General features: G+C 40.6%; 4 protein-coding genes and 1 long non-coding RNA gene across 10 annotated transcripts in view; 2 read left to right on the top strand and 3 right to left on the bottom strand.

Moving 5' to 3' along the window:
- Nucleotides 1-1053: 1053 nt before the first annotated feature.
- Nucleotides 1054-11402, bottom strand: LNP1 (leukemia NUP98 fusion partner 1). Of its 2 annotated transcripts, XM_064703225.1 has the most exons (3): nt 11247-11402; nt 4781-5026; nt 1054-2749 (listed from the first exon to the last, which is right to left on the bottom strand). In XM_064703225.1, the coding sequence occupies exons 1-3, from the start codon at nt 11391-11393 to the stop codon at nt 2549-2551; spliced, it is 594 nt and encodes a 197-aa protein (XP_064559295.1). In that variant the 5' UTR covers nt 11394-11402; the 3' UTR covers nt 1054-2548. The 2 variants fall into 2 exon arrangements, 1 of the variants encoding a protein (XP_064559295.1); XR_010438741.1 differs by lacking the exons at nt 1054-2749; nt 11247-11402 and adding an exon at nt 5187-5413 and having other exon boundaries at nt 4888-5026.
- LOC135442965 (uncharacterized) lies at nt 5880-15312 on the top strand. Of its 2 annotated transcripts, XR_010438743.1 has the most exons (5): nt 5880-5973; nt 10692-10766; nt 13877-14032; nt 14973-15148; nt 15237-15312. It is a non-coding gene; the product is annotated as an uncharacterized LOC135442965 (long non-coding RNA). The 2 variants fall into 2 exon arrangements; XR_010438742.1 differs by having other exon boundaries at nt 14973-15282.
- An 845-nt stretch (nt 15313-16157) lies between these two features.
- Nucleotides 16158-39766, top strand: TOMM70 (translocase of outer mitochondrial membrane 70). The gene is made up of 12 exons (XM_064725626.1): nt 16158-16445; nt 24432-24605; nt 25717-25843; nt 28308-28417; nt 29724-29872; nt 30997-31204; nt 32450-32584; nt 33715-33822; nt 35005-35121; nt 35940-36037; nt 36589-36711; nt 37662-39766. Exons 1-12 carry the CDS (start codon nt 16197-16199, stop codon nt 37813-37815), a joined length of 1752 nt encoding a protein of 583 aa, XP_064581696.1. The 5' UTR covers nt 16158-16196; the 3' UTR covers nt 37816-39766.
- A 1468-nt stretch (nt 39767-41234) lies between these two features.
- On the bottom strand, nt 41235-52690 carry NIT2 (nitrilase family member 2). Its single transcript, XM_064725640.1, has 10 exons — nt 52625-52690; nt 50695-50813; nt 48255-48375; nt 48046-48134; nt 46607-46700; nt 45578-45652; nt 45082-45160; nt 44346-44444; nt 43257-43312; nt 41235-42836 (listed from the first exon to the last, which is right to left on the bottom strand). The coding sequence occupies exons 1-10, from the start codon at nt 52650-52652 to the stop codon at nt 42748-42750; spliced, it is 849 nt and encodes a 282-aa protein (XP_064581710.1). The 5' UTR covers nt 52653-52690; the 3' UTR covers nt 41235-42747.
- Nucleotides 52691-55582: 2892 nt separating this feature from the next.
- TBC1D23 (TBC1 domain family member 23) overlaps nt 55583-70309 on the bottom strand; it is a 31585-nt gene continuing 16858 nt past the window's right edge. For 2 of the 4 annotated variants that reach the window (XM_064725604.1, XM_064725595.1), the window contains exons 11-18: nt 68540-68710; nt 68283-68325; nt 67411-67517; nt 66599-66741; nt 62025-62113; nt 59148-59283; nt 58453-58647; nt 57088-57315 (exon numbers count right to left, since the gene is read on the bottom strand). In XM_064725604.1, the coding sequence (XP_064581674.1) occupies nt 57234-57315; nt 58453-58647; nt 59148-59283; nt 62025-62113; nt 66599-66741; nt 67411-67517; nt 68283-68325; nt 68540-68710 (966 nt within the window). In that variant the 3' untranslated portion in view covers nt 57088-57233. Of the gene's footprint in view, nt 57316-58452; nt 58648-59147; nt 59284-62024; nt 62114-65150; nt 65196-66598; nt 66742-67410; nt 67518-68282; nt 68326-68539; nt 68711-70309 lie in introns of all 4 variants that reach the window. The other 2 variants (XM_064725612.1, XM_064725586.1) reach the window with 2 other exon arrangements.

A 70309-nucleotide genomic window follows, 5' to 3' on the forward strand; every position in this document is an offset into this window, starting at 1 on the left:
TCTGGGAATTCAGGGTGGAATCAAGGCAGTGACTATTTCTTATGTCATTTGCCACAGAACTAGTGACCTGCTGTGAGAATGGAAACCCTCTGGAGTCTTTCTGACAGAAATATCAGATGTGCCATTGCAATCAGATTCCTCTTTGGATGGTTACCAGCCTTCCCAAATGCCCAATTTCTTATGGAATACTTGTTAATTTCTGTGGAGAACGATTTCATTCTATCAAGCAAGATTCAGTCTACCCAAGTAATATTATTGCTCAGACTGGAAGGGACAGAGCTGGAAAGGGCTGCTGGTCTGATCAGCCGGGCTACAGAGCAAGGGAGGAGAACACTTCTGAGTCAATAGAGGGCATTGTGTGAAAGCTTGTGTGAAAAATTATTAGATTTATTAGTTTCCAGAGTCACACCATGGAGCTGATGGGCCAGTTCAAGAGCACATAAACACTTCCAGACTCTCCCATCAGAGAGATGGGATTTGGTGGAATACAGGGGAGCTGTTTGCGGGCAGAGCTGCCCTGGTGGCAGTGAGGTTTCTCTGTGCTTTCAGGGAGATGGTAACCAGCAAGCCAGAGGCAGCCACACAAGGCTCTCCCATTTTAGCTCTGTTTGGTGTTTTCTTTCCATCAGGTGTAGTGTACAACCAGCACATTGGTTTGATGAACACAAGCAAATTCTGCTGGGGCCTGTTGAGTTAACCTGTTGTAAAACAGGAGAAGGCAGCTGATGGCCTGAAATGCAGGCAAAGCTGATGCAGCCATGGCATTCAGCTCTCCCAAGATGGGAGGACAAGCTGCTACCTGAAAAGATGTACCTGAGAGGTTTTGTCTGAGGAGCTCAGACACTGCTGGCATGGTCATTTCTATCCAGACCTTCTGTAATGCAGTCTTCAGATTAGGGTTGTAAAGGAAAAGTATTTAAGTTTTGGCTGACAGAAGAACTTTGCAAAAATTCAATCTGGATTGGGAAAGACAGGAACAATGCATAGGAACAACATTTTTCCATTATTAGATTTATTAGTTTATAATACATGTTACCAGGCAAGAAGCAATTTACAAGCATCAGTAAGGATTCAATTGTTTTCTCATATATCCCCCAAAGCTCTAAACAAAAACACCCCAAACAACTCAATCCCTTAATGTCTATAAGTGTTACAAAGTTTTAAGGATGCCCTAAGCTTTTAAAGGGCTGAATATTCAAAAGTAAGGCTCTAAGGTAAATTAGTAAGATTTTTGTTAATTACAGAAAAATCACAGGAAGAATATCCATCAGACCTTGACTTTTGCTCATGACTTCATTACTCTTCACTCTTTTCTCCCTGTATTGTCCAAATCAGGCTTTCTCCATACTAGGCCTGGGAAGATTATTCCCAAAGAGGGAAGGGTTGTATCTGCAGAGAACACTGGCACTTTGAAGAGAGGGGAGCACAGGGGGATTGTGGGAGAGTGTATGTGTTTGTGAGCATGTGGAGATGAGATTTACACCCATGTTCAGGAGATCCTCAACCAGAGGATCAGCCTTTTCCCAGGTCCTGCTCACCATAGACAGCCAGTTTGGCCCAAATTCTGGAAAAGGAAAAAGTGTTGCAATGCCCCATCAGCTCCTTGAAGATATTCTATGGAAATATGGAGAACCAGAACATCTCTGGTTTTACTAGAAAATTCAGATGTTAATGAAGCAAAAGTAGAGTTGTAGCAGAAGAGGTTGGCAGCTACAAGGCAGTAAATTAGTAAAGGGAGAGAGGAAAGGTCACAAAAGAAGCAAGGTAATGAGGTGATGTTTAAAAAAGACTGCATATGGCATTCAGTGCCATGGTTTAGTTGAGGTGTTAGGGCATGGGTTGGACTTGATCTTTAAGATCTCTTCCAACCTAGTCATTCTGTGAATTCTGTGGGTAAAGCTGAGAGAAAGAACTAATTGTGTGAGTGGGGAAATGGGACTGAGGACATGGGAGAGGGCTGGGAGATGCCAGTGAAATGAGTCACACTGCAGAGTGACAGGAAAAGCAATGAGAAGTGAAACATCAGGGAGGTGTAGAAGAGAACATGGGCTTCTCTTAATTACATACATTTGGAGCTGAAAGACTGTCAGAGCAAAAAGATACCTGTTTTCAAGACAATTCTAAGTGAATGTCAGGAAGCAGTTGGCTGTTTATATGTACTTTTTTCTTCCCAAACCTACCAAAAAGCTTGTTTTCAATTAAAAAAGGAACATAAGGCTTTGCATGGCTCTGTAACACATAGGTGGTGGCCTCCTCTTAAAGGAATGCATCCACCACTGTCCTGCTGCAATGCTAAATATGCCTGAAATCCTCTTATGGTGGTTAATCTCTAACTTGGATCTTGCTACTGATACAGTCCTATGACAAAGGTCATATTTCTAGTGACAAAAGGACGGTAGTAACATGGTGCCAGCAATGCAGTTGATTTTACTTTTATTTTACAGCTTAGGGGTTATTCTACCTAACAGGCTGCTTCTAGTCAAAACAGAACACAAATGCTCCCTCTGCTCTTCAGGGGGAGTGTTAAGATGGATTTTCTCAATGCATTCTAGCTGCCTGTGGATACATAACCTTTCTGAATGCTTGCTTGTGATGGAAACTGTTCACTGTGTTTTGCAGGTACTTCTGAACTTTCAGCTTCGTCCCGCTCTCTCCTTGCCTCTGATTTCTCTCCCATTTTCTTATGAGACTTGCTTTTTCTCAAATGCAATTTTTCTCTTTCTCGTCTCTCTTTTGCACCTTCAGGTTGCTAAAAGACAGGGAAAAAATAGCAGGGAATTAAAAGAGATTCCTACAAGAACAACAACAACAAAAAAGCTCATTATTTCATTTCACTGAGTAACAAAATGTTCCAGTAACTTCCTCACCAAGATCAGCTTTACCGTGATGGGCTCAAATTCAAGGCCCAAGCCAGTCACCCTAAAGCTCAGCAAGAAGCAACACACATGCTTTGATTTTACTCTGTATATGATAGAAGGGCCACAGGCTCAGTGCACTTGAAGAGGAGAGCAGACAGGAGGGAGAAAGAGAGGGGCTCTGAGATTTCAGCCCAGACTCCATGTTTCTGCTCTTTCATGTGATCCATCTTCACATCCCTGATGACTTCTCAGTGCTGGCTGCAAAGACCTCACTGAAAACAAGGTCTGAAGGGTTCTCAAAGACACATTTATATGAGAAAAGCAATATGCAGGGAAGGAGATGAATTACCTTTCCCAAAGTGTTCACCTGTCTGATCATGGTGGTTTGAATTGCACCCACACAGCTCTGAATGCAAAAAAAAATGCTCCATTTGAAGACACAGGTTTAAGCCCAAATTTCCTTTTAGATCTCTGACCTATTGCTCAGTTCTTTGAGATTCACAAGTCCTTCACATCTCCAAACTACAATTGTGACTGAGGGAATGGCAACAACTTGGTCTTCTTGGAAAACATTAAAATACAGCTCAACACATCCCACTGCTGATTACAGAGGGGCACTGGAATCCCTGCTTTTAGCTGGAACTGCAGCCATAATTAATGCATTGTGCTCACTATACCTAATCATACATCAACTACACTACTACTCACTACTACACTACTACTCATAGACTTTCTAGCCACAGGCATTTTTGAGAAATTATAAATGATATACCAGACAACCACTGGCGAATGCTGGCACATGAGGCAATGTAAATTTCCAAATGAAAGCAATTGAGTAGTTCCTGAAGAGGAAAAAGAAGATTAGGGAATGCCCTTGAAATTTTGACCATGGTGTAACAGTGCTGTCATCATCATAATTCTGCATATTCTTAGACAATTGGTCATGCAAGGACTATAATTATGGGACTGATCATGTAATTATGCTGCCTATTGAAAAGAAATTTTTCCCCTTCTTTTGCTGTGCAAAGAGAGTTGAAAACTACTATTCCATACAAATTGTCAGTGTCAAGAACCTGGAACAAAAAAAGGATATTTCCTTCTGTGGCTATTTGATGCTAATGTCAGAGTTATTCAAGCACAGCTCTTTGAATGGAGTGACAATTTGATGGGGTTTTCCTGATACTTAAAAGTGAGTTGGGATTTATTACCCTTTCTTCCATTGCAGGAAACAGCAGATACTATGCATCATAATAAAAATATATTAAAGTCTAGATAAAAATTGGCAATTGGCTATTTCATCAACACACACCAGACAAAATGCTCACGGCTCTGGACAGAATGATGGGGAGAAGGATGAAATGGGCAGAGAAGCCCCTGCATGCCCTTGCAGTTAAAATATGTTCTACTTACAGCAATAGCTGCTGCTGCAGCTGTGTGGTGACAATGCAGAAAGCAGATGGATGGGGTCCTGAGGGTAAATGAGAAGCCTCTCAAACACTGCAGTGTCTGGCAGTGTTATAGACAACTCCACATAGGTTAAGTCAGGTCAGCAGCTGTGAAAAAGTGAGCTGGGTCTTGCAGCAGAAGTGAAGCAAACCTGGGTTTGTATTGTCATGTTTTGTGGCCACAGCCATAGAAACCTCTGAAAACAATCCCTCATGAGCCAGTGTGGTGTTTCATTTTGAGGATAAACATTCCTGAATAAGCCTGGACAGTAACACCACATCAAGAATCCTCACACTAATAATACAACTTTAACCTGGTTTGTGCTACTTGTAGTCATTTGAGACCATATAATATGAGAAATTCCAATTGGAGTTTATTTCTGCACTTCCCCCAGCAAAGTCACAGCAATTACACAAAGGATGAAGCTGACTTGGTTGGTTGGGCTTTTTTTCTTCTGCAGTGATCTTATTACTTACCAAAGAAACGGAGCGTTTGCTTTTGAGATGCAATTGCTTTTCAAAGGACTCTGCAAATTCCTGAATGGAGTTTGATCTCGTCTCTGGACATGAGCTGTCTGCTGAAGGTGTTCTGCTTGCCTTCCTGTGGCAGTGACATTTGACATCTTGGTCTTCTTGAAATTCCTTGGAGCCCCTGAGGTGGCCTGAAGATGAGCCCTTGGCAGAAGCATGAAGTCGTGTTGTATGGAGGGAGGAAAGCTTGGCCTGAAAAACAAAAGGTCTTTGTTGATTATTGAATAGCAAAGCAGAACACACAAGGCAGATTTTTTTCTGCCACAGACACTCTCCCAAACAGTGGTGCAAAGTGAAGGATCCTCCCCAGAATTCTGTATCCTTATTTTTAAGTGTAGGAGAATCACATTACCAAGAGCTTGCTTTCTGGAGGCAGCAAGGGTAGAATTTCCTATTATTCCTGGGTTTGAGGATATAAGTTTTGGCACACAATGAACATTTCAAATATAAAGTGTGCTGGATCCTCTTAGTGTTCACTGATACAAAAAGGAACTCAGACTCCTCATAGCCTCAAAAACTCAGGCCTTGCACCTGGTTGCAGTTTCTAGGCAGGACTCTCAAAAAGCAATACCCAGCCTTTTGTGGCCAGATGAGTCAGGTAAGAGGTCTGACCCACGAGTGCTCCAGGTCTTATCAGCTGTTTGAGTTTAGAGTGTGGCAGCAAGCATTTCTCACCTGGTTCTGTCAAGTTTTCAGCATGGTCTACATGCAGACAAGCTGCTTTACTGCCCAACTTTGAGTTTTCTACTGGTTTTTTGGGTACATTTGTCTTGAACTAATGAAGAGGCACTTTCAGGGTACTAAGGGACACATCCCAAAAAAAGAAGTAGTAGGAAACAGACTTCTACACTTATATTTGCAGGACTGAAGTCAGAATGAGTAGATAGTTGTTAGGTTTCTGTGTGATTCAATTTTCCAAGGCCTGGCATGCAGATAAAAGCTATTGATCTGCATCAGCTGTGTTTAATTGGATGCCTGCAAAGGAGATAAAACTGATACAGAACTACTGTGGCCTGTGCAGTCATAAATTGGTGATTGTAGAAAGGGACAGACCTGTAGAAGAGAGATGTGAGAGGACACCCCATAGCTGGGGATATCCTAAACCCTGTTGATGATTTTCAAGATGAAGATGAACACAGGTAAGATGCAGATGGTGAAAATTGTGAGAGATGGGAGGTACTGAAAATTACACCCCTGCAGGTGTCAGATTAAAGCACCCCAGGCACCCAGCTGCTGGCATACATTTTTGAATGCATATATGTTTTGGACATTATGAGGAATTTCTCCACAGAAAGGATGATGAGATATTTGAATGGACTGCCCAGGGAGATGGTGGAGTCCCTGGGGGTGTTTAAGGAAGGACAGGACATAGCACTCAGTGCCATGGTCTAGCTGAATGGTGGTGAATTGGTCAAAGTTTACAGTCAATGATCTCAGGGGTCTTTTCCAACCTATTTGATTCTGGGACTCTGTTTTGTATAAGACTGGTGCAAAGCCTTCAGCTACAAAGTAACCCTGAGAAGTTCTGCTGGCTTTATGGGAGCTGTGATTGTTTATAACAAAGGAAGGTTTATCCCACCAGTTCTGCAATGCTTTCTAAGAAAATCCTTACACTCAGTGCAGGGTTTGTGGTGTGTGTATTGGTTGTTTTGTTGTTTTAACAAACAGGGGAAAACTAAAGCAACTGGGTGTAGTGCTCACATGAATCTACAAACTTTGGACTGCAAAGGACCTGAAATATGTCCTGCAGACAACTTCATTCACTCTGAAGTTGTGTGCAGGACATATCCCTGCTCCTATAAATGTACTGGCACAACAAGGACCAATGCAGCCTTTCTCTGGATAGAGAGGCTGTGCATTCATATGGCTGTGGCTGCATCACGTTACACAGGCTTGATGAGAGATGCTAAAAATAATAAATCTTGCACCTGACAGAAGTACCTAATATTTGAAAATACATGGTACTGGTTCCATTTTGTTTTCCAGGCATAAGCTTACTATGTCCAGTATTATGGACTGCCTCTGAGAGTAGTGTTAATGATTTCTGCTGTAGTATTTTTACTTTGGTTTCAAACCAGTCAATACAGCTGCAAATTCTGTAAGGTCATATCGTATTGTTACTTTAGAAAGCATCAAACAATCACATTGTGCTCGAGGGACAGGAGCACACATGCCATGCCAGGCTCAACAAGCTAAATGTCTTCTCTGACATTTTAATGGCATCAACATATATTCTTTCCTGGAAATAAAAGTTGTCTCATGGTAAAAATCACTGGTATCTGTTCCTAGAGGGTTTGGGAAAAAAAAGCCCAAACCAAACACAGGAGGACAGCTGAAATGGGGGATTGTGTTCTATCAATCTTGTTTTGCAAAGACTGTAAATGTTTTCTTTTAGTAAGACATTACTTTTTAGTTTCCTTTCACAGATAGAATTACAGTTAAGCCCTTAGCAAAAAGACTGCAGTTTACCTACTGGTATGGCAGCAATGGTCCAGAAAAGGGACAAGCTTTCCTCTGAAATGCCCATCTGCCTCAGTGGGCCAAGGGTAGAGATACACCAACAGGTCTATGCAATCATATTGCTGTGACTGTGCTTTCTCTCACAGTGCCTGTTCATGATACATTAAATTCTTCACTATCAAAATGAGGATTTTTTGCCAGTAATGGGAAAGCCAGAAGCACCAAGGGATCTCAGGGATTGTTTGTTATTCCCACTAGTACTCCTTTTTTCTATGTTGGGCAAAGGCAACCCATGTTCAGTGTATCTATCTACAAAAGAGCTAATCTTCTGCTAATTGCCAATCTCAAACACACAAAAGGTACACAAACAAAAATACTTCACACAACAAAAACTGTTGTCAGTATAACTTGTCTTATCTCTTTCTCAGTTTCTGTTGTAGACAAGTTAATTGTTTACATCTTTTGGGCTTGATCTGAGAGCTTGCACAGCTGTCAGTAAGAACATTATTCTTCAGTGTGTCAGCACAAGTGTTCATTGTTTGCTGGAGTTCACACAATGACCCGAGTATTTTAGGGATATTTTGGAACATCTGACATTCAGATGCTCTCCCATGGCTTCATTCCCTTCCGAGAAGCTTACAGACAAGCATATATTTCTTTACAATATTTTGGTCTGGCCTTCAATTGGTCTATAATAACAACATTGTGGTAGATGTTCAGTTTAACGTTTAGTTTAAATTAAATGTCAGTAACTTCAACAGCAGTCATTTGTTCTGCTGCCACTCCTAGCAATTTTCTCCAGTGAGCAACAATGTCTGTCTGAAGGTGGATCCATGTATAAGGCTGTAAACTTCTTATCAGTTCTCCTTTGTCTCTAATCTTTTCCTTACAACATAATGTCTGGGAGGTAAGATATGTTCTAAACCTAAATGATGTAGGGTAACTGGAATGTGACAAGGAAAGTCATAGCTGGAGGCTTCAAAAAAGGTATCACAGTTCATTTGTCTAAAGTTTGCCAGAGGAACAAGTTAAATAAAGGAGATGGAAACAGCTGACTTAATTATCCCCAGGCAGCTTTTGCATTTAGTGTTGGCCCACAGCAACACACAGAGCTCTGAGCTTTCCAGGACAGTGGAATTACATGTTGTTTTAGCCTGACAGATTGCAGTTACGTGTTTTAGCTTGACTTGCAAGTGACCCCATGTAGGATGAATATAATTTTGTGTTCCCCTCTGCAAAGTGTGAATGACAATAGCAAAAGCATTTTGCAAAGCTCATTTCAGTGGTGTTTGTGAGGTATACAAATATACTGGGAGAGGGAAAAAAATGAAAACTGTTGTTAGTTTGGGAGTTATTCTTCAAAGCTTTATCCATACTCAGGATGGGGGCTGTACCATGATAGGATACCACAGGAGTTTTTGTCTTTAAGGTGGAAGCAGTGGCTTGGATGTCTCACTATAACACAGGAAAAACTACAAAGACCAATACAGCACTTTGGAGCTGAAAGTGGTTTTCCAGCAGAACCACCTTTTGTGCTCCCTGAGAGCACTTTACAATGCAGCATCAAAGGCTGGGGGTGCTGAAGCAGTTCCCATGGGCAGGACTGCTCTGCTGCTGGTGCCCTGAATAAAGCCTTGGATATGAGACCAAGTGGGCTGGCAGGGCTCTTTTGGCAGTACCCTTGCACCTGCACAAGGAGCTTTTCCCAAAGCTGTGCCAGAACTTGCTGACTTGATTTTAGACAGTGGGGTTATCTCAATTTTCAATGTTGAGACAGAAGAAAGACTACACTGTGACCCTCTGTGGAGGTTTTAGCTTTCAGAAGAGATGCACTCTAAGCTCAGTTATTATTCCTCCTGATAATTAGCACTGTTCTGATAAAATGAATACAATATTTAAATAATAGTGCCAGTGTTTTGAATCTTACAACAGTTATAATTTGCAATAATGAATCTTACAGTAGTTATAATTTGGAGTAACTGTGCAAAACCCACACATCCAGATGCAATAGCTCTCAAGTTACTGTTCTCAACAAGGAGATGCTCTTTCTGGAGGTATTTACAAGGCATCAGTAGTGCCCATTTGTTTAACTTCTGGCTTTGGTTAGACAAAATGTACTACCGCTCTTTACTACCAACTACTCAGCTTCCAAATCAAGAGTTCATTTCAAAATGTATCTGCAAATTATAAAATCCCCAGACAAATACTCCTGTCTCATTCCTCCAGTCAACATCTGGCACTGAGAAATAAAGCAGTTAAAAGTTACAGCCTCTATATGAAACCAGTGGAGCAAGACAAATTTGTGTGAAGCATTAATGTAAAGGTCAGATGTAATTAAGTATACACAATATCTTTAGCTTGTTAAACAGTAACATCAAAAAGTCATAGTCTTTCTGTCAGCTAACTTAATCTAAATTCAAGGTATGGATTCAGGAATGCAAGTATAGCAAAGTGTGTGAATAGCTATTAGCTAACTCTTTAAATAGCTTTTGAACAAACAGAATACAAGGACATGCTAATACAGACACAAATATACAAGATGTGTTCAGCACCTTGCTGAATGGAAAGAGATTTAAAGTGCATTCTTACACTCCAGTTTCTCTTGAGGCTAGAGAAATCACATATGTATGGATCTCTGAGTGAAAAAAGTAAAATACAGTAAAATTAATTAATCTCCTTCCCCTCCCATTAATAAATGTTAAGTAATCAGCATTTTGATGGAATACAGCAGCAAAGCTCTAGCTCAGTCTGTCTTGCAATCTGTGGCTGAGGTGAGATATAAGAGTAAATAACAAATGTGGCTGCTCAGACCAGAAGTTATGAATGAAGGTTATCTCTCCAGCCTGCCCATGAATTCAAAGAGGGAGGAAGTGGTTTTGGACTCGTTGGTTTTCTTAGCCAATTTTTTTTTTGGAAATGAAAAATCCCACAGCTTAGAACTTGACAGCTGCAGAGAAGAACTTGCAAGGTGGAAACATAGAATGGCACAAAAAAAAAAAGTTTGGGAAAGATTATCTGCTCCTCCCAAATATATTAGCATTTGCTTCATTGTAGCCATAATGATCTAAGGATATAGGTAAAAAATGGTTTGTAAGGAAACATGGTATCTTTGTTAAGACAACTGATGTAGTTGGAAAAAAAAGGAGACAGGTTAGTCTGGGCCACCTAAATGTTCTTTTAAAAGCTGAAATGAAGGAAACAATCTTTGAATAAAGAGAAGACTATGAACAGTTTTCAGTTTAACCCAATTTTGATAATCACTTAGACAGTTGTGTGTGGCCTTCTGCACATGAACCTGCTCCTTTCCCAACTGTTTGGGTTTCAGATTGTACTTCTACCCTAAAATCTTACTTCACAGTTTAGTAAGCTTTGTAATGTGTTGTATAATTGTTTTCAGAGTCAGATGTTTTAAAACAGGAGGGACTGCGTCCTCTAGCTTAAAACAGAAGTTACATTTACCTGAAAACATAAGGTAAGTCTCAGGTAAGTCTAAAGGGTGAAACTTCCTGGAGACAATATAGTTGCATAATTACGTCAAAACCCTTTTAATACATATGGATTTACACAGTTTTTTGCATGAGAACAGCCTTGTTAGAGGCAGTCTTTATGTATGCAGGTGCAAAATGTTTTGATGTCTACCAGGTTGTGCTGAGCAGCCAGAACAACACTGTAGCACATAGTTAGGCAGCTATTACACATTTCTCCTTACATTTCTGGCCCTATCATCACTTTTCTTGGAGTTTGCCAGTTTTCTGTATGCCAAGATCCCAGAGCTTGACCCTGTCAGACAGCTACACTTAAAAAGCAACTAGCAGCTACCAGCAGGAGCTGAATTTACTTGGCAAGGTGTCCCATACTCCTCATACATCCCTGGAGCTGTGCCTCAGGGGATGGAACTCACATTTATACATACACCAGTGCACACACAGAGAAAGCTGCACACAGCTCTTACCGGCAGGGATGCTCTCCTCTCACTCCAGAGTTGTGGCTGACGTTTCTTGTGGCCTCTGCCTTCCTTCTCCTCATCGATCAAGTTGTGGCCCCAGAAGCTGCTCATCCATTTTGCAAAGAAAATATCATCATCTTCATCATATTCCATGCACAGATGCTCCAAATTTGGAGGAGGGGGGGTCTCCCAGCCAGACAAGGCAAAGCCAGACAGAGGTGAAATTCCGCCACCAAGCCAGTAGCTCCACACTGTTCTGCCAACAAAGGAAGCAGACACACAGTTTCAATCACTGTTTCTGCACTCCCTCCCCAAAACCCGTCCCACTGCAGCCCCAGGCACTGTCTAAACATAAAGTCAGCCCTTTCTCATCTCTTTTCAACTAGGTTTCCTTTAACCTTTCCATTGCAGAGATGTCCAATATGACACTGCCCCAGGGGGTGGGTGGCAGGGCTGGGGCTGCTCCCTGTGCTGCTCTGAGTGCCCCAGCTGTCAATACCAATGCAGAATTGCCCACAGTTACATGCCTGCAGGGGGCAGGCCCAAAGTGGGCTTGTGACTTTTGAGAAGCAGCATTGACATATTGATGTTGGTCAGAAACTGGCTGGCTCTGTGGGAGGGAGCACAAATGGCCCACTCTCTCTGCTGGTCTCTCTCGTCTGACTTCTGTTACCTCAGCTCTTCCTTCAGTATTTCAGAAACATCATCTGCCTGGGTACAAACACTTCCTAATGCAACTGCTCATTCATTTTTGGGTTATGACAGACAGTGAAATTTTGCAGCTGCTGCTTTTCACCTGGTGATTTCATCTGCCATATCGGGGGTATGGGAGGCCCTGCCTCACTTGAATGCACTCAGGGTAAAAATGTGCTGGTTCCTCCTTACCAGCCCTGCGTGTAAACCATACAGGCCTTGCCTCCTCCACACAACAGAGCAGGGCCAGGGAATGAGTTCTGGCCCTCAGACCAAGTGTCTAAACTGAGCACATGTACCCTACGCGGTGTCTGTGCTGAGGGTCTCCTCCAGGCTCCGTACTGCAATTACTGCACTGTGGCCGTAATACTTTGTTGTCATTTTTACGCCTCCTTTATTTAAAAATCTCTGATATAACACAAAAACTGTTGTGGTTCATGAAACTGTTGTCTGCATGGTATGAAACTGGAAGATGTGTTATGTGCTTTGGGCCTGCCAGGAGGACAATGAGGGCTCTGAGGCTGTAGAGCCTGTTGGGATGGTGCTGGAAGGCTGCATGGCAGGAAGAACCCAAATTGAACTTCTTACTTGTTGCCACATTTCTCTTCACAGAGAAAAGCAAGGTACAATTCTTCCCAAGAATAATTCTGGGTTTCACATTCTCTGAACCTCAGAGAAAGAAAAAACAATCTCATTTACTGCTCCTGTGTTGTTCACAAATGGAATGCTTTGTGGAAGATTGTTTACCTGAAGGGAATTGGTAATGGGATTCTGGTGTGAGCGTTTTGATTCGTTGAACAATTGAATCCAGGTGTGTGGGTTGGGATTGTTGGCAGACAGTCATGAGGTGCTGTGCAGTTGAGTTTAGATCTGCTTGGCAGATTCAGTTTAGATGTAAAGTAATAAAATGTAAATATAATGTAGAATAATATAGTACATTAAAGTAATTAATTAGCCTTCTGATAAGATGGAGTCCTCCTCATCATTTCTCCCTTCCACAGAGGTGGTCTTGTTACTGTACTTACTGGAAGCAAACCCTGGTGTGTGCTGGTGCTCTTCTGGTGCCCAGATGTTGCTGTGGAGATGCTGGTTGCTCTTGGCCACAAATATGCCAAAAAGCTTGCTGGTAATTTGGCATTACAGAGAATCAGTGGTCCAGCATTAAACATTTTCCTCAACCTCTTTAGAACGACAGATGTAGCTACAAAACTCCAGTTTCATTCATGAGGGTGTAGGTGTGAGGTGTGAGTACAGTGTAGGACTGTTCATTCCCAACAACACAGGTGAAGGGAATGGTTGCTCAGGGATGTCTGTGTGCCCAATTTTACCTTGTCCAGGGCAGGAAAGAATGTAATTAGCAGAGTGACCTGAGTGCATGGGTGTGCAGATGGTATTGTCTCAGGTGTTCTGTATAAGAGCTTGGGGACCCAACCATGCCTGCAGCAGCCTGGACAGGAGCAAGAGGGATACCTGCAAAATAACACAGTAAGGAGACACCTGGAGCAATGAAATGGATGTGTAGGATGATTTCTAGGTGGGGAAGGACCCTCCTGGCCATATTCAAGCAGCCTGAATTTGACTTATATCCTGGTGGCCACCCATCTGTGCAGGCAAGGCACACCTGAAGGCCTGCAGGAAGCATGATGTGGGTGGAATTGAGGCTGTCCCAGCAGGAATCTATTGACCTGTTGGATACGTATTTTCTATTGTGAGGTGACAGGGAGAACAGGGAGAAGGGTTGTCCCACAGCTTTGTCCAAATATGCTTACATACATAGTAATAATCCATCAATTAAAGGACATTTCTCAAGTTGTTTGCTACCAGGCATGCAGGCACACTGACTAAGAGTGCAGCAGGGCAAATTTTAGTTGGGATCCTGAGGTGTTTGCTTTGCAATCTTACTGTTGTTTTTATTTGCAGCCCTTTTTTCTTCTGTGCAATAGGTCTTCTCACATTTCCCTCCTACCTACAATGAAAGTTTTGCATGAGATGACTGGGGCTGATTGTAAAAACATACCAAAAACAACTCCTCTTCATCTTCAGCTGAATGCTCCACGGAAATAAGTGGAGACAGGAACATAAGCTTCCTCTGCCTACAGGTAAGGATTTTAACTAGGCATAGACACACACATGAACAAAATTCCAGTATTACATATTAAATTATTTTTATGATAGATTCAATTAATAACTGGGAAGAAAACATGAAGATTTAATTTATAACAAGGATTGCTCCAAAACTCTTAAGTACAAAGTCCTAGAAAGTTTGAATCAGCCACATTAGCTGAAACTTCACAGAATTAGAGAATCAACCAGGCAAGGTTGGAAGAGGCCATAGTGGATCATCTGGTCCAACCTCCCTGCTCAAGCAGGGTCATCCCAGAACACAGGGTTGTATCCAGACACGTCTGGAATGTCTCTAGTGTGAACATCCGTGTTTTATGATTGGCTTTTCGCAAATATTAAAATTAGTATGTGTTAGAAAGTTTTGCTGTATTTTCTTAAGTAGTGTGTTAAACACAGTTTTAAGTTATAACATAATGTTAAAATAGAAACATGCTATGTAAGATACTTTTTTTAAAGAAGGAACTTGCACTGAGATAGCAGCCACAGGACACCTAAATCTTTCAGAGAAAAATAACTTATTGCCTCATTATTAGAAGAAACAAACTTCTTCCTGTCTTGCTCAGCCCTGAAGAGGCCGTCAGGATTCAGAGGAAGAAGTTGACACTGACCAGACAGAATCATTTGTTTGAATGGAATTTATGCACCATGTATAAAGTGTATGAATATGCAACAGGCATATTTAAGGATTTTTAAAGGTTAATCCTCTGTTAACGTGTGTCCTTTTTCAGTCTCATTTTGCCCAGAAAGTGGTAGCCTGACTGTCGGTAACTCTTTGTTCCTATTGTCTCGTGCTGTCCTCAATCTCAGTTGTTCAAATTTTTATTACTCTAATTGTATTACTATTTTTATAACCATTTTATTACTATAAAACTTTTAAAAATTTAAAATCAAGTGATTGGCATTTTTCACATCTAGCGAGGGAAACTCCACAACCTCTCTGGACAACCTGTTCCAATGCTTCTGCACAGTAAAAATTTCCTCCTCATGTTCATGGAACTTCTGTGCATCAGCTTCTGCCCATTGCCTCTTGTCCCATTGCTTGGCACCACCGAGAAGAGCCTGGATCCATCTTCTTGGCAGCCCCTCTTCAGGTACTTGTGATATTGATGAGGGCCCCTCTCCGCCGTCTCTCCTCAAGGCCGAATAGGCCCAACTCCCTCAGCCTTTCCTCCTCTTTAGAGTCCCTCAATCACCTTCGCTGCCCGCTCCCGGACCCGCTCCAGGAGCTGCATGGCTCTCTGGTACTGAGGAGCCCAGGACGGGACACTTCTCGTGGGAGCGGCTCAGACCGCCTTCGGCACTTGTGAAAAATGCATGTATTTTATGATGGGCTTTTCACAAATATTAAAATGAATATTATATGTGTTGTGCTGGAAAGTAATGCTGTATTAATTATCTTAAGTACTGTGTTAAATATAGTTTTAGGCTATAAAATTTGTTAAAATAGAAACTATGCTGTGTAAGATGCTTTGTTTAACAAGAAGGGCTTGCAGCGAGATAGCAGCCACAAGACACCTAAATCTTTCAGAGAAAGGGAATTTATTGCCTTTTTATCAGAAGAAACGAACTTCTTCCCGCCTTAGAGGCGCTGTTAGGATTAGAAGGAAGAAGCTGACGCTGACCAGACAGAAAATATGTTTGAATGGAATTTATGCATCATGTATGAGCTGTATGAATATGTAACAGGCTATAGGTCTTAAGGGTTAATCCTTTGTTAACGGGTGTCCTTTTTCGGGCTCGTGATGCCCAGAAAAAGGTACCCGGATATCTGTAACTCTTTGTTTTTATTGTCTCATATTGTCTTAATTCAATTTGTGCAAATTGTTATTACTCTAATTGTATTACTATTTTTATAACCATTTTATTACTATTAAACTTTTAAAATTTTAAAAACAAGTGATTGGCGTTTTTCACAGCACTGATCTCTCCGGCCCCGCGGCCATTCCAGCGCTGTTTCCCGAGGAACTCCCCCGAACCCGCCCCGGCTCCGCCCGGGCTCCCTCACATGGCTGCGGGAGCCCCTCCGCTCCGACAGGGGGCGCTGCAGGCGGGCGGAAGCAGCGGCGCTCCCGCGCCCTCCCGGCGCGCCCCGCGTGTCCGCTGACCCTCCCTCCTCCTCTCCTCCTCCTCCCGGGCGTCATGGCCGCCTCGAAGCCCGTGGAGGTGCCGGGCGGCGGCGGCAGCGCCGGGCTGTCGCGATGGCAGCTGGCGCTGGTCCTGGGCACCCCCATCCTGCTGGGAGCCGGCGCGGTCTATTTGTGGGGGCGGCGGGCGGCGCGGCGTGGGAAGGGCGCTAGCGAGCGGAAGACCCCCGAGGGGCGGGCGAGCCCCGGGCCCGGCAGTGAAAGCGGCTCCGGGCAGCCCGACGGGCCCGGACACGAGGAGATGGTGAGCGGGGAGCGGCGCCGCCCGGAGCGGCGGCAGGGCCGGGCTCGCCGCGCGGGGAGCCGGGGTCCCGGGGCAGCGCGGGGATGGCCGGGCTGGAACTGCCGCCGGTAGGGCCCCACGGGCCGCTGGGCCCGACCGCAGAGCGGCTGTCGGGGCGCCGGTCCCCAGCGAGGAGCGGCGTGTGATGGGATGGAGCTCGGGTGACATCCTGGTCGTGCTCTGCGTGACACGCCCGGCAGGTCACGGAATCACAGGCTGGGTCGGAAGGGCCCTCGGTGGGTCATTGATCCAAGCTCCGGGGTCGAGCAGGGTCATCCCAGAGCACATTGCACAGAAGTGTGTCCGGAGGGTCTGGAGTATCTCCAGTGAGGGAGACTCCTCTCTGAGCAACCTGTTCCAGTGCTTGGTCACTGCACGGTAAAGAAATTCTTCCTCATGTCCTTGTGGAAATTCTGTGCATCAGTTTCTGCCCATTGCTTCTTGTCCCATTGCTTGGCACCACCGAGCAGAGCCCAGACCCATCCTCCTGATGCATTTCCTCAGATCCTGATAGATAATGATGAGGTCTCCTCTCGGCCATCTCTTCTCAAGGCTGACCAGGCCATTCTCCTTTAGGTTTTGCTTCTATGAGAGATGCTCCAGTCCCTTAAATCATGTTTGTCACCCTTGGTTGGACATGCTCCCAGATTTCCATGTCTTTTTGTGATCAGCCTGTGTGACCCACTGAGCTCCTAGCCAGGTATTCGTGGTTGTGATTCTGCCCTTACCACACAGGGCTCGGGATTAGTTTGTTCCAAGATCAGGCATTGCCAAATGCATCTTCTCATCAATTGGCTAAGCATGGATCTGTGCTGCTGAGAGGGGAACATACCTCTGCCTTTGAGGTCTAGAGTAGGTGTGAATAAGTTTCCTCCAGGAATAGTGTTTTGAAAAGGAAATGTCTGATCTGTTGTGTGTGAGATGCTGAATATAGCAGAGTGGAAAGAAAACACAACCAAGATTGTTTTAAAATGGAATAGTATGTTTGATGAAAATATAGAAGCCACACAGTTCATGCAGCAGAGACTTCAAAGTGTAGAATTTGCCTAAGTATGCATGCTCTCAAAGCATACATCTATCCTGTTGTAAATTACCATTCTGAGAACTTACAGATAAAATGATCTGTGCAAAAACTCCAGGACAACTTGTAAGATCAGAGTCCAGATCGGATCTATGGTTCTCTTGTATATCTGTGTTGGAAAAAATGCCTCTGAGTTGCACTTTCTGCCCATCTGCAGTCCCAGATGTGCCTTGCCAGTCATGCAGCATCACTGAGGTGAGGTTGCAGGTGACAAGCATGTTTAAAGTAATGGATTTGACAAACTGATGGCCTTTGTTAAAAGTATCCCACGCTGCAGTTTCCTCTCCCGTTCTTGTGCGTCACCCAGAATGCTTTGAACTGTCAGACTGTTTGAGCTTCCCATCTGAAATGATGAGGAGAGAAGAGGAATCACCTCTTGGAGACAGGGAGAAGTCCGTTCTAACCCTGATGGTTGGGGTGCTGCAGACTGACGCGCTGGGGCGGGCAGTGGAGAGGAAGGTGGCAACTTCCCCAGCTGGTGAATCATAGCTGCTCCCAGGCATTCCCAAAGCACAGTAAATCCTTTGCTGGACCTCGAGGCAGTTACTTCAGTGCACTGATTTGTTCCTTCCTGGGCACCAAACAGTCCTGAAGAAGTTGTGTACAGAGGACAAATGCAGACTGTTTACTGTGGTAGCTTTGGCTCGTGGCTGCAAGCAGCATCTGGTGTACTTATGGGAGTGTGCTTGCTGCAGGTGAGCTCTGCAGGCTGCTCCTGACCTTTGTCTTTCTGCAGTGACTTCCCTGTTAGTGCCTTCACTCTGGGTTTCTTGGTTGTGTTTCTGAATTCCAGCAATATCCCGGAGTTTGTAGTCATGCTGCAGTTGTAGGAAGGAGGCACTTAAAACATTTAAAACACTTACTAGCATTTGATTTAAAATATTGTGTGTTGCTCCACAAATTGAATTACTAGAAGGCTCTGTGCATTTAAGGGTAAGTTGAGTGGTATGACCTGATGGAAAGTTTCTTGAAGACTGTCATTGCTTATGCTGTAAAGAAATGAGAGATGCTGATTAGGAAAGCTGCAGAAGTTATCAGATTTGACTGATTACATGAGATAATCGTCTAGCTGGTCACAATATGGCTGCATCAGGAGTATAAATGTGGCTGCAAGTTCCCAGGACTGCTTTATGTGTGTGGAGGATTGTCTTCCTGTTACTCGTATCCAAAGCAATGATGCCATGTAGATTTCATGTTTCCTCTCGTATTTTATTAGTTATGGATATAAGTGATAAGACCCATGATTGAAAATACAGCCACTGCAGATGCTTCACTTGTAAAACTGCCTGTATTGTATTAATCTGCCTCTCTAATGTGATGAGGTATTTTTTGAAACTCAGTTGGATTTCATGTACAAGTCTGCACAGTGAATAAGAGCCAGTAATTCATTCCACAGTTGAAATACAAGAGGAAAATCTTTTGGAAAACACATCGGTCAATAATGAATCGGCTACCAACAGCTGTGTCAGCTAACTATTCTTTTACTCATAAATGTAACTTAGGACTCACACTGTTTTGTGCTTTTCATTAAATCAGCCCCTGTATCCATTTGATGTTCTGGTCACTGTTTCTGAAGACACGACCTTGAATTTTTTTTCTTTGTTCTTTAAAAATAAATAAGGTCCTATACCTTCCCTATTCTTTATTCTGACTTGTTACATTTTGCATGCACCTCAAGCTTTTGTTTTACGTGCTGCACAGGCCTCACATTTTTTTCCCAGGCTTTGTCTGCACCAGAGGATTCTCCTGCCATCGATGCACTGGCCAAGTGTGTGATCTATGACTGACACTGTGTTGGCAGAAGCCCTTAGCACAGGTGCTATATTGGGAAAAGCTGAACTACTTTTGAGGTTCCTTCTCCTGTAAGCACAGCTCCTTAGCAGTACAGTAAACTGTATTATTGGGCCAGTTAAATGATGCATCTATGGATGGCTCAAAGGTCCTAAAGCCAAATTGCATCTGTTCATGACATTTGTCATTGTTTCTTGTCATTTGGATGGAATGTGTTTTAGTCACTCAGTAGTAGTTGTTTTTCACATGCTCTCCTGGTTTGTAGGGAGTATTGCATAATTAAAATATGGAGTGCTTTGTATATATTGCTTTAGTTGGCACCCAATTGATTCTTTTTTTTTAACTTATTCCATGATAAATTCTTAGCAGGTTTTATACCCTCCTTGTCATACAGGAATGAGCAGTGGTTAGTCAGTGAGGTAATGTGTTGGTTGCTTCAGTATTTTTTCCCCTTGAAGTTGGAATCAATTCCTTTTGCAGCTCGGTGGCAGTGCAGATCTGAGCCCTTAACCCTTTCAGCAGGCTGACAGGGTAACACTGTGTTTGGTGTGAGAGGGGGGCAGCTGGGTGGCCCTGTGTGTTTCAGACAAAGCCCTTGGGGTCACAGCAGTCCCTGTCTCTGCACACTTTGCTGTGAGCTGGGCCCTGTCCTTGAGTGCAGTGTGGGGGAACGTGACAAACTCCTCGGCCTTTGTGGTGCCACATTCCGGGGTCAGCAGCCAGCCAGCGTGGCTTCTTTCCAGTGTCTGTTTCAGTGGCAGTTGCTGAATGCTGCTCTCTCTCTGCTGTGACATTAGATCAGGATGGGAACAAATTGAACCCCTTAGTCTAGATACGTCTATGTTGGTGCTTACTCTAAATTGATCTAAGCAAAGGAACTAAAAAGTCATTTCTATTGTACTGTGCACCTGTTGCTTAGTAAATCTCACTGTCAACCTACTGTAAGTCTTCTATTTTGTGCTAGCTATGGTGGAAAGGTGTAGAAAACTCCTGAATGTGTGTACAATAGCAGTAAAACTGTTAGTCTCTTGGCTTATTTATGGAAGGTGTGGATGGTAAATTCATTTAACAGGAAGGTGATGAGTACATGGTGAATTTGTCCTGTCAACTTTGTTACATTTTTTCTGAGTGTAATATATCCTTGCTTGTGCTTTGAATTTACTTCTAAAGCTCATGTAAACATGCTTTTTCTCATTGTGGTTTTAGTTCTAAAGAGACTTTTTAAACCATTTATGTTCAGTTAATGCCTTTGTTTGAAAAAAGTCTTGAGGTGAACCTTAGTAAAAAAAAAACTAATGGAAAGGTGGGTATTCAGAAAAGAACAGGAATTTTTTTTTTCCTGGTACCTCATCTCATTAAGAGGGTTCTCTCACTTGCAAAGGACAAAAAAGAGGCCTAGACCAAGGCTTTCTTTTTTTGCAGGTTGAATTAAGATGGCTGAAACAGTAGTCGCCCTCCATGTCATCTGTCAGATAAGGGCTCATGCAAATCCTTTTCAACCAAGAGAAAAATGCTGAAACTCTGCTCATGCTTCTGTTGTGGCTGGCAGGAAATTTCTTGTTCTGCTTTGAATAACAGTCTCCCTCAAATATATAAGGTTCTGAACAGCTAGTTTAACAATACTGCCATTGCAGGGAGTTACTGAGCATTATTATTCTTGCAGTCTGTTGCTGTAAAGTTGCTGTTTGCGCACAGTTTCTGGTCATTTTGTGAGAAAAGCACATTTGCTGAGGTTAAATTAGAAGTTCAGAAAATTTTGCCAGTGTTGTTGTCTGTTCTTTAGTCAGTTAGCGATCTGCTTGTTCAGGTACCTGGATAACTGATAACTCAATTTCACAAGTGTCCTTTGGCTTAAGCTCTGTTCTAAAACTTGTTAAGCAACAGTTGTTGAAGGCAGTCCTAAGTAGTGAGATGTTACTTTTTGTGTAGCTGAGATATTATTTTTTTGTGTAGCTGCAAATAACTTCTGAGTTATTTGTTTTGTTGCTCTGTTAGGAACTTACATTCATTTTATTGAGCTGCTTTGGTTGTTGCACAGATTCTTTGACCAGAAGATGACAAACTGGAGAGTTTTTCTTGCTCTATATGGACCTTCACCTTGGGGATAAAAAGTGTCCAGTGTGCCACATAACATGGTTCAGGTCAGGCTGTCAGGTGGGGAGAAGCAGTGAAATTGGAAAATAATGTCTAGAATTATTATTTTGGCAAGAAAACAGAAGAATGAGGTTCTTGATTACTTGTGCATAAAGTTTGTTTGCATAATCAGTTTCATAAGTACTATCTTGTGTATGTCCAGTGTAGCAATTGAGAAGGAATTTGTAAAAATATGCTTATAATTTTTTCTAAGGGTTAAACTTAAGTCTTGACAAACCTTCAGAAACTGATGTGAGGAATTAATTTTCTTTTCTTATTTGTTCTGTCATGAAAAGGTATTGCAGCGTATAATGTAATGTGAGTTCTTTAATATCTTTTTTTAAAAAAATAAACAGCTACCAGAAAACCTGCAAACCATCAAGCAAAAAACCCCACCAAACTAAACTAAAATGTACATTGGATTTAGTGGTGTTTTGGGTGCATACTGAGGGCTACAGCAGAGTAGTTTGAGTAAGGGTGCAGAAACAAAACAGAGCAAGCAGTGTAGTTTAAGGCAGCATAAACAAACAGGTTGATTTCTTCCTTGCCTTGGGCAATGCTGCTAAATGACTTTATTGAATTGAGAGCAGGTTGTGCTCCAAGTTGTGAGTCTTTACCCCACATTTCCTGCCTCATGCCGTGGGTGCAGCAGGGGGTAGCCAAGGAGTCAGCAGATGCTCCATGATTCATTTCTGTATGAGTGGGTGTGTGGTCTGTGATCCTGCAATGGTTCCTAAAAGTTCACTCTCATAACAGAGTTACTGATTTCAATAACTTGGGCATCCTGTCTGTAGTCTCTGAAGTTTTGATCCCTGTTGTGTGCACTTGTTGGCTTGTGGGAAGGCTTGATAGTAAGCTAGTAGTAGGTTAGTAGTAGTAACCTTGCTGCAGTTAGGCTTCATCTCTGCAGTCTTGAATCATTTTCACACTGGGAACATGTGTGAATGTTACAACATGGCCCATATCATGTGTTTTTCCTTTTCAACCCAAGTTAATAGGAATGGCACTGATTTTTGTAAGATTTTCACACAAGGGCATCTTTAATTTGGTTTGCTCTAGACATGCACAAGGAAAAATTCAAGCTGACTTGCATGCATTTAGCTTTGCAGCACATGCATAACCCTTCCCTTTGTTAAAAGAAAAGCATTGTTGTTTTTGGAGATAAATTTAGGACCTACTCAAAATAAATTTAACCTTTTGAGACTTTGGTTAAGTTTTAAAGAAACAATTTACTAGATACACAGTTACTTGTCTCTCAGTAAAAATAGTTGCACTCTAAATTTGGCATAGAGTAGCATAGAGTTACACACAGTGTATGGGCTGAAGTTAATTATCTTTTATCAAATTAAATTTGGAGCTTTACAATAGAAAAATCTGAAAACCTTGCAGATTGCCTTGTTCTGTGAACAATAAAGGTGGTGCAGATTGATGCAGTGATTCATGACTTGCGAGAAGAGCTTTGCTGGCAGTAGGGATATTTAAGAAATTCTCTCCCTTATATGGTTTCACTTGTAAGTCTTCCCTCAGGAGAATGCTTCTAGGATTCTTTTGTTCTATTTGGATGCCTAATTTTAGGTAGGAACTGAGGCTAGCGCCCATTATCTGATTCTCTCCTGCCAGGATAGGGATCCAGGCCTTAAAAGACAGGTTGTGTAGTAACCTGGCTTCCCCTCAGGTTTTCAGTTTTAAAGTAAATTACTTAGATGCAAAAAATGATCAGGTTGGGATGAAATGAGCAGACATTAAGGGGAATGGGCAAATGAAATGCAAAATTGCTTTCAAATTTGTGTTATAGCTGTCTGGTTGTCTGTATCCGTTCAGTTTAGCCCTGGCAGGGGATAACTGGGTAGAGGAGTCAGAAGTGTGGTCAAAGAGCAGCAGGGACAATTCCCAAAAAATCCTCAATGATCTGAAGTGCAGGGGATATGTGGTGAATCCTGCACCTATTGTTAAAGGCACTTCTGCCCCCAGTCTGTAGCCTTTCCCTGCCCAGAAGGGTTGGTGGAATGGCGTTTGTGCCCTTACTTCTGCTCATTTTGGTCTGGCAGAATGCCCCAAAATGTTGTCCATGAGGTGAGGCTGTAACAGAAGAGCAGAAATACAGAAGATCAATGTGAGAATCTTTTGCAGTTCTTATTTCTTGAATGCTCTTTGATAGAACATTTTTACATCTAATCCCTTACAAAGCACAAGTTTTGATAACTGGTTTGGAAATCCAGGGGTTTCAAGTAGGTAGCAATGTTAATTTCTCCAGAAATACAGATCATCAACACGTGGTGCAGAACATAAAGATGCATTTAGCAGGGTCCCAGGCCAGTCAGGAAGGTTTCCCATCCCCTGCTGAGGTGGTGATGGTCCAACACTTGTCATTACAGGAAGCAGGGTGTGTGAAGCTGTAGAGGAGTCAGCTGTAAAGTTGATTTGCCTAGAGCATGAAAGGCAAACCAGCTTCATTTTCCTTACAGGTTTTATTTGTCTTGCTCAATAGGTCTTTCCACGAAGTGTTTTCCATATTTAATTCATAGTCTGATGATCACCTCTGGTCCTAGGGCTGTATGTATTTCAGGAGGCTCTGCTGTTTGAATTGCTTTGAGGGCTTTGTTGTCTTTACACATTCAGCCTTTGGAGAAACAACTTACCTCATTGGTTCTCCCCATCACCAGCCATGTAAAAGATTACAATCTGTTCAGCTTTCCAAACACAAATCACTGCATTGTTTATTACCATTGTAGTGAATCTTGTGTAAAGGTTATCCCCTATCTGATACACTTGCAAAAGAAAATTCTCATGTGTTTCCAGGAACTGAAATCAGTGACAGTTTTCAGAAGTCTGGGCTAGAGTTTACAAGTCAGGTCCATTTTTTATATCTTTGATATAAAGTGCATAGCTTGTGTGCTGTGATGCCTTTTTAATTTGAACTGACCTCTCACTTTCTTTTTCAGAGTCCTCTTGGTAGAGCCCAAGCAGCCAAGAACAAAGGAAACAAGTACTTTAAAGCAGGAAAATATGAGTTAGCTATTCAGTGTTATACTGAGGCTATCAGCCTGTGTCCTCCTGAGAAAAACCTTGATCTTTCTACCTTCTATCAAAACAGAGCTGCTGCCTATGAACAACTGGTAAGAAATTAAAGATAATTATGTGTTTACTGTAAAAAGTAGCATTATCAATTTTGTATTTTGTCACTTTCATCCACTGAAAGGTCCCAAGTGATAACATCTGCTGCATTCACAACAGATGATGTTTTCTTTTCACAAAAGATGCTGTTGCAGCTTTTTTCAGCTTATACTTTTCTACATGTAAATTAAACTATTTTCTGTTGACCACACTCAGTAGATCTTATGTAATTCTTATGCATCTTGTTCTTCCAAGACAAAGTTTTAATTTCTTATTCTCTGGAAGAATTTTCTTGGACATAAGTTTATTTTACTTCTCTCTACGTGAGTGATTGACTGTGAAAGGCCAGATATTTTGGAAGGATGCTACTTCAAAATGTAAACAAAAGATCATTGAAATCCTAGTAAAGGCCAAGACCTAAATTTTGCACATGGGGAAGTAATGTTTACTCGACAGCTGAGTATACTGGGTGTTATTTTAGAAGTCAGCCAGTGTTGCTTATTATGGTATGATGGATTTGCTTATGAGGTCAAGTTGGTGAGCTGTATCAAGGAGTGGAAGAGTTGGCCTTGTACAGTCTGAAGTATCAGGTGAGAGGCTGTGCTTGCATGAATCTGGCATTGGATTTAGTTCTTGTCTAGCACAAATTCATGCCATAATGAATCCCAAATGTATATGATTACATATATATTAGAAAAGCCTGTTTTGATGAATTGAAATAACATTAAAAAATAAAGTTTCAGCACTTTGGTAAATTTGTTTGCTTCCATTATATTTCCATCTTTTTTCTTCTAGTTGTTTTACACCAGTCTTTCAGTCCCAGTGTTACCTCCTGCAAGCATCTTTGCATCAACTCATTATGTTCTCCCATGGGATTTGTACACTGTCTGGTTTACAAATTTTTGTACACCAAAAATTTAGTATTGTGTAGGAATTGCATTTCTGGTGCAGGAGTTGGCAGTTTTGTGCCCCGGCAGTTCCTCCCTGTGGCGCTGCAGGGAGGAGCAGAGCCCTGGAGCCGCAGCTGCCGCTGGGTTTGTGTGACCCCAGAGCTGGGGGAGCCACAGGGGAGCTCAGGGGGCCCCTCTCACTGTGCTCTTCTCCCACCCACAGCAAAAATGGACAGAAGTGGCACAGGACTGTACAAAGGCTGTTGAGCTCAACCCTAAATATGTCAAAGCTCTCTTCAGACGTGCAAAGGCCCATGAGAAGCTAGACAATAAGAAGGAATGTTTAGAAGGTGAGTGGCTCATGCTGTGTCTGCTTAAAAGTGGAATTAGTTCTGCTGCTTTGGAGATGGCAACTTTTGGAAATGTTTTGTTTTCACTTCTGTAGCTACAGTCATGCAGTAATGTAATCATTATGTATTTAAAACCATTCATAGCTGCTGCAAATACATACTCCTCTCTTGTCAGAAGAAACCTTTTCATGTTTCTCAAACTCTCATCTGCTCACATCTGAAATAACTGCTGAGAAATTGATGTTACTGTAGCAACTCAAGGTATTATTTTTCCAGGAAACTCCTTCACTTTAGTATAGAATTAATCTAGCATGAGTGGATAACCAGTTGTTCTATTTCCATGCAGTAAAGAGACTTTCTTCTTTGTTTGTTTTAGAGAAATTATACTACTACAGAAATGTAGGGTTTTGCAGGTAGAGGTGCATGGTCAGAAATAAAAGTATTCCAGTAATTTAAATGCTTTGGACTGGTATTAGAGGGAAAAGAGCTTCAGTAGCATTTTTTTCTGGTGCATTGTTTCTGAAAACAGAACAGATTTTTTTTTTTTATATTAATACTTTGTATTCAGGAGAAATTACTGTGTCAGACCTTCCAATGCTATTTGTAAACAGAACACATTTTGAACTGTCAGGAAGATGTCACTGAGAAGCCATGGAAATTAAGAACTACAGGTCAGATGTGTTGTCTCATGGCACTTTTGAGCTACAGTACACTGCTTGAAATTACCCATATAAATTTCATCAAGTGAAATCATTTCTGCTGATGTTAGGTTAAAAGACAAATGAGATTTTCAGCTGTGCTCATTATCACAGGAGGACAGATAATAAGACAGTGCTTTGGCTGGGAAATCTAACTGTTAAATTAGTTTCATTATGTGTAACAGACAAGAATTAGGTCTGCCAAATTAGAAGGTAAATTAGATGTGAAGTTTTTATCTATCTATCTGTTTATCTGCTGGCAGAATGCCTGTATGCCCTTTTAAGACAGTAGTAACTAGAAAAGGGCAACTTGGTCCATTTAGTGCATCCTTTGCAACCACTGTGTATCAGCTGCACTTGCAGGGTGCTGTAATAAAATCTAAACCTTATGCAGCTGCCAGGTGATAAAAGCCCCAAGGAAGATCAAGTGTCCCTGTGACAGTAGGACAGTTTTAAATACAACTTCTTTTTACTGTTAATAGCAGAGACAATTATTTTCAGCCTTTATTTCTATTTGATTTTTTGCTTGCAGTTTTTTCAGATCTGAAGCTTTCTTGCTTTTTTTTGGAACAACACTGTTTTTCTATAATCCTGCTTTTGCCTGCCAACCACATATGGCCAGTAAAACCCCAGGAAGCAGGGTATGCCCGTGTAGTGGAGGGAAGCAAAACCAAACAAACCTCAAAACCCCAGCCACCAGCAGCAGCAGACTCCTCCAGTGATCCCTGACAGTATTGTTTGGGAAGATGCTGCTGCTGCAGCCAGGCCTGGAGTGCAGCAGTCTTTGGGCAATGTCTGCTGGCTTTGTAGAACACATTCTTTCTGGGGGTACCATACTTTCCCAGGGACTCTGATGTGCCTCAGGACCATGCCAGAGGTGCAGGCAGTTTCTGTATAAGTGATGGCTTCATAGTCTCTCTGGCAGCAGAATTAGAGAGATATACTAAAACTCCAGGGCAAGACATTTACTTTTCAAGCATATTCAGACTGCACCCTGCTTGAATTTCAAGTCTAGGTTCTGGTCATCTTCACTAATGTCTAAATGAAAACAAAACAGGGAAAACCCATGGTAGCATTGCATTAAGTCCAGAGAAACTGTGAGTGGTAAGAGTGCATTTCAGTCTGGGAAGTTTCACTCGGGCAGCAGTGGGTTAACATTTGCAGAGGTTTCTCTGTGTGAATGAGAGCCATGTGATAGGGGCTGGCACTTCAAATAGGCTAGCAAGGTATTTCTCCTTGCTCCCTTCCAAAGTCACAGAGGTGAGCAGAAAGATTTGAGCTAGAATTTAGGCAGATTCCTTAAACTGAGGAGTAAGTGAGATGTGATGGGACTGAATGTGAAATTCAGAAGTAGAAAATAAAGACCAATCCCAGAAGAAAAGCTGTGTTAGCACTTCTAATGCAAGCACCATATGAACATAATTATTCTCCTCAAAGTTTCAAAATGGTGAAAGCCCCTGATAGAGGTATATATTTTCACTGTGGATTTAAGTGTGTTTGTCTCTAGATAAAAACATGAACAGAAAAATAAATCTAATTTCTTTTCATTCACTGTCATGAAATCCTTTTATCCCAGGAAGATCATTTTGGATAAAAATTTGTGTCTTGAAGAATACAGTAAATACAGCAAACTGGAAACAGGGGCTTTGGCTTGAGAGCAGGACATGTATTATTTTGGCAGTGCCTCATTGTACTCAGTGGCACATTTTATAGTGTACTTCAATGACTATCAGAATTCCTTTAATCTCACTTTTGTTTTTTCCTAGATGTCACTGCAGTCTGCATTTTAGAAGCCTTCCAAAACCAGCAAAGTATGTTATTAGCTGATAAAGTTCTTAAACTCCTTGGAAAAGAAAAAGCCAAAGAGAAGTACAAGGTAGGACTTGTGATACTGCTGAGTAATTGTTATTTCACCTGACCAGTTGTTGAAAAGTTGGTTGTTGGCATTCTGTCACTTGCTGTAAACAAGTCACTGTCTTCATCTGCTCAAGCGTAAGAAGCAACACAAACTGGTTCCTACAAAGCTGCCATTGTACCACTGCTGTTTCCCTGTGGGACCTCTCCAAAGTTTTCAGAACTTCAGCAGGGAAGAGAGATCTGCTTCTAGCAGTTGTTTCCCTTTAATAATGGAATTTGTTATGACGTTCGAGAGACACCCTGAGTTGGTGTGCTGCCCTATGTAGGGCATTTCTGAACTTGCAACTTCATGGAAACTGGGTGTGTTGGAACAGACAGACATCTATGCATGAATGTTTGGAAACTGCAGAACAGAGAACTGTGGAAGCTGAGGGGTAGCCAGGATCAGTAATTTTAAGTGACTGTAGGTTTACAAAAAGGTTGAGACAGATATTAGTATGTGCTTTGTTGTTATTAAAGCATTCTTGTTTGTGTTTTGATGGTGGTTGAAGTACTGAAATCCTGTGTTGGTTTTGAGATGCTGAATTTCTTTCCTATAGAAATTCACATAAATGTGTAGTGTGGAGGTGACAACAGTGTTATGAGTGTGGTGGACATAGATAGGTGTGCTTCAGAAGAGTGCATTCAGTGTTGTCCTGCAGGAGAGACTGCATTGTAATTCTTGTGTGCAGTTTATTTTAAACAAGAATTTTTTGGCTGTAGAAAGGACTGATTACCTGAGAAGTGTTACTTCTGGGACTTTAGGTAAAATATGTTGGTCAAGTTCCACACAGAACTAGGGTATTGCCTCATTAGTCTCCATTGTAATAATGACAGCAGCTTCTCTTGGACAGGCTGGAGAAAAGAGGGAGCTGACATTCAGAATCTGATTGAATTTAGGGTCATGCTTAAATCACCAGCTTGCATTTTTCACCCAGTTTATTTGCACACCCAATGCTTTTGTACATCTACCCGATGTCTTATGATATCCTAAGAGTCCTTATTTCTAGCCACATATGTGGAAAGAAAGATACACTCCCCCTTCCCCCAAAAATCATCCCTTTGTTTTCACTGATGAGGGGTATTGCATTGTGATCTGAAGCTTAATGGATCCCTGAACATCAAAATAGCAAATCCAAAACATCAGGCTATCAGATGAAAGAGTGAAAGTCATATATTGTTTCTTCCATCAGTTTTTTCTTTAATAATCATGTTTGCTATCCATTTCCATCTTTCCCATCTGATCCCACCACCTAATGACTTGGAATTTCCTTTCTCTGTTTCAGAATCGGGAGCCTCTGATGCCCTCACCACAGTTCATTAAATCCTACTTCAGTTCTTTCACAGATGATATAATTTCCCAACCTTTGCTTAAGGGTGAGAAATCAGATGAAGATAAGGACAAAGAGGGAGAGGCTTCTGAAGTAAAAGAAAAGTGAGTGTACAGTACAGTTGAGAATTGTTTGGTACTGGAATTAAGTTTTCAGTGATTTGGATGTTCTGCTCAGTGTAACGTGCTGCTGTTTGTGAAGTACTTGGCATGGAGATTCCTTTGACATAAATGATATCAATATTGCAAGTGAAACCTTAGTGAAAGCTAGCTGGCTTGTTCCAAACTTGGGCTAAGCAGAAGAAGGACAATGAGGCTGGGAAAATATGCTGAATATTTACTACAGTATCGCAGTAAAGCTTGGGAGAACTGGAGAAGGCTCGATGATGCTCTGGGGGCAAGGAATATTTTATAGTGAAGGATAATTTCCAAGGAAGAGAGCAAGTTAACCTTTGGACTGGCAGGGAGAAGATGAGCTAGGAAAAGGGGGATTTTGAAAGAAAACATGCAGTTACAGCAACTGAGGCTGAAATGGTGTTTTGTCTTTCTGGAATCAAATTGCCCATAAATGAGAAGTTTGTTCTGGCATAGAAAAACTTGATTTTGTAGGTTTGTTTTGTGTTTTGTTTAGTGGAGCCTGAGCACCACATTAATGATTCCTTAAATTACTATGCTACTTTCCAGATTATTTTTGGAAGATTGCAATGCTGTCAGTTTGAAAACTATTGCAAACAGCATTATGATTCTTTTTTTTTAAGTAAGAGAGAATGTCCTGATCTACAGGCAGATTCACTGAATCCAGGATACAGCTGAGAACAAGGGAGTGCTGTAATTTTTTGCTATTAAATAATTTCTTCCACATACAAGCTGCACATTGCTAGGTTTAACATTTCACTTTCCTGTCCATGAATTCCACACTCTTGTTTAAACCAGAGATTATTGCTGTTCTTCACATGAAAAAAAATCTCAAGGGACAAATGAAGCTCACATTCAAAATCTTCAAAATGTTTTTCTTCTTTATTTCCAATGTAATTTGGCCAGTTTTTGTGGAAATTGTTTTCCATTCGAGATGCCTCCATCCAGGAATGAATGTTCCAATGGGACTATGCTGGTGTTGTAAAAGTATAGCACAAGTTAGTATTTGTAATGATTTGATGAAACATCTGAAGGGAAATTGCAGAGTTCAGTGTATGCATGGATATATATAACTGTTCTTACATCATTTACAGCTCTGGCTATTTGAGAGCCAAACAATACATGGAAGAAGAGAACTATGACAAAATTATCAGTGAAAGCACAAAAGAAATTGAAGCAAAGGGAAGATACTTGGCAGAAGCTTTGCTTCTGCGAGCTACTTTCTACTTACTTATTGGCAATGCAAGTGCTGCCAAACCAGACCTAGATCAGGTCATCAGCATGGAAGATGCAAATGTGAAGGTAAGAGTCTGTCACAGCTGGATTCTAGTTGGGGTTGAGAAGTTAGATGATAATCTTGCAATATACTTCAAGAAGTTGTTTGTCCAAATTTTCAGATGTATTAATGGGAATATTCTGGTTTATTTACTGTTTTGTTACTAAGAAACTGTTTTTCTCATGGGCTTGTTGATTTTTGAGACAGCTGCACTGAGTAGTGCAAACTAAAGGTGATAAGTGCTACAGACTAAAGAACAGAGGGAAGCTGAATGAATTGGAGACTTATCCACTCTGGATAAGTGAAAAACCTTAATTGCACTTGCATATTCAGCTAGTTCAAAAAGCATTGATGTATTTTTAAACATAGGAATCAAGAAGGATTTTGGGGGGGCTTGGAAATCCAAGCAGATGGAAGCATAGGCTGACATTTTTGAAATTAAGTTAGGGAACTCATTTATTTAGGGTCAATATGAAACTTATTCCTGCGTAGAATAATTGAAACCTGTCAGTGAGAGAAATTAGTCAAATGAAAAATTTACTGTGATTGATTTATTACAAACATGGATATTGATCTAGTACTGATATCCAACTGTGACAGACAAAGACTCTCTAACAGTTTATAGTTAGAAAGTGTGTGTTTATTGCGATGTGGGGCAGTGTGTGGGATAGCTCCCAAATACACACCACAATTTACAGGTGATTACAGAGTCCTTTTATCTATACAAGTATTGAATACCCAAAATCCAAATGCATATTCGTAACTTTGGTACATCCCATTCCCCTCTCCACATGGTAATTAGTTCAAAAGCCATTAAGCGTGCATAGTTTGTTCCCTGAAATGGGTTGGTGGTCCCTCTCATGGGGAGGGGTCCCAAAATGAGGAAGTAAATGATGTCTTCCTCATTCTGACTTTTCTACCTTTCCAATGCAAATATGGCAAATGAACCCTTGGTAGAATTCCCATTCCCCATCTTCAATTGGTTTCAGAACAGAGGAGGCCTACAATTGTCCTATGTTCCTAAAAGCTATTTATCAGTTTCTATATTCTTCATTATAAACCCAGCTAACCAACCATTATGTTGACAAGCAATCAATTATTAGTTAACTACTAACTCTTAACTTCATCAAGGCCTACCCATTTATTCTGATTATCTCTAACTAAAATCATAGCTCCTCTAAAATCCCTAAATTCCTTGAAGTTTATGCCTCGTGGTTGTACTGAAGGAGGAGCACTGGGGTGGCTGATGTTTCCCTGGCCGTGTTTTGCAGCTGCGCGCCAACGCTCTGATCAAGCGGGGCAGCATGTACATGCAGCAGCAGCAGCCCGTGCTGTCCACCCAGGACTTCAACATGGCTGCTGACATCGACCCTCAGAATGCTGATGTTTACCACCATCGAGGACAAGTAAGGAGCCCTCGAGATTTGATCCCAGCACTTGGCTATTTCAGTTATGCTAAAAGGAGAAATGGTGTCGTTGGAGACACTTTATACTGTTTGTGGCAGAAAAATATGAACTCCTAATTGGGAACTTTGTGGGATAAACAGTCTGGTTTGGAGGTTCAGGTCAGGCAGAAGCAATTAATTTCTATAGCTGTAGGAAAGCCCTCTATAGTATGAACTGAGACTTACAGATGTGGGGGCTTGTGTACATTTACAGCAGATAAAAGCTGTTCTGTGAAGGGGCCTGGCTGGCAGAGCAGCAGGAAGCTTTGTTACAGCAGAGGTAACCTGGCCCTGGTAACACCTGCAGCCCTGGGCCCTGGACTGGGATCTCTTCAGCTCATCCCTCTCTGCTTTGTGACACTGCTGTGTCCTTTAGTAATTTCTAGCCCTAGAGAAGCCTGGGCTGCAACAGACCTGTAAGGTGAATGGTGCTGGAAGTAAAAAAAAACACTAGCATATGCAGATAGAATAAGTCATGTTTGTAAGGAAGACTTCCATGGATCAGGGTTTTTCTCCATGAATTTGTTAGACCTCTTTAGTGCTCAAAAATTAAGATGGAGCTATGTGTTGATTGAAGGGAATGAAAGTGTTCTGCAGATTGAAAATTTGTAGCTTCACAGTAAACTAAAAGAATAATGAACTCTGCTCCTGTGGAGGAAAAGAATGTCAAAACAAAACCAAAAAGACTCCAACCCAACAAAATAAGTTGAAATAGAAACTGGAAAAGCTGAAATGTTTCAGTGTCCAAATAGTCCACAGATAATGGTTACAGAGAGGCAAAACAACTTGAGAAAATACAGTATAATTTTGGAGACTGGTGATAATGATGACATGATGATGACAACAGTCTAAAATGCAAGGATTCTCCATCCCTACACAGGGTCATTGCCTGCTTGTGTAGGTAGCCAAAGTTTCACTGGTGGCTTTGATAACAAAATTATAACAGTGATTTTTAGTTATGGGTTTTGCAGGTTTCTAGACAGTTCTGCAGCTGAGCTGGAGATGATATCTGTAACTGATGCTAATTGAATTATCATGTAAGTGAAGCTCAGATGAAATAGAGAAATAGGATTTTCTTTCATTCTGGCTAGCTGAAAATCCTGCTTGACCAAATTGAGGAGGCTGTGGAAGACTTTGATGAATGTATCCGATTGCGACCCAATTCTGCCTTGGCACAAGCACAGAAGTGTTTCGCTCTGGTAGGTAACTGCTGGGCTTGTCTGGGTGCTTTTGCTTCAAAGAGCTCTCTAAAACACTCTGGTTCTCTGGTTTATTCAACAGGAAAGTTTATTTAACAGGAAAGTAGGGCAACATACATACCTGTCTTTTAATAATAAGGTAAAGGAATAATGCAACAGTTTCAGTTGGAGTATGGATTTGCTGCTTTTCTTTTGAAGCACTCATTGTTCAAACAGAAGAACATTTTTTCTGTTCTGTGAGAGGGGAACTAAAATCTTGATTCTAATTAGAGCAAATAAAATTGATTTTAATAAAGCTTTACTATTGTGGAAAATGGTTATCATCAAGAAATTGCAAACAAACTATTGCAAGCTAGTCAATGACTCAGTGTGCAAGAATCTTGTCAGGGCAGCTTTGCATGGTGTGAACAAGGAGGAATGCCAAGTTTGGAATTTCTAAGCATTTGAAATAGAGGGAAGCAATCACAATTATTAGGCCTTATGACTTCCTTCTTTCATCTGTTTATCTGTTTTCCTCTCCAAGTCCAGACACTTGGACAGGTTTCCAAAACCAGATTTGGTAGGATGTACAGGCATGTCACCTTCTGGAGCTTAGCACAAAATCATACAATGGCCTGGGTTGGAAGGGATCTCAAAAATCATCTCATTCCAACTCCCCCATCATGAACAGAGACACTTCCACTAGACCAGGTTGCTCAGAGCCCCATCCAACCTGACCTTGAACACTGCCATGGTTGAGGCATCTACAACTTCTCTGGGTATTGTTCCAGTGTTTCACCACCTTTACAAGAATTTTTTCCTAATTTCAAATCTAAACCTGCTGTCTTTCAATTTGAAGTCATTCCCCCTTGTCCTGCTTACATGTTCTTGTAAAAAATGATTTTTTACAAGAACATGTAAACAGGACAAGGGGGAATGGATTACATTTTTTACAATACTCTTGTAAAAAATCCCTCTCCATCTTTCTCACAGCTCCCTTCAGGTACGTGAAGACCACAGTTAGATCACCCCAAAGCCTTCTATTCTCCAGGCTGAACAATCCCAATTCACTCAGCTTATGTAAAATAACTGAATTATTGTGATGCAGGCAGCTCTTGGGGAGGTGGGCAGAGGCCTGATCAGCCTTTTTTCAGTCTGGTGATGGCCTAATGTTTTTTTCATTTATTTTTTCCCTTGGAATAGTATCGCCAAGCTTATACAGGAAGTAATGCTTTGACTGTGCAAGCAGCCATGAAAGGCTTTGAAGATGTCATAAAAAACTTTCCCAGGTGTGCTGAGGGCTATGCACTCTATGCTCAGGTATGTTTTTCTCTCTCTTCAAGAAAATGCTGCTTTCTCTTGTACTTTTTACCTTGGATATAACGTTTCTTCAGATAACAGATGAAGATTTGTGGTGCTAAGTGCTGAGATAAGACGTGCTGCATTTATGGTTATGGGTGTTCTGGGGCAGAGGAGGTGCAGGGGAACTGGTGGAGCAGGGTGTAAGTAATGAGAGCTGAGGGTGGTTATTAGGAGCCAGAGGTTATTCCTGCATGCTTCCCTTCTTCCTGCATGTATGTGGCATCTCAGCTGATGAATGCCAGGGATTCTCTGGGTAATTGGAGAGTCAGATGTGTGGAACTAGGGTGACATTTTTGTTCTGCTGCCATTGGCATGTAGTGGTTTAGAACAGCTGTTGGGAGTATACTTGTAACAGAGACTGTAATTTCTTCTCTAAGAACATACTGCTGGTTTTAGTAGGAAGCATGAGACATTCTGATTTTAAGTAGGTTGGCAATGTACATTTCCTTCTGAAAGAATTATATCTGAAAATGGAAGAGTTGAAGCTTGCAGGTACAGACTTTTAGAATGGTTTTTATTTACAGCACACAGCATGTTGCTTGTGGATTTCCCATTACAGGTGGCAGTGGGGTCAGTAATTTGTGCACTTAAAGCACAGAAGCTTTCCAAAAAGCCTCAAATTTGAAACTTAACTCTGGTAACTGATGTGCCTGGCCTGCTCTACCATAAATGAACATCCAATCTCATGCTGTCAATACAGTTTTAATTAGAATTAGCTGAGTGCAGAGTGCATGCTTTGGGTGCTTATTGACAAACAGGTTTCTCTTTTGATTCAGGCACTAACTGATCAACAGCAGTTTGGCAAGGCTGATGAAATGTATGATAAATGCATTGACCTTGAGCCAGACAATGCCACTACATATGTTCATAAAGGGTATGTATTGAATTTGCAGTCCTTGTGCTCGAGAGCAGTTGGCATATTTAGATGAACCACCCTGAACTGAATGTTTATTTTTAGAAATTTGGCCAGGAAAAATAACTTGAAAGCATCTTTGTGCTCTTAAATGTATTTCTATATTTTGTCTTGACTAAGCTACAAATAAGTTTCAGGAGAATCTCATCAATGTTCATTGCTAATTGAGTATATGCTTGAATATAATTGAGTATTCATTCCTTGAAGTATATGTGACTTTTCCTTTAGCCCTGTTAGTTTCAACTTTGTGTTGAAGTTTTTTCTTTCATAAAACAACATGTACCAAGTCCTCTTGGGAAAAATCTGCCTTTCTTTAGAGTCATTAAAGCAGTAAAGTGGCTTATTGAAAGTGACTTTCACATAGGTGTTTTCAAAAGTCGTGAAGTTACTAAGTTACTGTGTACCTGCATTAGAAATTAAATACATTATACATTTGGGATGGGTTTGTTTACCATGATGAGGGTTTTGGGAGGAGTATGTGAAGCCAATTTGAAATTTTCTCTTTTCTGTAGTTTACTTCAGCTCCAGTGGAAGCAAGATTTAGACAAAGGATTAGAACTCATAAGCAAGGCCATTGAAATTGATAACAAATGTGATTTTGCATATGAGACCATGGGAACGATTGAAGTGCAAAGGTAATGCTGAATTGCAGTGTTAAGAGTTCTTAGTTACTTCTGAAGTTACAGTAGTTTTTAAAATTTCCTCATGGATCCTGTCTTGAGATCTTCTCCCTGGTGTCCTGTAAGGCCAGCTCTTACCGAAAGTCCTGATTTCTGTTCTGTAACTCTTAGGTAAAGCATATGTATTCTCTGTGGCATAATTGTGATTTATGATCTAATAGCTTCTTTTCACCAATTTCATACTTAATGGACAACATGCAGAGGAGTCTGTGGATGTTTAAATACATCCCTTCTGCACTTAAAGTGACTTCCTTAATCATTACCTGCCTTGTGTGTACCTGATGTTGTCCTTGGACATTGGACTGTCTGTACTGAGGATCCTGGGCTGTTTTCTCCTGCAGCCAACAGGACTCCAGCTCACAGTTCTTGGGGAAAGAGGAATGCCCTGCTCTGTAACATTGTATTGCAAATGTGCAAAGGTTTGGGATGTAGCTGGCAGTACAGTACAGAGTCTCTTTTTAGTATGTCTAGTCCTCTAAAGGACAGACAATTAAACTATTGCCATGTGAAATTTTGCAAGCATTTCTTATTTAAATAGTGTGCTTCTGTCTGTGCAAGTTTTCCTCTTTGGTATATTAAGTCCTTTCAGGGGAGATGAGACTTCATTCAGTTGCCCAGCATTATCTCTGCAGTGAACTTGGTGTCCTGTGGAGAACATTTTATCCTGCCCCATCACCCATGGGGGCTCTCCAGAGGAAGGCTGTTTAACAGCTGTCCTAGTTGCTTAGGCTTGGTAACAGCTCTGAGTTTACTCAGCATCACCGCAAGTTCTTGTGGTTGTTCCTCCCAAAGTCCTTTTAAGTTATTAATGGTGGAGAGTGTAAGCCCTGAAAGAAAAAGGATGTTTTAGAGATGACAAGATTGCTTTGGCAGTCTTAACTGGGCTGAATTTTTGTTTATTTCAGAGGTAATCTGGACAAAGCCATTGAAATGTTCAACAAAGCTATCAACCTGGCCAAATCGGAAATGGAGATGGCACACCTCTACTCACTCTGTGATGCTGCCTATGCTCAGACAGAAGTTGCAAAGAAGTATGGATTGAAACCACCGACACTGTAAAGAAACAAGGAGGAAATGACCTTCCAAAGTGAAGTTGCCCACTTCAGCCAGCCCTAAAGATGCTGTTGCAGAACATGCTCAGTGGTGGAACTTAGTTTTTTCCCGTTCGTGGTGTTGTCATTTGCTACATCTGTTAAATGTTTAGGTGTTGTGGGAGTGGTTGTTCAAGGAAGTATGCAGTGCTGCATCTTGTTCCTTCTGCAGCAGAAACCTTAGAGTGTGTTAAGGGAAATAAAGTTGCAGGGGAACCAAAGGAACATATTTTGGCCATGCAAATAAAAACTTCACACTGGTTCATTTTGGGTGATTATGTTGTGGGCGATTTTTGCTTTATCAAATAATAATACAGCATGTGGGTTTTTTCCTGTTGATTTTAAAGGTAATACTAGTCAGTGCTGTAAAATAGGTTTTATATCCAATTAATCCTTGAGGGTTGATTTTAATTTTGCAAAAATTAATTTTCAAACTTTAATAATAGAGGGTTTTTTTTAAGTCAGTAGATGTGGAGAGGATACCTGTAAATATATGCAAGCATGCACAATCTTCCCTTAAATCTCCTTCCACCCTCTGCATAACTTACTTAGAAATAGTCCTGTGGCAGCTATTAGGGAATTAATTTGATAGTCCTTATTCTCACCCCAGAAAGCCCTAGAGTACTACATAGGAGAGCTAGGGAAAAGGTTGGCTGGGGAAGGAGGTCAGTAACACTGCTTCAGTGTACACTTTACTGGAAGAAAGAATGTATTCCTGTGCAGCAGTCCTTACTTGAATGTCATGGGAAATTGTTCTGGAGGGTTCAGGGGGACTTTCAAGAACAGAAAGCACTGCTGGGAGTCAAGCTCCAAAAGGTAAGGTCATGCTTGCATATAATCTTTGTAATCTCTGATGCTTTTGCATAAGTGTAGCAGCTGATAGACTGTCTAAAGTCTCTTCACTCTCTAGAGACTGCTGGGTTATGATCTCCTTTTAAGAGCCCCTTGGCAGGATTAAGTAAGATAAGAAACAAAGCATAGGCTCAAACTTCCAATAGTGGAGTTGTAAACTGCACTCATTTCCTTGTTCTGTAGATCTGTCTTGTCCAAGATTTCAGATACTGTAGAAGGAAGCAATTGTGCTGCAAACAGCAGATGGGCAAATTATGAACAGTTTTCCTCTCGTTATGAACTTCACAGAGGGCCCTCTTGCTTTGGGTTGATCTTTCTGGTGTGGAAGTCAGTCCATCTTGCCTTTCCCTGGGCTGATGTGGCTGGACAAACCTCATGCAAATGATGTAGCTTAATTTGTGACACACTAGTTTGGGCTTCTTTCCATCCTGAAATCATAGATTTGTTCGTGGTGAATCGTCTGATGTATTTAACCTTTAAAGAAGTGACTGATGCTGTAGTCAAACTGTCTTGGTCTGTAGTTTGCCACCATACAGCAGCAGCTTGCATTTTCAACTTGACCTTCCTTTCTCCCAGCAACCACAGTGGAGTATTCAAATGGTGGAGAGTAGAGATAAAGATTTAATCATTATTTTAGTAGCTCACTAGGTGATGGGAAATCATAGCACTGTAGGATTGAAGATATGGGAATGTACTGGCAGCTTCTAAGGGCACTGAACGTAACAGGTGTCAAATGTCTTCTCCAACTTCCAATCTCTGCATCAATTACCTGAGAACAAAAATATGCCAGGCTGAAGAGTCCTGTTCTCCAAGGAGTTTTTATTCGCATGGCCTTATTTACATTGGCATTTTCTCCTCATCACCCCATCTGTACCCCATTCCGTACCCCACCCAATCAATTAAGGGAAAAAAGCATGTGCTGTCAATTACTAGCATTCCAAATCATCACAGACTTTTGCCTGTTCTTCAACTAGTTTGAAACTGCACTGAAAGGATGCATTGTCTGTAATTTTTTTGTAAATGACATATCACCTGTAAACTGAAAAAATAAATACTACCTTCAAGTATCTCTCTCTGACATGTATAAGAACAGGTTTTGATGAAGGGGTTCTCTGCAGTGGTGAGCTCTGTGCTTATATTCTGTAGGAAGAGCTGCTAATTGTCATCTTCTCTCACTTCAACCTTTAAGAAAGAATGAGGAGGAGATGTGGAATCAACAGATCCAATCTCTGCTTGCTTCCATCACCCACAGAGGTATGATCTTGAGAGCTGGAAATTACAGGGGAAAGGAAGTTGAGCCAGGAGGGCTGGGACTCTCAGGAGCTCTGACCTTGTTAATGTGTGTATGCAGCTGCATCCCTGTGATGAAAGGGACTTTTTGTGAATGGCTGATACAGTTGAGGTTTTATTTTAAACCAGGTGTGCATGTGAACTTTGAAGTGAGACAAGTATTACTGCTATTTAAAAAAAAAAAAAAAGTTGAAATTTAGGAAGCTAGTACTGAAGACTTGGATAAAGCAATGTATCCTAGAGGAACTTGCTTCTACATACAACTGTCTAGCAACTTACTTCTCGTGGTGTATGGTCCCTGTTGCTCATGGAGACAGTGCTGTCAGGCACATGGTGTGATTCCTGGGATGTCCTGCACAGGGCCAAGAGTTGGGCTCTGATCCTGATGGGCCCCTTCCAACTCACCATATTCCATGGTTCTGAGCTGTGACTTGAATTACTAGGATCTAACTGCAGATGGAAAGGGAAAAGGGAACTAACAGACTGAAAAGCTATACTGTAACTTACTCTGCAGCTATGAAGAGCAGCTTTAACCAGCCCAGCAATACTAACACTGCCCAATTTCCTGCCATTTCTTCAAAACTAATTTAAATTCTTGCAGGCTGAAATTCTGGAACTGTTTCAGGTTTGTTACTGATTAGTTTCCTGTACTTACAGAATACTGGTGCACATGTGTCATATGGATACCTAGAAGTGCCTGTTTTCTACCAACACAAAGGTTGAGTAGTGGCTGCTTCAAGCACTGTGGCTAAGAACTGACAGTGTACTTCTTTCAGGGAAAGCCTCACAAATTCACAGCCCCATTTGCTTCACTTGTGAGTGCAGTGCACTGGAGACCCTACTAAATAAATACCCTGCTAAAACAAGGTGCTTAGAAGTTGTCCTGATAGACTGAAAAGAACTGAGCTCATGGCAGCTCTCCAGCTGAGTTCACCAAAGTAGTTTGTAGTAGATTTTCATCCATCCTCTCCATTTGGGATTCCAGGGGAGGAGTTCAGACCACAGATTCTGTTACCTGTTGCAAACTGCACTTTGCATTTCTCAGATTTAAGTGGCCAGCCCATGCACCACTTTAATCCTCCAAAGGTAGTATTTATTTACTGCTGTGTGTTGAACTAGTAGAGAGAGGGGAGGGAAAGATATGAAATAGTTATTATGACTTAGAAGTTGGAGCCCAGCAGTGGCCATCATGGATATGGGTTGTTGAGTATGTGGGAAGCACTAATCTAATGCAGGAGACTCAGCTCAAATGGTAAATTGTTAATTTTTTAATATTTATTTTTCAACAAATAAACCTTCATTTCACCTTGTGCTCTGTGGCTTGTTTCTTAAAATTCCAGTGCAGTATGTACACCGAAATGCAGTGAAAAGTACAGACCAAAAATACAGAATGCCACCAAGTGGAATGGTGGGATCTGGCTTTAGAGGGGAAGGACGTGTCAGGGCTTGGCTGAGTGTTTGTTCTTGTTTATAAAACACACACCAAGCTCATTACAGAGAAGCCAAATGTTAAAAAAAAGCCAAAACAAAACCAAAAACCCCACAAAACCAAAAAACTGTAGGAAGAGAAGGATTGCTGAACATGAACAAAATATAAGCTGGTTTTGGGGAAAATGTGGTTAGCTAGGGCAAGACAAAACCTCCTCTCCCTCCCATTTTTGTATTTTAGCCTTACAGCTGTTTTATGCTGCTGGAAAACCAAAAGCTTATCAGTGAAGGCTGGTAAGTTGCTTCTATTTTTCATTCCAAGGAATAAAAAGCATAATTTTTACATTCTTTTTACAGTAAAAGATGTCTTCCTTCAAAAAAGAAACCCCAAAACCAAAAGTGCAACATGCTTGGCTGGTTTGCAGTATTTTAAAGCAGTCTTTCACAATCAGTTTGTCTCCAGCAAAAGCTGCACAGTAAGGAATGTTTTCTCTGCAGTGGATGGTAGCAATAATGCATTCAAGCCTTAGGCAGGACTTAGTGCAGCAGGTTGTCCAACCTGCCTCCCTCAGCCTTTTCCAGGCAGCAGAACTAAAATCCACTCAGGCATTCTGTTAAGGAAGCAGTATGGAGAGTAAAGGTGTGGCAATGTGTGAATTACTGTAACACAGTAACCCATGTCACCAGCAAAGAACGGGACTTGCCATAAGGAGAATTTAATGTACAAACCCAGACAAAACACATGAACCAAAAACTGCTACAGATTCTTCTACAGGAGCAACTCTGTCTGGCAGCTTCTTGAGGTGTCCTGAGTGGCACAGAGCAGAATTTGGCCTGTTTTGCTCAGTGTGTGAAATTTTAAGTTTTCCAAGTTAGAAGTAGGGCATTCAAGGACCTTGGTTAAGTTATATACATCTAAAAAGGACAGAGTAAGAAGAATCATTATTCTAGATTTTCTGACAATTCACTGAAAAATTCATAATACCAAAGCTGACTTCAAAAGGAGTTTTAGAGAACAAGACTTCCATTTCTGTGTTCTACAAAACAGCTCTCAGAAGACAACTAAAACATTATGATGCATACAAATCAATATTAATCACTGCTGTGTTGAACTGATTTCATCTCCATCTTCATCCTAGATGTAAAATACTGTGAAATACTTAAGTATGAGAGGAGATACCAAAGTTATGTTTCCATCATACTAGAATTGCACCAAGTTTTTTGTTATGTGATGGTTTCTTAACTGGCACATTAGGTAGTAAAAGGAAATCCTTCCAAAGATGAAGGGAACAGCCATTGTGACAGCTGAACATTCCCTCTTCACCCAGCTTCACTTTTTCATCTCTACACCATAGAGATCACTACGCTTCTGGCTTAAAATAGGAATCTGCTGACGTATTTCTGCAAGTTTCTTTAGATCTGCAGGAGAGAAGAAAAGAGTTAAGAGAACAGTAGCCAAAAGAGAAAGCTCCTGACTTGCTCTGAGGTAAGACAGGGAAAAGAGCAGCTTTGATGTTGAATGGGGTGGTAGGGCACTGCAAGTGAGCAGCCAGGGCTGAAGGAAGCCTCAGCTTTGCTCTTTCCTGAGGTGGCACCTTGTTCCTAAGGAAGTGAACTAGAAGGGTACAGCTGTAGAGTACTGTGCACAGAACAGTAAAGCCAAGGGCTGCTGGTTCTTGCTTTGACCTAGCATAGGTGGACAAGGCAGAAGAATGCTACATCATCTGTAGTTGCATGTGTAAGGCCACAGACTTAAAAAAAAAACTGTCTCTCCTTAGTGTCATAACCTGTACTCAAGAAAAAAAGTGGGGAAAAAAACCAAAACAATTTTTCTCTTACCTATATCTGTGTATACAACTGTTTCCTCAGCCCCAGCTTTGGCTATGACTTCACCCCTGCAAAATTAAGCACATTTGTTCACAGGATTAGACATTGGTTTCAAGGCATCAGTGCAGTTGCTGCTGTTTGTACAAAAAGGAGTTCCTACCCTTGATGCCTACAGCTGTAATGACAGGGCTGGCCTAAAAATAGCATCATAATCCATAACTCTGGCATGATAGAAATGGCTTCCAGGCTTTAGATATGGCACTTTCTATATGTGACACATACATACTTAACATAAGTGTCTTTCAAAGATTAAGAACTGTGGTAAAAGCCATTCTGAGGGCCATTGCCTGTGAGCATGCAACACAGCTCAAGGGGAAAGGAACAACCACATTGGCAAACATGAACACTTTCTCCTTTGAAGACCCTACTGGCTTTCAATAGTGTACTTTTACTCTGCATGAACTCCTGAACATGATCATGTCTCCCCCAAGTGTTGTGTCACTGCTTTCATCATCTAAAGTTAAAAGCTCACAACACAGACAAAGTTTTTCTTACTGTGCAAACAACTGGAGCTGAGCTATCAGTAGATTTATGTGAAAGAAAAACAACTGCCTGAAGATTTGGTCATTTTACCTCCTGTGCACCTGCGTGACTTCTGCTCAAGTCAGAATCTCTCTTCTCTAGCTGAAGACATTCTTCTTGTTCTTTCTTATGTCAAAGCAGTGTTGTTCTTTGAGGAAATGAGATAGTTCTGTGTAAGCTGTTTAAGAGAATTACCCTATGCATAGCATATCATGGACTGAACTTCTGGGACAAGGTCACAAGGTCAGCAGTTCAACTAAAGCTTAATCCCAGTACTAAGTAGTATCTTTACTACCAAAAGGAATACATACTCAAACTAGTTCTTGTTTACTTCTTGTTTTTTTTTTAGTTTGGCTGTTTTAAATCATGATCTTGAGAATGTAGGCTCAAGTCTCATGTACTTTTATCAAGAATTTGCACTTTTAACAGTAGATGGAAAAGTAGGACTGAAGTGTGACTGCCAACTAAAATATTTTTTTATCAAAGAAAAGATGGTGTTTTTTATTTTATTGAACTCACCATGGATTTACTACAGTGCTGTGTCCCCAGGCAACATAGGATGCTTTTTCATCTCTAGCAGGAGATACAGTAGCTACGTAGAGTTGATTATCAACAGCTCTGTGTTCACAGAAAAATGAATGAAGTGAGAAGAATTGTTTTTTATAATACCATTTAATTAAGCAGAAGAGAAAGAATCCACTCTGAAGGACAAGCTATATATCCTCTAAATGACTAGCCCAAACTGTGAATGATACAAAGGTCAGAGAAAGAAGAGCCTGGAGAGAGAAGTCTCTAGCACCTGGCTCCAGAGTTAGTGCATAAAATATCTTGCAATTCACAGGTTCATCCAGTATGTAGCAAAACTGATTGAAGCTGACCAAATGAATAAACAATGTGCATTCAGCAATCTCAGAGTCCATTTCTACCTGTAATTAGAGCACTTCCCAAATGGTTACTGGCTCTTCTCTCCTGAATTTTTGTTTGAAGGGTGCTTATAAAGCCATAGGAAAGGGTCATTGAAAGGGCATAGCAGGGGCAGGAGGGAGTAAATGCTAAGAACTTCCTGCTTTTCTCCTTGACAGTAAAATCATTTTGCTGTCCCATGCAAGGCTTGAGGGATGGAGCAGCTCCAATGGCCAAGTGGCCCTACAGCACCACTTCTGACACACAAGTGTCATTTGGAACACAAGAAAGTTCAGTTCCATGCACCAAAACTCCTCTAGCACAGGGGAATAACCTTTTTCTGTGATCTTACCTTCCTCTTTGTAAGAGTTCCCAATGAGCTGGTCCTGTAGTCATGTTAAAAGCCCCTGGATATATCAGCAGCTGGCAACCTTTGTTAAGAGACAATTAGAACCTAAGCACCATTAAGGGGAAGATGGGTTTCAGGGTGAAGGGCCACTCTAGGGTAAACCAAGGTGAGGTTTCTTTCCACACTTCCCAGCCTCTGCCCAGAGCCTGTCCATGCACAACAGGTAACATCAGCCAAGAGCTGTGGTGGGGATACCCCAACTCCACCACTCCACCACCACTTGTGGGTCAGGAAGTGATGGTTTCTTTACTCCCTGAGAGAAGTCACTCATCTGATTAAGTCTTGGCCACAGGATGCATTTTGTGTTTCTGGGCAGGGATAAGAATGCCTGATGACATGGATCAAGGAATGCCTGATCACAGGATCACCCAGCACAGAGCACCCAGAACCTGCCCTGGCCTTAGGGCTGCCCAGGCTCCCTGAGGGGACCCAGCCTCACCTTTCTGGCCGTAGATTTGAGCCATCTCAGCAAATCTCATATCATAGCAGATGCCCAGGCCCACTTTGCAGTATGCTGTTCCCAAAACACAAGAGACAGAAATGGTATCACTAGCACAAGTAGACAAAACAAGCAAAAGACTCCCTGCAGCCATCCTGCCAACTGTTATTTTGCACGGCTCACAGCAACAGGAGCAGCTATATTTAAATGTGTGTCCAACAAGCACTGGCTACTGTTGGGGGAGAATTCATGCTTCATGAGGACAGAAAGAGTGTGAGAAGCATCCTATCTACCCTTTAAGAAAAGTTATTTCCACAAAATCATGTTGTATCAGGTCTTTGCGTAACATATTCCTCTCTCATTTAGCTGCAATTTTTATTTTTTTTTTCAATAAAAGAAAACACTCCTTGCTTTTCATGCAGTAAAAATAGTCATGTAGTTTCTTAGAGCATGCACATTGCAAAGAGGAGAAAGTGGCTGTGGCAGACAAGACTCTTTGGAGAGCTCAGTTAACAGATTGTGTCAGCTTTTGAGCAATATGGGGTGGGGAGGAGTCGATATTTTGCTTTTTTATCTGAGATGACTGATTCAAAAAGGCTGGAATGATTTAGTTAATTGTCTCCATTATTATACCATCCTCACCTGAAGCAACATACCATTGTAGCTGTTACATACTTTCTTTTCTAGGCTGTGTTTTTATAAGAAGAATTTTCAAGCTGTAACTGCTATTAAAAATACCATCACTTCCCTCTAACAAATCAATAGGACTATTCCTTAATTAAGGCAGTGGGGTGACATATGTTTCAACCTTTTGTACTCCTCTGTCCTTTTCCAACCACATTGCCTTTTTAAAAGTTTCAGAAGTGACCCAAACACTTGAAGCAAACTTAAACTACATTTGTCATCAAATGCTCAATCAGATTGTCTAAAAATGCACTGCAGGAAAGGAGGAAGGGGAAGAGAACTGCAGAGTGACTGGAGTGTTACTGTATTTGAGCTCCTTGAAGAGAGAGCTTGTTTTGTACTCACGTGTGTCAAACATGGAGAAGCTATTCCCTGGACTCAGTGTTTCAGACTCTTTGAACTGGATCTTCCCAGGAACATTAATGTCAAACAAATGAACCTGCAATTATACTATGATTAATAACAATTAATGACAATTTCTCTGTTTGGTATTTGAGCCTCTTTAGGCATGTGCTTTCTACTGTTATCTAGACTACTCTTTTGTCAGGATCCAAAGTAAACATTGCTTAAGATTGTTAGATCTCCCAAAGATGATTTAAAGTATTTTCTTCTACACAGAAATATACATGTCTAAAGTTGAAAATACATGCAAAACAGCTAGATGTTTTGACCTAATGATTTGTGTCTAACATTTGAGTCCCATTCCTTTAACACTTCTCAAGAAAATACCTTCACTGAGCCATGACTTCAGCTATGCAGCTGCCTCTGAGGGCCTGCAGCTGCCTTCATCCCTTCCTTGCAATGGAAGGTGTTGCTCCTTACTGGAGCTTCCTAACAACAGAGCTGGTTTTATTTCTTTATTTATTCACACTTGGCACACGGCTGCACTCATTCTACAAGCAGCTCCTGGGCTTGCAGACTGCTGTGCTGGTGGAAGGCAGCACAGAACTGCACAAGGTGATCGAGTAAGCAATGCTAATGTAGAATCAGCAAACAGAATAATTAATAAAAAATTAAAAATTAATTATTTAATTAAAAATTAATAGCTGCACCACCTTATTTGTTCCAAGTAACCCTGCATTTTTTTTTGTTCCAAGTAACACTGCATTATCTATTATCCTTAAAAGAAATAAGCTGTTGCTCACTCATGGAATGATCCCTGTGTGCACAGTCCCATGAACAGAAAGTGGGGATAAGAATAAAAAAAAACAGTTCCACAAAGAGAAACTGACTCTGGAGTTATAAATGGGAGGTGGTTTTCCAGAAGGCACAAAGCAATAACAAGATGGAAGATGACAGCCAGCAAATATCTACTACAAACAGCAGTGAGAGCTTAACTTGGACTCTGCATGTCTGCACTAATCACTTTTAGCACAAAGTATGTAAAGAACAGTATTTATCATAACAGAAGGACTAAATCCATCAGGAAGCTGAGGGAAAATCCTGATCCCACTCAAGTGGCACTGTGTTTTAAACTTAGGCCTGGGTACAGAGATACATGAGTTGGATCAGGTTTTACTCTTTCCCATGGTTTTCCCAGCATATGGGGAAAACCAATTTCACCTTCCAGTATTTTGTCATCCTTGCCCAGAACAAATTTATGAACACCTTTTGAAGTGGTGTTTACGTACCCAAATAAAAGTTACATGAAATTTCATGGGTGATGGTACACAACTCATTATTAATGCAAGATTCTACTAATTTATACCTCCTTTAAGTACAGATTAAATAATTTATGCAACACTGCTGAGAAAACCTTTCATAACAATATTCTGCCATCTTACCTTTCTATGCTTTGCCAGAAGAGCACCATCAGGCCCAAAGACAGCACATGTATTATAGAGCTTTCCACCATCCTCTTCTGGAATGGATCCTTTGTAAAGGCAAGAACAGAGATTTCCCCCACTGTATTATTTATGCAATTTTGATCCAATGGCAGTAACAGACACTGCCCATTTTTCCCCCAGTGAGATGGTCACCAAGAATAAACTACCTCCAATGAGATATATGCTGCACTCCTTTGCAACTTCTGACAGCTTTTGTGTTGATTCCCCAGGGATCTTCTCTGCATACTCCTTAAAGTACTGGGTTCCATATGGAGAATTAAAGCATTCCTAGAATTAGATGGGAAAAAAAAAAGAAACTAAAATCCAGTAACACCACCACAATGAGATGTACCTAACTTTTCCAATTCCTCTCTAACCATGTTCTCAAACAAGCTTTGCTTACAGGAGTTTAGTTTATAGGAGCTCAGTAAGTGAAACAGGAAGGCCAGAGAGACCTGAACAATTGTTGAAAACACAACAGGTGTGTTTGTGGAGTGCATGCCAAATAGAACAAGAGCTAAGATTATCATGCAAGCTGTAAGGCTAGTACATTCACTGCTCTGGGCTTAGCAAGAACATAGGGGATGTTCATACCAGAATGAGGAGCCAAGTTCTACACAGTTCTCATTTGACAAGTTACAAGCTCAGTAGATCCTCTCAAAATTCTGAAATGCTCATCCATCGTTCATTATTTCTTATTTTTTAAAAGGACATTTGCAAAAGCATGCATTCCTCAAAATTACTTACTGTTTTGCTAAAACAATCCTTTAAACATTATTTCCTCACAACTGAACGGTGTCCTCCACCTTAGGCCCTCGTTAAAGATTTGCCATCCCTTTAGAACCAGGCATGTAATCTTTACACAGGTTAATAGAGTAGTTTAGATGCCTAAAATAGGTGGGCTAGTAGTATTTGAGACGCCCAAGATATGAGGAACTTTCACTCAGCATTACACTTGGCTGCTCTGTGAGGAGTGAGACACTCCACCCAACACTTTCTTGTGCCCTGGAGTGCAGCTGGAGGCCACAGATAGGCTATCAAAGTGTGGCAGCAACTTCTCTTCTCTCTGTGAGAAAGGGACTCCCAGCCCAGACACCTCCATTGTTCCCTCTGCTCACCAGAAGTGACAAACACACCTCCACCCCCACAAAGAAAAAGGAAAAAAAAAATCAAGCTGTGACTAACACAATAAACACTTCTGCTTTATCTGCTCAAGCAAACTTAGCAGCTGAGGTTGGTTCTGCTGAAGTGGAACAAATGAATCCAAGCTGGAAAGGGTTTTTCCCCCCTACACAGGGCACTAGGCCAGCAGTGCCCAGCTAACCCACAGCACAACCTGTAGATGGAAGAAGCTGGAAGGGAAATCTCTGCAAGCTGTCAAAATGAGCTCCCCAGGCTTTTGAAATCTGGGCTGAACTTCAAAGAAGTGAAAGCAAAGCCAGCTGCCTCCATCTTCATATACTCAGTGTGAGTTACTTTCCTTTGTATAAAGTTATTAAAACAAAAAACAAACCCCCAAAGAAAGAAAACAATGGGAAGACAACATTTCATGCCCATGCCCAAATGTCACTACAAAATGAATCTCCCAAAAGTCTGTGAAATGCCTTGCCCATGTTCCACAACTCGTATTCTAAAAGCATAAATCTTTGCTGGCAAAGGGAGTATCTCAGCTAAGTAATTCTGGAAATTTCAATGCTTGTACACATGATGAAGCCAGTAAGTAACAGTAATCTCTGCACAGGAGGCAGAGGCAGAGCACTGAATGGTCACATTTGCAACACAAGAACCATGCTAGCACAGAGGAGCTGGGAAGGTTGCTCAATGCTTCCCCATGACAGAGGAGAGAAAACATTCTGTGTGTAAAACTGAGACCCAAAGTTCACCCAGAGATGAACTTTGCACTCCTGTGTCAGAGGTACAGGAGTAACACAAGTACCCCCACGAAGAGAGGAAAAAACTCAAAGCTGCACTGGGAAGCCCATCCTGTGGTCAGCACATCCATTGTGTGAAAATTCGCCAAAATAAATATGGCTAAAGTTCAAAAAGTAAGTCAGAAGTGGTTGATCATTTAAAATGGCTACTTTTGTTTCCACACATGGAAGTCACAAGAGGAATGTGTCTTAATCATAATTCAGTCACAAATGACCTGCTGGAAATATGTTTTAAGTCTGTTTTGATTCTCATGTATCTGGAATGCTTACAGCAAGGAGAGCTACTGTGTACCCTCTTTCACCTTCATGTCAACATTCTTTAGCTGAAAACTGCCTTTTTTCTATACTTCCTCAGCAAAGATTCACACTACAGTGTCACTCACCTGAATTCAGAATATATCAGTGATGGCATTGCCTAGGATTTAAACCAGCAAAAACTTTACCAGAATCTTACACTACAAAAAAGATCAACCTATTTTTTGTTCCCCTTTTCACTCCCCACCTCCCACCAGCTACAACCCCTGGGGTTTTTTAGCTTTTAGTTTTATTTTGAAGCTTCATATAGCATCTAAGCTATCCAGGGAGGAAAAGGAATATCTGTTGCATTAATAACATTAGAAAGAGGTTTTGAAGGGTTTGAAGCATAAGGGCTAAGTAGGCCAAAATCTTTACTCACAGGTAGAGCCACAAGTTTTGCTCCTTTAGCTGATGCTTCCCTCACCAGCCCACAGGCCCGTTGGAGATTATCTGATTTAACAGCAGATACATGGAGCTGGATAAGAGCAAGGCGGAAGGCTGATGGCAGAAAAGAAAAAAAGTATTCATCAGAATTCCCACAGGAAACTTCCAAATCTGAATTGAGTAACAAGCACTGAAGAAAACAAATTAGTTAATATATAAACACATGCACAAACCACTACCAACTCATTGTGCAGCCTAAATCTGACTCTGAAAGTCCCTTAACACAGGGAGAGCACTGAAACCCAGCATTGCCAAGAGGAGCCATGCATGGCCACCACCCTGCAAAGATCACAGAGTTCACGTGCAGCAACACCCAGTCCCTGTTCCAGGGCAAGGAACCATGGTACAGAAAGGGAGAGCACAGGTGCCCCATCCCCTCCTTCCCAGGCTGCTGAGCACTGTGGGAGCCCATCTTGCTGCACACCAAAGGACTGGATCCCCAAAGCACCAAATAAAGGAATTGTTTGCTTTTATCCCTAAATTCACACCTAGTTTTGGAAATGGCTATGAAAACCAAGAAAGGTTAACATCTTTCCTGATTATTTCTTAACAAACTGGTTTCTGGCCAAGTTGCAAGTGTTATCAACAGCTTCTACTCCCACTAAGCAGGATATACAACTGCAGGCTCTCCAAGTAGCCAAGTTTTGTGCACACTTCTTGTATTTCCTTCCATTAATCTCTGAGTACCCCAGGTTGTAGGGAAACACACCCTGATCATGATAAGGTAGAACTATTTTCTTTAAAACAAACACAAACCAACCAACCAATCCTCTCTGGCTTTATAAAAAAAAAAGTATCCCAGTTTCATAGCACCTCTCCTGTCTGGGAGAAAACTCCCCCATCAGTCAAAGATCACAAAAAGAAAAAGATAGCTGGAAGCAACACAGTCCCAGTGGTCAGGGAAACTGGAAAAGCTGTTTCAAGTGAAGATGAGGCTGGGTCAGGAGCAGTTGAGATACATCTTTGATCCTAAGCAGCTAATTTCTAGAAGTTAAGCAAATGATTGACTGCTCCCTTTGCCACTCTTCCTGTGAGTCTTTTACTGTTGGCTCTATTGAGCAAACAAAGCCCATCTGGTATTCTGAACAGATGTAACCACAGGTTCCAGACCCACCTAGATAATCATACCAAGGATCTGTCAAAAACTTCCCAGCATTTGTGGAATGTGTTTTAGTTCAGACAAGTTGGCCACTTAAAAAAATTACATTTCAGAGTTAAACAAACAAACAAGCAAACACGCTAGGAAAAAAACCCATCATATTTAAAACACCGGGAAGTGTAATTAAGGTAATTTCCTATATATAAATATAACATTATTTGTCTCGGGTTTGAAGTTCGATAAGGTGCAAAACCGAAGCTCAGCCACAACAGAACACTTGTATTTGTGCCAGTTTCGTCAACAAACATTCAGATGTGGAAGCAACAGAAATGCAGAGAAAAGTGCAGCAGGGCTTTAGAGAGAGACCTCTGCTCCCAGCCTTGACCAGCTGCCCCAAAACCTTCATTAAAACCAATTCTCAGCATAAACCTAAAGCAATGTAGGCCACAACCAGGTATAAGCACAACGGAGTAAAATAATGGCTCGCCTTTGTACCACTACACGACAAAACACGCTTTTTTTTTGTTGTTTTAGAGCACCGAGAGCGAAGCACGCCCGGTTCGCTGGCGTTTCTTGCTGAGCTGACCCTGCAGGGCGAGCTCTGTATCCCGGTCTGTGCCCAGCGCAGCGCCACGCCAGCTCCCCTCTCCCTGCACTGTTCCTCAGGCTGGGCCAGGACCCAGCACCGAGCCTGTCCCGGTCTCACCGGGGCCGGGCACAGCCGGGCCCGCGGCCCGCAGGAGGGACGGGCAGGGCCAGCACTCACACGCCATGGCTCCGGCGGCCGCCCGCATTCCCGGCTCCGCCCGGCACCGCGGGGGCTGCCGGGACTCGCAGTGCCGGGCCCGGCTCAGCCGGAACCGCCCTCACCCACGCCGCCTTCAAGCGGCCCCGCTGGAACCGGGACCGTCCTGAGGGGCGAAATGCAGGGCTGAGGCACCCCCGCCCTGCCTGGGGCAGTGAGCGGGCAGCGCTCCCCCGGGCCCCTTCAGCGCCGACAGCGACAGCGGAGCCCCCAGAGCTCCGGCTGTGCCGAGCGCCGCTTCGCCCTCAGCCCAAGGGACCTGTACCAGCTTACAGGTAACGCATTCACCGGGACATCCACCTCTTTCTTTACAAGAACAGCATCCCCCAAGGTACAAGCATCTCCACAGTGCTCCAGATGTGGAGCAGTGTCCAGTTCTGGGCTCCTCAGAACCAGAAAGACAAAGAGCTACTAGAGAGGGTGCCATGGAGGCTACACAGATGATTTTAGGTCTGGAGCACCTCTCTTATGAGGAGACACCGTGGGAGCTGGGCCTGTGCAGTCCAGAGAAGGGAAGGCTGGGAGGGGATGTCAGCAGTGCAGATAAACTCCTCAAAGGCATTTGTAAAGACGGTGGTGACAGACTAATGTCAGTGGTGCCCAGTGACAGGACAAGGAGCAATGGCCATAAACTAAAACACAAAGTTTCACCTCAACATGAGGAGGAACTTCCTTACACTGAGGGTGGCAGAGCACTGACCAGGCTGCCCAGTGAGTTCTCCCTTTCTGGAGACATTCCAAACCCTGTGTCACCTGCTCTAGGTGACCCTGCCTAGACTGGGAACTTGGCCAGATGAGCTCCAGAGCTCCCGTCCAACACTGCAACTCTGTGAAACCAACACACTACATACCATGCTGCTCTTCCTTGCCTTTAAACACCAAGTGCTCCCCCTCACTCAGCACAAAACACTGCTGTCTCATGTACATATTTTCTAGCCTTGGGCTTTTTAGAAGCATGTTTGTAGAATTGTAGATTTTGTGTAGCACTATTTCTCACATGAGATTATGTCTGTAAGCTGAAGGCACATAATGGCAGAATGGGTAAAGATAAAATGGGTGACCCAGGGTGATCAATCTCTTACACACCTTCCCTTTCAGGAAACATGCAGAGAGATAAAGGATGGGAAGTGCATAACCACTGTAAAATACACAACCACTACTGTGTGCAACAATTACAAACCTTCCTTCAAGCAGAGAACTGTTCAACCTGCCCCTGGCAGCAGTAAAGGGAACCACTCATCCCAATCTGACCAAGCCAAAGGATGGCAGAACAGACAGTGCAGCAGCCCTTAGCAGGCCTCCCTCCTTTTCATACATGCCCATGGTGGTAGAAAGAGCATATGTGTTGTAAAAAAATTTTTTCCTTCCCCAAACATCACGCTTTGTAGGGCTCCAGGTGCAAAGAACAGCTGTCCCCCACCTTCTTCCCAAATAAGAAAAAGAAATCAAGTAGCAAAATCCCTTGAAGGGGCAAAGCACCAAATCCAGTTGCCCATGGGTCAGAGAGATAAAATGTATTTTTCAAGTTTCCAACCAAAAGTATCTGAAAGCACTAAGTATAGCCAGTAGAACAAGTTACATAGTACCATCTTTTTCCTTCCTAAAGGGAAACATTTCACACATTCAGTAGACTACACCTACATTGAAAAAGCTAATTTGGCAGTACCTGGTTTTGAAACTACAGCTGACATGTAGTTGGAAGGAAAAGATCCAATCACAGGTGAGACCCATCTGTAGGGCTAACAGGAAAAGGCAACTTTAAAAATTGCAACTCTGCAATCAACAGTGGTTTTGGTGGGTAATACACAAAGTTCTTTACAAATTCTCATACAAATCAGAATCTAGAGGAATTTGTGAGACAAGTGAAGAGCCATCAGTGAGCACAGAAGCACCAACTCCCACTATGACACAAAGGTAAGAGCTTTCATTTGGCAGGGGAGTTTACTCCAAGACTTTCTTTCCTACTCCAGACCTCATTTCTATCACTCCTGCATCCTAACTGTCACCTTATATTCAACAATATAGACTGTGGTGCATGCAGAATAAAACAAGAGCCAACACATCTCTAGCAAATACAGTTCAAAAAAATCCTTGAAGCTAAAAGGGACAGGAAGTAGCATACCAACTTTTTTGATTTTTCTTTTCAAAAAATATCACTGCAGTATTATAATTAGAATTTTTGCTTAGTAATAGAAGTTTTGTAACAAACCCAATAACTACAGATATGTACAATATAAGGCAAAAATGGCCCTGAAACTGTGGGTAGAGATACACCAGCACCATTGAAATTATTCATAATTTGGGCTGAGCTTTTTAAGATAAGAGGCCTGTTGATAACTTGTACATTGCCTTAAAACTTACAAATAATTAGCCTCTAAATGGCTTGGATTATATGTTTCTACAGAGAAGGGATTTAAGAACTGACTTCTTGTTGCTTTACTTGCTGTAGATCTCAAAGGTCTGCTGTGTTTGCTGTCCTCACAGTGCAGCATACACATTAGCCACATTCCACATTTAACACTCAAATACACCTGTTTAACAAATGAGTGTCATTTTCACTTTTCCCCTTCTGACTAGGAGAAATATGTTGTATCATTCTGTCAACATTTTCATAACAAAAATATGATGCTGAGAAGTCTGGAATTCATGCAGAAACCTTTTCTATAACTTGATTATTTGTGAATTCACTTTGACCTTTCTGTGAATGCTCACCCAAAAGTCCTTAACTAATTAACTTAAATTCTGAAGTACTTACATTAAGAAGTCACTGGCAGTAGCTCCCTATGATCCATAATCAGCATCTTCCACTCCAAAGATCAAATTCACTTCCATTTACAAAACACCTTTAGGAAAAACTTTTAATTGATTCAGAGAATTTACACAGTATGCAACTAAATACCTTTTGACAGAACAAGTTATGTTCAAATTGTACTGGTTTATTTACAACTGTAGTTTATAAACAGTAGCACAAACATCTTTACATGAAAAAAATCTCGTTGCTGAAGTAGGCACAGAGTCAGAGATTCTTGAGGATATTTTCAGGAGAGACTAGGAAGAGGAAAATGTAATACAACAGCTGCTGGGCAAAACTATAAATACAGGAGCATTGGCCCAGGTGCAATTTCATGCAAATATTTTCAACAGTTCAAGTTCTATTGGTGTTTACTCAGATACTAAGAAGGAAAAAAAAAGGTAATTAGTTCCAGAATTAAGGTGCCCTAGCTTGATTCCTAGTAAAATAACCTAGAGTAACTGTTTTTTATAAAGGTCAGTTTAACTTGTTTTACCTTCTGATGAAGTACCAAATCATAGGTTTTGATTCAAGTACTCAGAAGATCTCTTGCAGCAAAGCTAATCCCCATTATCTTTATTTCACAGTTTTCGGTGATTTCCCATCAGTCTACAAAGATGCTCTGCCTTGTCCATGAGAACATTCCTGTACTGAGCTTTGAACAAGGGAACCATTCTTGAACAAATGGAAAGCTTATGATGAACAGTCATAGAGTTGCCATCTCCCAAATCTTCACTAATTTAGAAATTGTTACTCAAAAGAATAGAAACAAATGCTTGCATCAATGAAGGTAACTGGTTAGGAACACATTTATCACAGCTATGCAGCACTGGAATTTCTCCCTGGTTTTCTGTGCATTCATCTTCTTGCTGAGCACACCTTTGGTCAGTGTGTACTCACTTTTGTGCTGAGTTTTAAACATCTAAAGTTCTTAGATCTTTTGCTTCTGAGGAGCAAGGCAACTTGTTTTCAGCTGTCATACTCTGCCATGAAACATGCATTTCAATGCACACACTCATCTTTACAAGGGAAACAGCCTCAACCTATGAAATGTAAAATTTTGCATAATTAAAAAATCATAACTCTGTTGTAAAAACTACAGTTAATTTCAGTATTTAAAAATAATCTTTATCACCAATTCCAGTTATTTAGCCTAGTAGCTGGTAAGACTTTAAAAACCTCCTAATTTTACAAATTGCTTGTATTTTTTCCATTTATCTGCAGCCCAAACGTAACCATTTTTAATGTGAAAACTGTTTTTAAGATTTGTATCTGCCTTGTTCAAAACCCTAAATTTTTAATTAGTCTTTGCTACTACCTGGTAGGCAGAATCCAATTTCTAGACTGTAGGCAATGGAGACATTTTATTTACAAGGGATAATAATTTAAAAACCATTGTTTTCAATTCCTTCTCTGTATCTCTGTCTTTCATTCCTTTAACACACTTAACAGGAACCCAGATGCATCTGCTCTTGCAAAGATGCAGATCACTCCCATTAAGGCTGCATTAAAAAGAAACAAACTGACCTTTATAATAAACATTTCTCCAAAACAACAACAAAAAAATTATAATTAAAAAAAAAATAAAATAAACAAAAATCCTGTTCAGAAATGGATAATAAGTTACCCTATCTTAAGCCTGCTACTCAGGCACTCCCACCAGCAAACAGAAAAATTCTCTTAAGTTAGTATTCAGTTGGGAAACAGTCAGCTTGTGTCCACATACAGTATCTTGGTTGCTTCTTCTTTATAAACTGGTCTCTACAAAGTCTTTAGTTATTAACTCTCCAAGGCATCCAATACTTTCATGATCTGTTGTTTTATGGCTTTGGTAGCATCACCTGCATTTGGAATCAAATACCTTAAAAAGAATTAGAAAAAGCCATCATTAATTCACTGTAAAATTTTTGAGTATGAATTCCAGAATTCTTTTAATTTTTCCTCTGTCTGGGAGGAGGAGGAGAAGGGAATATATTAAAATGAAAAAAATAATAAGAAAATAACATTTAATTTCTGATTATACTATGAAACTTTCTCTTTGTGAACTCAGAATTGTTGAGGAGTATTTTACAGGCCATCTTGGAAAGAAAAACTGGGAGAGGTCAGGCCATTCCAGATCTCTACAGATAACACTGTCTGACTGAAGCATAGAGGTCCTTGCTTGGATTTTGTTTTGTGGTATTTTGGTTTTTGTTTTTTCAATTCCTATAGCTCTAGATCAATCTGCTTCACTCCTCAAGATGGTGATTAAGTAATTCAACAAGCAGTAAAGTTCTCTGCATAATTTTAACTTATCTTTACAAACCTAAGGAGCCAACAGGGACAGAACATCTCCAGTTAGGAAGGAAACTCATCTCCCCTCTCTTGTGAAAACAGAGCATCCTCTGGACACAATTCTCTCCAAGGAAGATGAGAAAACATCCAGCTGGTATCAGCAACCTTCTTAAAACAGTGCCAAGAACAGCAGGCTGCACCAGTGGAAAAAAGCCTGACACATCACTCCCTCTGACCCCTTCCCCCTCCTAAGCGTGCAAATACTGAGCATGGCAACAGGTCACTTCCAGGAATCAGGTTTCAGGGAATCAGAGTTTTGAATTTAGGGTTCTGGACTCCTTGCACAATGCATAGAGAATATGAGTCAGATGTAAAAAAAAAATTAAAAAAAATACTCCACCATACTGTTAAATCCCACTGTTCACAAATCCATACTTTTGCTGCAGAGAACTGTCCACTTCATTTTTATTTAAGATCTATTACAAAAAGAAAACACTTGCACACATCCCATCCCCAACACTGTAGGTGCAGTTCCTCTCTTCTGGGTCTCATAAACACCCACCATTTTACTGGCAAATCTTTTTCCCTAGTTCACATCTGATTTATGTATTCCTGAATAAAAACTATTATTTTTGAACTCAGTTCTGGGAATTACAGCATACTCCTGATTTCCAGCACCCTGCATATCATTACCATTTACAGCCCTGCCACTGAGATGGCTTACCTTTCAACTGCCAGGATTTCTATGCCTGAAGTATTGCTATTTCCATACTTAAAGGTGATCAGTTCTGGATGTTTCTTCTTGGATGTGATTTTGACTACAGAGTTGAGTGCCTGGCGAGACTGTATGTAAGCCAGTCCCTTCCGTGATGGAATCTCCCTCAAACAGTACATATGGGTTGCTGTTACTAGGAGATGACTTGAAGGAAAAGAAAAATACAAATTAGTTTTGTAAATGAATTAAATATCAGCAATTTAGAAAGTTAAATTCTATGACTAAACTACATGGAGAGAGGTAGATAATACAGCTACCAAATCTAAGAAACAGTTTTAACTTCCATAATATCTAATGAAGAAAGCTCTACAAAAGACTTCAAAATTTCCTTGAGTGCTGTAGCACAGCCATTCCTGAAAACAAACATGGCATTGTCCCCAGCATTATTGGTGCACAGCCCCTCTCTCCCCCTTCAGTTTTCCTTACTACCTTGTTCTTCAAAGCAAAACTTGACACCAGTTTTTATACATAATTACCATTCTAGAGCACTGCAAATACAAGAATGCAAATACAGTAACACTTTGTTCCAGTTTGTTTCACACTTTCATTTCCTAGTGTAATATAAAGGCTAAGTTAAGTGACCAACACTTGTTTTTTAGAATTTATATCAAGATGGATGTTTTCACTGAACTTAATTTCAATACCTGGGAAACATGTGTCCATTTTCTTTTACTTCATTACATGGAAAGTTGTACTTCACATCAGGTTTATTTATCCACGTTTGGATGTTGACAACCTCTTTTCGATCATCATCCGACATTGAGGAGCTGTCAATTTCATCTGGTTTGAATGGAGGGGGTAAAAACATTAAAAAAAAATAAAATTCACACCCATCAGCCAACTTTTCAATTCACTTAAACCCACTGTAGCTATACTGGTTCAAAGCAAGTGTACCAAATCATACAGAATTATTGAGAGGGAAGAAAGAAAAAGGCATATCTGATAGTTCTCTCAATTTTCTCTCAACAAATAAGCATTTTTAGGTCAGGGGGTATCTTAGGCTGGTCTGATTTGTCCATGCAGTAAAGTTTCATGGATTTCTTTCACAATGGAAGTCACTTGTGCAGACTTTCCTTGAAGCCATATAAACCCTTTGCATTTAAACCACCAATATCTTTTGGCAAGGAGTACCAAAAGCAAGACAATTTCAGTCCAGAATTTCTTCTTGTGGCTTCTAGTTTCTTTTATAAGAAGAAATGAACACCTGGTGATCCCTTTCAAGGCCAGGCATTATTTTTGTAGAGCACTTCTCCTCCCTTAAAATGCCTCTTTCACATAACAAAACTTCTAACATTGAGCTGTGCCTTTTGTGAAAGTAATATCACATCTTTCCTCACCTACTTATGCCTCTCTGAACCTTGTCCTGTTCAAACATTGTTTCTGACATCAAGGGCAGAAGACACACAACATTTAATGTGTGAGTGAATCACAGATTTCTGAGCATTTGATTTGCTTTTCTGACTGTTAATGACTGCTTACTTGTTATAAACCCACTGCAGCTGGACACAGCCAAATCATTCTAGCACCACTGGATCTGAAACTAGAAGTGCTTGGGGGGTTTTTAATGTCTTCCTTGCATTAAATTCATACTGAATTTCATGTGCCATTTTAATACCCAGTCTTTCCAATTAGCAAAAGACTCAGTCTGTCCTTACTATCTCAGATAACCTTGGATCATTAGCAAAAATTGTTGTCTTTGCCTTCACATCCTTTTTAAGGACATTTAAGAACATATTCTAACCCGAAATTTTCAGCACAGATCTCTGTGAAACACCCAAAACTTCTGTACGTGCTATTACTTAGTTGCAAAATACTGCTTTTATGTCTAAAGATGGTGATTATGTTTACATAGTAATTTTGGTGCTACATTAGAAGAAATTAAGCAATCTAGTTATCTAACACAATTAATTATATTAACTCCATACAAATTACTCCCAGAAATAACTCAGGACAGCTCTTCAAAGAGCCTTTTTCAAAGCCGGTTTCCTAGACTTTGTTAAACTATTTACTTCATTGCAATTCAGAATCTGAAACACACTTGGGGAAACGTTTTCACTGAAAAATACATGATGGAACTGAAGCAAATGGATCAATAATCCACCCTCATGTCACAGAATCACAGAATGGCTGAGGGATCTCTGGAGGTCACCTGGTCAAGCAGATCCACCTAGGGCAGGCTGCAATAATTCCAGCTGACTGCAATTACTTACTACAGAAAAACCCCAAACACTTAAACTTGACAAAACCAATTATTCAGAAACAGGTTCACTTTTTGCATTCTTCTGTATCAAGATCATATATACTTCACTTCATATGTGTTGGCTTTGCTTACTCCAATTGCTCTGATTCTGCTTACTTACAAAGTGTAATAGTGCTTTTAAAGGCAAATATTAAATAAATAGAACTTAGTAAAAAAGTATTACTGAAAACATGTTCTAGACAATCTGTCTTGGAGGAGCTGGTTTTCTGAAACTACACAGACTTTGCAAAACACTATTATGGATGCTCAAAGAGCTGTGCAAACTTAATTACATGGCATTTGGAGAAGTATCTTGTTAGTATTAAAGCTTAAGCCTGATAATTTAATTTTGCCCCTTCACAATTTTTATTGCAGATGATGATCAACTGTTTGTCATTAATGTTATTTAAACCTGTGACTCTCATTAATCTTCCTGAACTGCTTCTTTTGCATATCAAAGATTCTCAGACTAGTTACTTGTTTCTCCAACACATGCCAAACATGCTTTTTGGCACAAAAGTGTTATTTGTGAGATGATGATTGGGAGTGGGCTAAAACTACCAGAGCAAAACCAGGGCAACAATAGGTGGGAACCATTCTGATGTTAGAGCTGCTCTCAAAAAAACCTCCAAACAAAGCTTTATGAAATGTGTGGTGTTCCAATTTTGCCTGTAGTTTTTCAATGAGATAAAAAAATTTAAATAAAAATTTCATGGTTTTTTTTCCTACAGCAATCTGCATGCATATCAAGAGATGAATCAATTATTAACAGATTCAGTGCTAAAAAGCCAAGTCTGAAACATTGGAGAGGTGTGCACACATTGGCCATTTAAAATCTAGCTCCCACTATATTGCAGAAATTCAGATCTTTACACTAACTGACAATACTAGATATTTAAACTGAGATACATCAGCCAAACCAGGTCTTTTACATTTTGCTTACTGTTGTAATAAAGGCACATCTGCCAGCTTACATATATGAGATCAGTGTTGTAAAATATCTTTACTTCAGAAATAACAAGTGAAGACAAAAGATCCCCTACATCTGCTTACTTCAATATCCTCCTCTTGGCTGTTTGGTGCTTACCCCAAACTACTTTTTATTTAATCTGCTCCTATATATTTGAAGAGGGTCAGTCCTAGGCATTACCATAACATACATGAACAACAATAGACAAGTATCATATTGCAAGACAAAGATGTAAGATACACTGATTTAGTACAATTTAATGACTTTGTCTAAATAAGCTAATCTAGGTAAAAGAAAAATTTTCTACTGTACCAGTATCATATTCTTCTTCATCTCCAATGCTGAATACTGGCTTCACACCACGGTAGGGTTTTCCTACTCTGTCACTGCTGCTGACGTGTCTGTGGGCAATGAAAAGGACAGGAGGAGGAGAGGGACAGAAGAAAAGTAGCTTTCAAACTGATGCTCTGAGTTCCACAGTCACATATTAGCAAAATGTAAACACAGCTGTGCAACAGAGAAGGACAAGAGACTCTCATGAAGCTGCCTGCAAGGAAGAAGTGAGTGACCCACCAAGCAGCTTGGTTAGTGAAAGCACACAGTTCAGTCACTTTGGGAGCCTGACTGTTGTAACAGAGAAAGTGGAAAGAAATACTGGTTTGTTTTAAAAAAAACATCTTCTGCTCACCTTCTCAAATGGCAGCACACATTAGAGACCTGAAAACTGACAACATGCTACGTTTCTAGCATGAAACGAAAACATATCTGGAAGCCAAATTCAGATAAAGCAAAAAACAAACACTATCAACTAACATATCTGGAAATTCATTTTTCTGGTTAATTCCTCAAAAGAAAACAAAATGCCTTAAGAACTACACACTACAAACCATCTGTGGTAGTCTAAACCCTGACTTCCTGCTCATTACTTCCAGCTTGAGTCAAATCTTGAAATATTTGCTCAAACAATTCCTACTGCTACAGTCCCAGCACCGGTGTGATATTCATGTGTTGTCAAAAATCACATTTCAGTTGTTTCTGCAGATCATATCAAATGACACAAACACACACAGCTGAGTCTTTATGTGTGACAGTGAAATTGCAAATCCTGAGATATTTTAAAGCTCCAGCTCAGAATGCTGCGATTACATGGTCACAGCTGAATTAACAGTTGAGGGCAAGAGCTTTTAAGAATACCTGAAAAATATGAGAAAAATCTGAAAGTTCAGAAAGCAACAATACAGGCAATTTCTGAAAAAACCAAATAGTTCATCATTTTAGCCTTTAGAACTGACAATACTTAGCAGTTTTAAAAAACTCAAAACAAACCTAGAAAACCTGCCAGTCCCTTTCCTTCAGTTCAATAACCTCCTTCCCCATACTGTGTGTTTATGTTTCCTAACAAATCTAAGCCTTGACTCCTGTTTTAATTGCATTCACAAACTCCAGTTTAAATGCTACTGTAGAACCAAGCTGGACAGGGAACAGGTTTAGTAACATGTAAACTAATGCAGTTATTTAGGGATATCTGAAGGTAGAATTGAAAGTTAGAAAAGAAAAAAACATTTTCTATGGGTAAAATTCACTAATATAAACAAAATAAGGAAAAGTTTAAAAACCAAACAAACAGAAATGTGGTCTACAATGGCACAAAAATAAACATACAATAACATGCTCATTAGTGTTTAAGACAATAAGCATCAATGACACTGACAATCCAAGAGGGCAGTGCTTCCATATGGAGGCTTTTGTAAATATGCTTTAGTAATACATAACCAATTGAGTAAGAAGCAGCACATTTAAATAATGTCAAATTGAATTATGCAGAGGATCTAAAAGCAGATCTCACTGGTGTTTATCAAATGAAGTTAGTCAGGACAAGAGAGTAAACAAGAGAATAAAAAGCTACTTTATAAAAGCCTGGTAACATCTTAAACTAGCAATTGATTCCCTTTAACCTGTTTACATGGAAGACCATCATTACACGGTTACAAATTGCATGTAATGTCCTTTGGTGGCAAACCTGCCAAATGGAACATCCTAGTGATAAACACAAAGTAGATCTAGTTGAATTGGTACAGAAAAAATGCCATTCTAGGTTTTAGAACTGTAAACAATTCTAGGTTTTTTTAGAACTGTAATTTTAAGAAAATACTCTAAGGATATAAAGTGTGAGCCAATTTATTCTTGCATTTACCCAATGAAAGAAGATGTGCAATAGGAGTGAAAGGAATAAACAAAATCACCAAAATAAAATCTCAATATATCAAAACTTCTTGGTTACAAACACAGATTCCTGCATTTCTGAGTTATCAAAGAGTCACCATATTTAACACTTGGTATTTTAACACTTGCTTACCATGTTCTAGAAACAGATCAATAAAATGTGGGGTACAATCCCCATGGTCTTAAGTATTTCTAAATCAACAAAACATACTATGTGCTATTGGGCCATTCCCATTGTTCTTCTACAGAGCATTACTACTGATTTTTCTCACATGAACAACACCTTTCTGTGATGCTTTTGGGTGACTCTCAGCTCAAATTATGTACAAACTACTTGAAAGAAAAATTAGTCAAAAACCCATGAAAACCCACTTTTAAAATCTTCAGTAATTCATCCAGCATTAACCTTCGTGCATTTCAGGGTAAGTGGGTCAAAAGCTACAGAACTCCTAAAGTATAACCAAAGTTTGAAAGGGATTATGCATGAGCTGCTCTTGCTCTTCAATTACCACAAGTAATTTTATAAAAACCCAAGTCTCAATTTTTATTTCTGAAATAATTACAAGACACTGTATGTGAGTCAAATGTGAAAGGCCTCCACATTTGCATGAAATGTATTAGTTATGTGAACAAGATGAGGTAGAATTGCAAAGCATATTTACATATCAGGTTTTTTTTCCCAATAATGAGCATGTCTGCTTCTTTCAGCATGTTCTATTACCAATTGATAAGATGCATAAAAATTTGAGGCTTCCAGACAGAATTTCTGTATGGGTTCCCTGTCATATCTAAGTTCTAACGATATTTTATGAAAAGTTTACTTTTCATAATTATAGTCTCTCTTGTTAAAACCTTAAGCCATAATTTGTTCAGTAATTGTTCCTGGTGTCTTCTACTAGTATAGTTTACTAATAAAATGTATATAGGAAATGACAGGTTAAAAAAAAACCATAAAAAGCAATAGTAAGGGAGAGAAGAGAAATAACAAAGCAGAAACTAAGAGAAGAAAGCACTGCCAATACATTCTTTTTTCTTCCTTTAGTCTCTTGACCAGTGCTTGTAAAAAGCAACAGTTTTAATATATTTCATGAAATTAAATTCATAGCAAAATATGCAAGCAATCTTGTCAGTGTAACCAATGCTTACAGACATTGTGATGCCATGCTAAATACAAGAAAGGTGGTTTTAGTCAGACTGCTGAATTGTCAAGCTTACCGCTCCAGGCTTGCTCTGTCTGGCCAGGAAATATTGAAAGGTATTCTACAGTGCATTGGGGCAGAGGACAGAACAAAAGAATTAAAAATATGTAAGGGAAAAACCTAGATAAATAGCTGAAATTCTCTATATTGGCAATGTATCTTCTTCAAGAAGGATGCTTGTAAATAAAAACAAGCTTCATGAAAGCTGGACATGAGGTAAAGAAATATTTGCAAAAAAATCTACTAAAAGATGCATTTCCTATGCTGCCTGTGGCATACATGTAAGCATTACCTGATTTCACAGAATGGCCTGGCTTGGAAGGGACTCTAAAGAACAACTTGTTCCACTCCCTGCCCTGCACAGGGATACCTTACACCAGCCACACTGCTTAAAGCTCCATCCAGCCTGGCCTGGAGAACTGCCAGGGATGGAGCAGCCACAGCTTCCCTGGGCAACCTGTGCCTCACCACGCTGTAGAGAATTTCTTCCTAATATCTAATCTAAATCTACCCTCTTTCAGTTTAAATCTTCAGTCATTCAGTTTAACTCATCACAAAGCAAAAGCTACCAAACATTATTTAAGAATTTTTTGCCTCTAATGGTGAAATAAAAGTAGTAATAGTATTTTAGAAAATCATTTTCCAACACAGAAAGAAGGAATGATCTGAGGTACTATTAAAATTACTCATCATTTGGCATATATTTTCAATCCTGCTATCAAACAAATGCTAGGTTTCTGAGATTCCTGAATACCAGTGTCTTAGTATTCAACACACACCTTCAAAGGCTGGAATTCAAAGAACTACAACAAGCATTTCATTTAAAGCTCTGACAGATGAATGCTATTATTCTTGTATCTAGTTAAGATAATTATTTGGAATGACCACTTCCAAATTTCAGTCTATTTGCACATTCCCATTCCTTGCTGTACCCAAAGACACAAAAACCAAACAAGCATTGATTCTGAGTTTGAAAAGCAGCTTTACATAAGGACTTGGAAAAAAATCAAGATTTTTAAGAGGTAAACTCAATTTGCCAAGATGCAGCAGTGAAAAAAACTGAAACAGAACAAAACCAACCAATCCAAAGAACCTATCCGGAATCCCACTGTCATTCATCTATTTCATTAGAGTCAGGATGGGGAGGCATGGAAATAAAAGTGAAATAACTTTTCACTTTCAGGCTAAACACCAAATTGACACACAAAAAGAAGTGAAATTAAGTGACAAATTCTAGGTAAACATTGAAGGCAACAGGGACCCACACTGGCCTTCCAATACTGAGGGGCACAGTAGGCTCCCTGGGTCATGCTGAAATTGTGAGGAGGGTAGGGGTAGAAAATTAAAAAACTGAATGTGGGAAACAATTTTCTCCTAATTAGCCCAGATTTCACTTAAAAACAGCCACATAAAATGGGAAGTCACTTCTCCCAACTAATGCACAGTGAGATATAAATGACTCACCTGTCCACTGGAGTAGATGTATTTTCAATAAAACTGATAACTTTCTCTTTCACATTCACAGATTTAGTCTTCAAAGCAACTGTCATTTTATTCACTAGGGATTTCACTCCTTTTCCATCACCTGAACCGTTAGGAGTATCACCCTGTAAAAGTAACTCCTCTCAGGATTAATCATATAAAATCATATATGTTATTTCATCTCAATGAATTTATTAAAAAGGAAATAGAGTACAAAAGAGAAATTCACTTTTTGGTACTCAGTAGAACCTCAATTACACAACTGAGTATTTCTTTAGAATTCTATCAAATAACAGCAATGATATTGAGGAAAATATCATCCCACAAAGCAAGCTTGACAAACTATATTAATGAGAACTCCGCTATGGACATCTAGACAAAAGAATCCTATTAGTGATACACTGCATCTAAATTAAAAGCTAAATTGTACACATAATACACCAGCTGCAGAAAAGATACAATTTCATGGCAAAGCTCAAAATTGTATGTCACTTTATAGTAACTTATTCCCAGAGTGAGTAAGAGCTAGGGAAAGAGTTGGCTATTACATGTATTCTGCTGGAGAATGACTACAGCAAGTTCTTACCTACAAACTCTTCCCCTCAAGAGGATAAAAATGTGTAGGTCACCTATGACTTGACTGGGATCATAGTTTGAAATTAAACACACAAGTGAAAACAGTCATGACTTGCAATAATGCATTTTATGGAATAGTATGAGGAATGCAAAGAAAAAACCACAGGACACCTGGGGCTCCCATCCCACTGTAACACTTACACTAAAATTCCACTTACATCAACAGAGCTTATGCTATTTCTTGAGCCTGAGGTACTAGCAATCCAGTGGCCATATCCATTTTCTGGTCCTTCCACATTGATATCTGCTAAGTGCTGTTGGAGGGCTGTTAAAAGGCCATCAAAAACATTCAGAATTACACTGGACTTAGTCTGTTGATGAAAATTTTGTATATACCTGAAACTAATCAGTAACAGTTTTTCCCCCACAATGCAATAAAATAGATAAATTCAGCAGTCACTATAATAATCTTTGGCTTTTCTTTCAGTAGTATAAAGGCATTAAGAAAATCTAATTATCTAATGCCTATTTATCTACCTAATACACTAATTATTTTAGTAAACATTTAGAATATAGCAGCAATTAAAAATAAATCACTGCTTTGATCTTGAAGACAGCTCTTACAACACCACACATATTGACTAATAATGCCTCTATTGTGTTGTTATTAATGTCATATTGTAGCACAGATCTCTCCACTGTTGTAGAGCCTGATTATTTCCAGCAACATCAACTCATCAATTATGAACTCCTGATTTAAGAAAACATAACAGCAGTTAATAGTAATTATGAAGTTGCATCTTCATATGAATCTGCAATCAACAGTGGCCAAAACATCAAGAATTACAAGCTGGAAGAAGGAATTTCTCCAATTTCTGCATTAATTTTTCACTATTAAGAAATCTGGGAAAGCCCTAGGAGTTAACCACAAATGTGTAAGTGCACAGTGTTTACTTACACAAAACAAAAATCTGACAAATGAGACCTACTTGCTATTCATTTCGATGGTTTTTAGCAGAAGTCTCAGCAATACCAACAGTGTTAAGATATCAGGATTTTTCAAGTCAAATTTCATTATTAATAAGCTTACCCATAAAGCCTCCTTTGGCAATGCTTACGTACTCCTTATTTTTCTGCAACAGAAAAGATAATTCTGATCAGAGCAAAAACCTGTGGAATGAGTTTGGCAAGTATGGTAATGGAACAGGGGTTAGTTTGTTTACTAAAAACTAAACTCAAGTAATGTAGAAACCAGTTCAGATTTTAAGGAGAAAATGTTTTGCCATTTACCATCAGTGGCCCATGCAGACACCCTTTACTCCAGCTGTTAAATCAATTTAATAGTACCTGTAAGAAATGTGCTAACACCATGTTCATGTACATGTCTTCCTCTTCCCTGCCACTTCCCATGAAGCAGAGATGCTCCCCACCAGCTATGGAGCCAGACTCAATAGATTGTTTTTGTGCTTCTAACAGGGATTTTACAGACTGTGCAAATTCTGATGGGTTTTGAAGCATCTGTGGAATGAACAAACAAAAATTGCTGTTTGACACCAAGATACTGTAAGATGAGTTGTGAAAGGAGACAAACTTTGGGAATGGTTACAATTCCTTGAGCACAAGCAAGGCAAGCTCAGCACTGTTCAAGTCACACACACACAGAACCTGACTGAGACCTCACATTACATAAATTACTGTGAATGGTCCTTTACTTCCTCACCCCAGGAAAGCAACACAGCTTACATTTGTTAGTTTACTTCTGAAGGCATCAGGTATTAGTGGAACAAGTCTTTGCAACTTTCACGTTGCACTGATTTGGTAATACAGCAGTGGCACTGGTTTCCATATTTACACATGCTTGGGCACAACGCATCCAAACTTGGGAGAGTTGAAACCCTTTAAACTACCTAGAATTTCTAGATGCTAGTAAAATCTTCCTCTTGTTGCCTCCCCACTAAGCTTTTTCTCATTTACTTATCAAGATTTAGGAAAAGAAACAACAATTGAGAGTACAAGGAGGTATCTGTGATTCTTTGTACTCTCAAAAAGCTAAGGCTGGGATACATGAAGGGCTACTGTGCGTGCAAAAATATGAGTTCCACATGAAAGAGATGGAGAAACAAGAACTTTCTCAACACAGCCAGAATTTTAACCTGTGTTTGTGGGGAAGGTACTAAGAGAATTTTGATCTGTAACTGACTGAGGGGAGCAGGGAGGGGCCAGAAGGGATTCTCATCATTTTGTCTGTACAGTGGATCAAATGATGAAGGACAAAGTCAAAAGTACACAACCTAGCCATCAGTGAGTAAGGCTGAATTTTAACTGGGGTTTTCCTAGAGATAAAGGCTGCTGCTTTATTACACAGCTCCTAAATCTCACCACTTCCTCTAACTATAAATGAGGTGGAATCCAAAGTGCTGTCTCCCCATTGTCTCTCCTCACAATAATTTCTGCATACTTTGCACATACAGGAATATTAAATGCATTAAAATTCCATTAATGACTTTTCATCACAAAGGTTTTTCCCTATAATATTTTCATAGCATTGACTTTTACAATAAAGGATGAACCTGGTGACACTCATCCACCATAAAAGACTATGAATTCCAACATACAATTTAAATACATATGAACTGATCACATCTAATTTAAGACTTGTTTTCATGGACTCTCTTTCCATATACTATTAGCTATTTGTACTACTTAATAATTTTAAATGCTTATTTCTACTACACTGAATATGATATTTAATTAAGACTAGCAGAACACCCACATAGGACAGATAAATGATTTTTGATCCAGGTTAAAAGCCACACTATCAAAGAACCATTTAGGTTGGAAAAGACCTTTGTCATTGACTCCAACCACAAACCTCACATTGCCAACTCTCCACTGTTAAGCCACATCCCCAAGTGCCATGTCTGCAAGTAATAAATTGAGTCACCTCCAGGGATGGTGACTCAACCCCTTCCCTGGGCAGCCCATTCCAATGCTTGACAATGCTCTTGGGGAAGAAATTTTTCCTAATATCCAACCTAAACTTCCCCTGGAGCAATATGAAGCCACTTCCTCTTGTCCTACAGCTCATTACTTGGGAGAAGAAACTGACACCCATCT

The sequence above is a fragment of the Zonotrichia leucophrys genome, chromosome 1 (genome assembly GCF_028769735.1).
Source record: "Zonotrichia leucophrys gambelii isolate GWCS_2022_RI chromosome 1, RI_Zleu_2.0, whole genome shotgun sequence".
NCBI lineage: Eukaryota > Metazoa > Chordata > Aves > Passeriformes > Passerellidae > Zonotrichia > Zonotrichia leucophrys.

Bases quoted from the DNA above. Each gene is read 5' to 3' on its own strand.
- LNP1 (XM_064703225.1), bottom strand. From the start codon at position 11,393: ATGGAATATGATGAAGATGATGATATTTTCTTTGCAAAATGGATGAGC. The intron at 5,027-11,246 runs GTAAGAGCTGTG...TTTGTTTTTCAG, and splicing joins AGAGGAGAGCATCCCTGCCG to GCCAAGCTTTCCTCCCTCCA. The intron at 2,750-4,780 runs GTAAGTAATAAG...CCTGTCTTTTAG, and splicing joins GCAAACGCTCCGTTTCTTTG to CAACCTGAAGGTGCAAAAGA.
- TOMM70 (XM_064725626.1), top strand. From the start codon at position 16,197: ATGGCCGCCTCGAAGCCCGTGGAGGTGCCGGGCGGCGGCGGCAGCGCC. The intron at 24,606-25,716 runs GTAAGAAATTAA...TCCCACCCACAG, and splicing joins CTGCTGCCTATGAACAACTG to CAAAAATGGACAGAAGTGGC. The intron at 36,038-36,588 runs GTATGTATTGAA...TCTTTTCTGTAG, and splicing joins ACTACATATGTTCATAAAGG to TTTACTTCAGCTCCAGTGGA.
- NIT2 (XM_064725640.1), bottom strand. From the start codon at position 52,652: ATGCGGGCGGCCGCCGGAGCCATGGCGT. The intron at 48,135-48,254 runs GTAGTTTATTCT...GCCTTTACAAAG, and splicing joins CAGCATATATCTCATTGGAG to GATCCATTCCAGAAGAGGAT. The intron at 45,653-46,606 runs GTGAGTACAAAA...TTTTGGGAACAG, and splicing joins CTTCTCCATGTTTGACACAC to CATACTGCAAAGTGGGCCTG.